The sequence below is a fragment of the Eleutherodactylus coqui genome, chromosome 1, assembly GCF_035609145.1.
Source record: "Eleutherodactylus coqui strain aEleCoq1 chromosome 1, aEleCoq1.hap1, whole genome shotgun sequence".
Taxonomy (NCBI): domain Eukaryota; kingdom Metazoa; phylum Chordata; class Amphibia; order Anura; family Eleutherodactylidae; genus Eleutherodactylus; species Eleutherodactylus coqui.
In genome coordinates this window covers 315412364-315484452 of record NC_089837.1, presented here as the reverse complement: position 1 = coordinate 315484452, position 72089 = coordinate 315412364, and the positions used below count along the sequence as shown (strand labels likewise).

At 45.3% G+C, this 72089-nt stretch overlaps 1 protein-coding gene and 1 long non-coding RNA gene across 2 annotated transcripts; both read left to right on the top strand.

Annotated features, from left to right (window-relative positions):
- Positions 1–38969: 38969 nt before the first annotated feature.
- LOC136612031 (uncharacterized) lies at positions 38970–43346 on the top strand. Its single transcript, XR_010790339.1, has 3 exons — positions 38970–38985; positions 40404–40574; positions 42886–43346. It is a non-coding gene; the product is annotated as an uncharacterized lncRNA (long non-coding RNA).
- Positions 43347–44358: 1012 nt separating this feature from the next.
- Positions 44359–48630, top strand: LOC136586774 (protein kinase C delta type-like). Its single transcript, XM_066585032.1, has 3 exons — positions 44359–44679; positions 44770–44898; positions 47769–48630. The coding sequence occupies exons 1-3, from the start codon at positions 44359–44361 to the stop codon at positions 47928–47930; spliced, it is 612 nt and encodes a 203-aa protein (XP_066441129.1). The 3' UTR covers positions 47931–48630.
- Positions 48631–72089: the final 23459 nt, after the last annotated feature.

The window sequence follows — 72089 nt, the reverse complement described above, 5'->3', positions numbered from 1 at the left end:
GGCGAGGGGCTACATGCTGGGCCGCATTTCAGGTTCCCAGGTCTCACTATTAAGCCACAATAGCAGCAAGAGTGCCCCCCACCACCATCACCAATTTTTACTTCGGACAAACCCTCATTAGCAATGCATACCTTAGCTAAGCACCACACTACCTCCAACAAAGCACAAGCACTGCCTGCGGGTCACTCCGCTGCCACTTCTCCTGGGTTACATGCTGCCCCCCCCCCCCCCCCCTCCGCGCAACCCAGTGTCCACAGCGCACACCAAAGTGTCCCTGCGCAGCCTTCAGCTGCCCTCATGCCACACGCTGGCTGCATAGCCAAACCACCCTCATGTCTATTTATAAGTGCGTCTGCCATGAGGAGGAACCGCAGGTATTTTAACTCTACAATTTTTGAATAAATCTAAGCAAAGCAGTAGGAAAAAAATTACAATTTTTATTTTTTTGGCAATTGTGCCAATTTAAAAACAGGGTTTTTGTGCAGTGTACATAGGAATGAAGACATTCACTCCAAAATGGACATCACAGTTAGTCCCGTGTTCAGGAACATTCCCGTTGTGGTCCTAATCTACTTACAGGACACATGACAAGGCCTATAATGCAGGGAACACCCGTTGGATTGCAGGGCCCAACTGAATAAATTCCAGTTCCATAAATTGAACTGTGTGGTATTTCTGAAAACAGGGATAATTACGGGGGCTGGTTGGGATGGGTACATGGAGCAATAAAGTCGGGTCTCCCTCTCCTCTCTTGCTTTTTGGGGAGTTTTTTGACCTCAGTGGCAGGGATGGGGTGTAAAGTGGCGCACTGTGAGGCTTTGTAATTTTGCGGAGGTGCGGCGGTCTCACACAGAAGGCGCTTAACAAGCTGCTCCTTGAACTGCAGGAAGGCGAGCGTTCCCGGGGCCTCTTGTAAATTACGTATTACAGGTAGCGGTCTGAATAACGCGGGGGTCACACAGCTTGATGAAGTTACGTATAAGCTGCGGGTGTATCCACGACCATGGAGCACAATGGGCTCTATGTTGCAGATATCTACAGTAAAATAGAACCTGCTGCGTTCTCTTTTCTGCGAGTGGATTACGTAATTCTGACCCGCTAATGTAAGCGGAATTGTGTAATCTAATGCATTTGATTGATCTGCATATTACATGTCTTCTGCGCATGCGCAGACTAGCTCTCCGGCGTGAGCACGGCGGAGCGACCCCATTCAACAGAACAGAAGACCAGACAGCGCAAGCGCGTCTAATGGAAGGAGAAGACAGCTTTAGTCGGCGCCATGGAGACGGGGACTCCAGCACCGGAGGGGGTAAGTGTATAACTTCTGTATGGCTCATATTTAATGCACGATGTATATTACAAAGTGCATTAATATGGCCATACAGAAGTGTATAACCCCACTTGCTGCCGCGGGACAACCCCTTTAAGGCCCATTTAGACAGGACGAATGTCAGGCAGCTGATGCCCAACACTCGTCCCTGCATGCTTTTACACAGGAGCGAGTAGCGTTGCTTCACAGCGGAGCGGCTGCATGAGATTTCTCTTCTTGCTCTCCCCTGCCCTTCTCCATTCACTTAACACAGCTGCCGTTCAGTACTGAACGGCTGCTATTTACACTCACCGCTCAACGTCCATCGTTTATGCAGCTTAAAATCCTCTTCGCTCATGGTTCAGTGTAAATAGCAAACATTCAGAACTGAACTGCTGCTATGTTAAGTGAATGGAGAGGGGGGGGGGAGCGGGAGGAAATCTCCTTCAGCCGCCCCGCTGTGAAGCAACATTACTAGCTCCCATGCAAAAGTGGGTACTTGTGGGAATGAGTGTCGGGCATCGTTTGCCTGACGATTATCCCATGTAAATGGGCCTTAAGTCTCAGTAGGAGGCCTGTCCGTTAGACTGGACTGACAGCTTAAGATATCTTTACACGAAAATGATTATCATTTAGATTTCTGCAATCCAGCAAGAATCTGAACAATTATCATTCAGTGTAAATGTATGCAGGGACTGAACGACATATCGTTCCATGTGAATGGAAGTCGGTGGGCATGAACAATCACCAGCTCCACCTCCATTTAGCCAACAATGCTCTGGCATCAGCGCTGGGACACCCTGCTGGGCATCTGTCGGCCAACATATCGTCCCGTGTAAAAGAACCCTTAGATTCCCTCTGCTCTCTATTACACCTCATGGCTGGGTTCCATCGGGATGGAAGTCTTGTGGAACGTCTGCAGTGGAACCACACGGACATTCTGCAAGATTTCCGCAGCGTAAAGGCTGCTTCAAACCGCGCGTCATTTGGCGCAGATTTAAAGTGATTTTTCAGCCTTCATGCTGCTGCAGAAATCTCTCCACATAGAGAGAAAAGAGCCTGCAGTGAAAACTGCGCCAAAACTGACATGACGCGGATTTGAATTCCACGCCGAAAGTCAGTTTCCCTGTGGCTTCGTGTGAATGAGATTTTTGCAAATCTCGTCCATTTTGCTGTTCAGTCTTAGGTTTAAGAATGTATGTGGAAAGTCCGCACGGAAAGTCCGCAGCAATTCCGCCCAGCCCATCAGCTAATGTTTTATGGTCCTAAATTAGCTGATAACAAGGTGCAGGAAAGGAGAGAGCAGAGGGAAACAAAGCCGGATCTCCCACTGAGCCTTAAGACCTCCGTTTCTATATACAGATAGTCCCCAACTTGCGAACGTTCGAGTTACGAATTGGGTCATTTGTGGGGGTTCTCTATGGTTTTAGCCGCTACAAGTGTGCTATGGGGCATAAAAGGCCTTCAAGCAAAATTTCTGTTCTGAAAGCCACCAGCTGCTCCTTTCATTTTGGGCCCCTTTGTGGACTCAGATATAACATTAGGGCCACAAACAGGGGTATCCATTTTGGGGTATCAATCCTCATTTTCATGTGCACTATAGAAAAAAATATGTCTTTAAAATGACATATTTGCCAAAAATATAAAATTTTACTTTCTCTCCTCTAAATTGAATTAATTCCTGAAAAAAACTGTGGGGTCAAAATACTCCTGACCCCCCTCAGTGAATACATCAAGGGGGGTAGTTTTTAAAATAGGATCATTTGTGGGGGTATCTACATTCTGACACCCATGAGCCTTTGCAATCTTGGCTTGGTGTAAGAAAACAAAGTGTTCCTTAAAATGCTGAAAAGTAATGTTAAATTTGTACGTCTCCCAAATGGTTAAAAGAACACAAATGTTTTTCAAATGTGCATTCAGAATGAAGCAAACATATGGATATATATTAGCAAAAATGTGTACAGTATGTTTGCACATATTTGATATATTACAATTAGAGATGAGCGAACGTACTCGTCCGAGCTTGATACTCGTTCGAGTATTAGCGTGTTCGAGATGCTCGTTACTCGTAACGAGTACCACGCGATGTTCGAGTTACTTTCACTTTCATCTCTGAGACGTTAGCGTGCGTTTCTGGCCAATTGAAAGACAGGGAAGGCATTACAACTTCCCCCTGCGTCGTTCAAGCCCTATACCACCCCCCTGCTGTGAGTGGCTGGGGAGATCAGGTGTCACCCGAGTATAAAAATCGGCCCCTCCCGCGGCTCGCCTCAGATGCGTTGTGACATAGCTGAGGGACAGTGCTATCGTGTTGGAGCTGCTGTAGGGAGAGCGTTAGGAGTTAGTGTAGGCTTCAAAAACCCCAACGGTCCTTCTTAGGGCCACATCTAACAGTGTGCAGTAGTGTGGAGGTTGCTTTTAGCAGTGTTGCACTTTTTTTTTTTTTGCTATATCGGCCGTGCAGAGCATTGCGCCCTGCAGTAATACTACAGGGACAGAAGTGGTGGTTAGGCAGGGAGAGTGTTAGGAGTTAGTGTAGGCTTCAAGAACCCCAACGGTCCTTCTTAGGGCCACATCTAACCGTGTGCAGTACTGTGGAGGCTGCTTTTAGCAGTGTTGCACTTTTTTTTTTGCTATATCGGCCGTGCAGAGCATTGCGCCCTGCAGTAATACTCCAGGGATAGAATTGTGTAGGCAGGGCCAGAAGATATATATTATCGATTGAATATACGCAGTGGTCCTTTAGAAAAAAATATTTGAAAAAAAACTATTTGGCCTGCCTGTCACTCTGCTCAGTGTTCTGGGTCTGTGTCTGCTGGGGGTAGTAGTTCTCCAAATAAATACGCAGCCAGCTAAGTGTTACAGCAGGCTTGCGCCAAATTATTTCCTGCCTCTGAAATCACCGCTCTGTTGCACTTAATAACAGTGCAACACTTCAGTTCCGTGACACACACATCAGGGACAGAATTGTGTAGGCAGGGCCAGAAGACATATATAGATTGAATATACGCAGTGGTCCTTTTGAAAAAAATATTTGAAAAAAATCTATTTGGCCTGCCTGTCACTCTGCTCAGTGTTCTGGGTCTGTGTCTGCTGGGGGTAGTAGTTTTGCAAATAAATACGCAGCCAGCTAAGTGTTACAGCAGGCTTGCGCAAAATTATTTCCTGGCATTCCGTAAGCGAATTCAGCCTACAACCACAGGCCAATAAGCGGCACATTAAATTACAGTGTTGTGTTTCTGCATTCCTGGTAATACAGCATGCTGAGGAGTAGGGGTAGGCCTAGAGGACGTGGGAGCGGCCGAGGACGCGGAGGCCCTAGTCCGGGTGTGGGCACAGGCCGAGCTCCTGATCCAGGTGTATCGCAGCCGACTGCTGCGGGATTAGGAGAGAGGCACGTTTCTGGCGTCCCCACATTCATAGCACATTTAATGGGTCCACACGGTAGACCCTTATTAGAAAATGAGCAGTGTGAGCAGGTCCTGTCGTGGATGGCAGAAAGTGCTTCCAGCAACCTATCGTCCACCCAGAGATCTGCGCCGTCCACTGCTGCAACTCAGAATCCTCTGGCTGCTGCTCCTCCTTCCTCTCAGCCTCCTCACTCCATGAAAATGAGACATTCTGAGGAGCGGGCAGACTCCCAGGAACTGTTCTCGGGCCCCTGCTCAGATTGGGCAGCAATGGTTCCTCTCCCACCAGAGGAGTTTATCGTGACTGATGCACAACCATTGCAAAGTTCCCGGGGTCCGGGGGATGAGGCTGGGGACTTCTGGCAACTGTCTCAAGACCTTTCAGTGGGTGAGGAGGCCGATGACGATGAGACACAGTTGTCTATCAGTGAGGTAGTAGTAAGGGCATTAAGTCCGAGGGAGGAGCGCACCGAGGATTCTGAGGAAGAGCAGCAGGACGATGAGGTGACTGACCCCACCTGGTTTGCTACGCCTACTGAGGACAGGTCTTCAGAGGGGGAGGCAAGGGCAGCAGCAGGGCAGGTTGCAAGAGGCAGTACGGTGGCCAGGGGTTGAGGCAGGGCCAGACCGAATAATCCACCAACTGTTTCCCAAAGCGCCCCCTCGCGCCATGCCACCCTGCAGAGGCCGAGGTGCTCAAAGGTCTGGCAGTTTTTCACTGAGAGTGCAGACGACCGACGAACAGTGGTGTGCAACCTTTGTCGCGCCAAGATCAGCCGGGGAGCCACCACCAGCAGCCTCACCACCACCAGCATGCGCAGACATATGATGGCCAAGCACCCCACAAGGTGGGACGAAGGCCGTTCACCGCCTCCGGTTTGCACCGCTGCCTCTCCCCCTGTGCCCCAACCTGCCACTGAGATCCAACCCCGCTCTGAGGACACAGGCACTACCGTCTCCTGGCCTGCACCCACACCCTCACCTCCGCTGTCCTCGGCCCCATCCACCAATGTCTCTCAGCGCACCGTCCAGCCGTCGCTAGCGCAAGTATTTGAGCGCAAGCGCAAGTACGCCGCCACGCACCCGCACGCTCAAGAGTTAAACGTGCACATAGAAAAATTTATCAGCCTGGAGATGCTGCCGTATAGGGTTGTGGAAACGGAGTCCTTCAAAAGTATGATGGCGGCGGCGGCCCCGCGCTACTCAGTTCCCAGTCGCCACTACATTTCCCGATCTGCCGTCCCAGCCCTGCACGACCACGTCTCCCGCAACATTGTACGCGCCCTCACCAACGCGGTTACTGCTAAGGTCCACTTAACAACGGACACGTGGACAAGCACAGGCGGGCAGGGCCACTATATCTACCTGACGGCACATTGGGTGAATTTAGTGGAGGCTGGGACAGAGTCAGAGCCTGGGACCGCTCACTTCCTACCCACCCCCAGAATTGCGGGCCAGAGCTCGGTGGTGGTATCTGCGGCGGTGTATGCTTCCTCCACTAAACCACCCCCCTCCTCCTCCTCCTCCGCAACCTCTGTCTCGCAATCAAGATGTGTCAGCAGCAGCACGTCGCCAGCAGTCGGTGTCGCGCGGCGTGGCAGCACAGCGGTGGGCAAGCGTCAGCAGGCCATGCTGAAACTACTCAGCTTAGGAGATAAGAGGCACACGGCCCACGAACTGCTGCAGGGTCTGACAGAGCAGACCGACCGCTGGCTTGCGCCGCTGAGCCTCCAACCGGGCATGGTCGTGTGTGACAACGGACGTAACCTGGTGGCGGCTCTGCAGCTCGGCAGCCTCACGCACGTGCCATGCCTGGCCCACGTCTTTAATTTGGTGGTTCAGCGCTTTCTGAAAAGCTACCCTTGCTTGTCAGACCTGCTCGGAAAGGTGCGCCGGCTCTGCGCACATTTCCGCAAGTCCCACACGGACGCTGCCACCCTGCACACCCTGCAACATCGGTTTAATCTGCCAGTGCACCGACTGCTGTGCGACGTGCCCACACGGTGGAACTCTACGCTCCACATGTTGGCCAGGCTCTATGAGCAGCGTAGAGCTATAGTGGAATACCAACTCCAACATGGGCGGCGCAGTGGGAGTCAGCCTCCTCAATTATTTTCAGAAGAGTGGGCCTGGTTGGCAGACATCTGCCAGGTCCTTGGAAACTTTGAGGAGTCTACCCAGGTGGTGAGTGGCGATGCTGCAATCATTAGCGTCACCATTCCTCTGCTATGCCTCTTGAGAAGTTTCCTGCAAAGCATAAAGGCAGACGCTTTGCACTCGGAAACAGAGCCGGGGGAAGACAGTATGTCGCTGGATAGTCAGAGCACCCTCCTGTCTATATCTCAGCGCGGTGAGGAGGAGGAGGAGGAGGGAGATGAGGAGGAGGGGGAAGACACAGCTTGGCCCACTGGTGAGGGTAGACATGCTGCTGGGCTGTCATCCTTTCAGCGTGTATGGCCTGAGGAGGAGGAGGAGGAGGAGGATCCTGAAAGTGATCTTCCTAGTGAGGACAGCCATGTGTTGCGTACAGGTACCCTGGCACACATGGCTGACTTCATGTTAGGATGCCTTTCTCGTGACCCTCGTGTTACACGCATTCTGGCCACTACGGATTACTGGGTGTACACACTGCTCGACCCACGGTATAAGGAGAACCTTTCCACTCTCATACCCGAAGAGGAAAGGGGTTCGAGAGTGTTGCTATACCACAGGACCCTGGCGGACAAACTGATGGTAAAATTCCCATACGAAAGCGCTAGTGGCCGAAGGCGCAGTTCCGAGGGCCAGGTAGCAGGGGAGGCGCGGAGATCAGGCAGGATGTACAGCACAGGCAGGCCAACACTCTTTAAGGCCCTTGACAGTTTTATGGCTCCCCAGCAAGACTGTGTCACCGCTCCCCAGTCACGGCTGAGTCGGCGGGAGCACTGTAAAAGGATGGTGAGGGAGTACGTAGCCGATCTCACGACCGTCCTCCGTGACGCCTCTGCCCCCTACAACTACTGGGTGTCGAAGCTGGACACGTGGCCTGAACTCGCGCTGTATGCCCTGGAGGTGCTTGCTTGTCCTGCGGCTAGCGTCTTGTCAGAGAGGGTGTTTAGTGCGGCTGGGGGAATCATCACAGATAAGCGTACCCGCCTGTCAACCGACAGTGCCGACAGACTAACACTCATCAAGATGAACAAAGCCTGGATTTCCCCAGACTTCTCTTCTCCACCAGCGGAAAGCAGCGATACCTAAGCAATACGTAGGCTGCACCCGCGGATGGAAGCATCGTTCTCTATCACCATCAAAAACGGGGACATTTCTGCTTCATCAATCTGTGTATAATATTCCTCCTCCTCCTCCTGCTCCTCCTCCTGAAACATCACATAGTCACGCCGAACGGGCAATTTTTCTTAGGCCCACAAGGCTCAGTAATATAATTTTTCTAAACAATTTTTATACGTTTCAATGCTCATTAAAGCGTTGAAACTTTCACCTCCAACAATTTTTATTTTAACTGGGCTGCCTCCTGGCCTAGTTACCAATTAAGCCACATTAACCAAAGCGATTAATGGGTTTCACCTGCCCTCTTGGTTGGCCATGGCCAATTTTTCTGATGTACATTAGTACTGTTGATACAGCAATTTTTGTGGGCCCTCGCCTACAGTGTAATCAAATGAATTTTTAGCCCACCTGCATTACAGCTGACGTTACATCCGCTGTGTTGGGCAATGCAATGGGATATTTTTATGTACCGCTGGTGGGTTCCAGGGAGCCACCCATGCTGTCGGTCCACAGGGAGTTGTAAATGCATCTGTTTCCACTTCTAAAGAACCCCAGTCTGACTGGGGCATGCAGTGTGGGCCGAAGCCCACCTGCATTAAGCACGACATTACTACCTCAGCTGTGTTGGGCAATGCAATGGGATATTTTTATGTACCGCCGGTGGGTTCCAGGGAGCCACCCATGCTGTCGGTCCACAGGGAGTTGTAAATGCATCTGTTTCCACTTCTAAAGAACCCCAGTCTGACTGGGGCATGCAGTGTGGGCCGAAGCCCACCTGCATTAAACACGACATTACTACCTCAGCTGTGATGGGCACTGCAATGGGATACATTTATGTACAGCGGGTGGGTTCCAGGGAGCCACCCATGCTGTGGGTGCACACGGAATTCCCATTGCGGAGTTGTACCTGCCTGTGACTATTTATAAAAAACCGCGGTCTGACTGGGGCGTGCAGACACCTTGACAGAATGAATAGTGTGTGGCACATAGGTTCCCCATTGCTATGCCCACGTGTGCAGCTCCAGATGGAGGTGGCACAGGATTGGATTTCTCATTGCTTCTGTACAGCATTGTGGGCTATCGTCCCGCCCCTTTTAAAGAGGGTCGCTGCCTAGCCGTGCCAACCCTCTGCAGTGTGTGCCTGCTTTTCCTGTGGCAGACGCCCTTATAAATGGACATGAGGGTGGCGTGGCATGAGGGCAGCTGAACGCTGGGCAGGAACAGTTTGGTGTGCGCTGTGGACACTGGGTCGTGGCGGGGGGGGGGGGAATTGGCAGCATGTAACCCAGGAGAAGTGGCAGCGGAGTGTCATGCAGGCAGTGATTGTGCTTTGTTGGAGGTTGTGTGGTGCTTAGCTAAGGTATGCATTGCTAATGAGGGCTTTTCAGAAGTAAAAATTGTTGGGAGGGGGGGCACTCTTGCTGCTATTGTGGCTTAATAGTGGGACCTGGGAACTTGAGATGCAGCCCAACATGTAGCCCCTCGCCTGCCCTATCCGTTTCTGTGTCGTTCCCATCACTTTCTTGAATTGCCCCGATTTTCACAAATGAAAACCTTAGCGAGCATCGGCGATATACAAAAATGCTCGAGTCGCTCATTGACTTCAATGGGGTTCGTTACTCGAAACGAACCCTCGAGCATCGCGAAAAATTCGTCTCGAGTAACGAGCACCCGAGCATTTTGGTGCTCGCTCATCTCTAATTACAATTGAAAATGTGAAAAAATGACAATCTTTTCAAACTTTTCCCAATATTGGCACTTTTAATAAATATACACAAATTCTATCGGACTATTTTCCCCACCTAAATGAAGTACAACATGTGGCGGAAAAACAACGTCAGAATCACTTGGATATACAAAACCCTTACGGAGTCATTCTATGTTAAAGTGACACGTGTCAGATTTCCAAAATTTGGCCTGGTCATTAAGGCGCAAACAGGCTTGGTCACTAAGGGGTTAAACCAAGCTTTTATGTTAAACATATTTTAAAGACTTTTTGATTATTTTGTTTTTCAATTTTAAAGTCTATTTAAAAAAATCCTAATATCCTGCAATTTTAACACTGAGTCAATAATAGTCTGACACGTCCTGGAAACGTTTCAGCATTCATCTCTATATCTGAGAGAGATAATACTTTATATAGATAACAGGATCCACCATTCACAATAAGAGATGGTCACAGCTCACCTCCTCCCCCTCTCTTAACAATGACCTCTGCACATGCAACAAAACATGCCTGGAACACTCTCCCATAGTAGTCAATGAGTCATCTGGTGTCTATAGGTTCCCATCTCCATGAGAATGCTGTGAAGCATCTCTAGATGCTGTTACCTGCTGCTCCAGCGAGATAGCAGCCCCCATAGTTATGTCCAGGCAATAGAATAAAAATACTACAGTCAGAAAATAAAAGCAGATTAGAAAAATGGAAACTGTTTCACTGGCTAGTAAAACAAATGTAGGCGATGCATTCCTTGTAAGAACTGAGAGCAGCGGGTTTAAGGAATATCAATAGATCTGATCAATAGAGGATCTGCAGGAAGCTCAGGGAGACACATATGTTCTACTCCTATGTATCATAAAACTATGACAACTAAGATATGACTACTTAGAGCTGATGGATGAGCTATACCACTATTGGCATAAAACGTGCACATATAGAGTTGTCACTCCGGCCTCGCGCCCTTTTTGGCGACATGCTCAATTGCTAGATTTAGGATAGCACAGAGTCAAAGGGAATACCGTTGTCCCTCTTTCACGTCTTGTTCTTAGGCAGTGCAGGAGTTGATATGAACACTAAGGTTGTATTTGTTCCTGTCGTTTTTTAGTTCCGGTGGTTATGTGCATTCAGCTTATAGAATGTACAACAGGGGATAAATGTCTTCTAGGAGGCAAACACTTCTGTATGGTATCCTGCAGCATATCGCTCCAGATTTGTTATAACTGATCCTCTGGATTGTGCCAAGTCACAGACTGTTGAAGTTGGTGTCCCAGATGATCCCATACATGTTCTATTAGTGATAATTCTGACGCTCCACAACAAAGGCAGGACTGCGGCGCTCACCCCTAGGTTTACACACAGAAACACGGATGTCATTAGTGCCCAAACTAAACCAGAGCAGAGGTGATGGTGAGTGACTGTCAAAGGCCTTAGAAGTAATGGGCACTGTGAGACCAAATGTCCCTTAGCTAAGTGCCTGGAAATGGTTCTGACAGATACATGAGACTACAACAGTGGCGCCACCTGTCTCTAGATGGTGGACAATGAAACAATTAGAGCTCTTTATGCTTGTCAGAGGATCAGACGACCCTTTCATCTTGTGCGCCCTCACATCCACTGGTCCCCAACACCTCCTAACAGTCTGGTCAGACGCTCCTCTCTACTGGTGGTCTGTAGGAGCGTCCTGAGCCCAGTCACCTTGTGTGCCCCCATCCACTGGTCCCAACACCCCCTAACAGTCTGCTCAGATGCTCCTCTCTACTGGTGGTCTGTAGGGGGCATCCTGAGCCCGGTCACCTTGTGCGCCCTCACACATCCACTGGTCCCCAACACCCCCTAACAGTCTGTTTAGAACGGCCCAGGTGCTGACAATTCGTCGATACGACTATCTAGCTTCTCACATTCCAATAATAAACCCCCTTCTCAGACTCTGTTAACTGGGTCAAATCTCTTTGATTCGGTGTAGAGGTGTCTAGTGGTCAACACAAGCAGAAGAAGAGGTCACTACACACAAGGAGCCTCTGACAGCCTTTTTATAGGTCATGGGTGGAACCACTTTTAGGGCCTCAATGCCAGTCATTTGTATATCTGCCTGAGATGTAACTACATGCTGAGTTTTGCAGCAAATTGACAACTTCTTCCAGGGGCTAGATTTGTTTTTACAAAGAGTATATATAGGATCATCTAGAGTTGGTAATTTCCCAAAATAAGGTCAAAATGTCCTAAATAGATCATTTTAACAGACAATGTCCTATCCATAGGGATAATTCCTTTAAGAGTGACTACATATTTAGCTCATATAAAATCCAGCATGACATGCTATGTTATCAATCAGCAGTTGTTACCGCAGATTACCTGCTCCTAAGGCCGAGGTCAGACGAGTGTGGTTTACACTCTGCTAAGCAACATGTAAACCACGCTGCTGTCATCCTGAAAACATAGCGTGACCGGGCGGCTTCTAGTTTTGTGAAGCAGCCAGGGCACACATCCATGGTGCAAGCAGCCTGCTTCCATGGCTCTCTTAGGAGCCTATGGTAAGCACCCTGGACAGCGCACACCATGGAGCTGACAGGTGAATCGGCACTCGCTGTCTGTTCTTTTTTAGAAGCGCAGATCCTGCACTTCTAAAAAAGGGTCCGTGTGAGCGCTTCCATAGCAACCTATTGTTTCCTATAGCAGCGTGGTTTACATGCTGCTGTAGCAGTGTGTAAACCACGCCTGCTGACTGAGGCCTTAGAGATAGCTTACTATCAAGCTGATTGCAACATAAATAGAGATGAGCGAGCATACTCGTCCGAGCTTGATGCTCGTTCGAGTATTAGGGTGTTCGAGATACTTGTTATTCGAGACGAGCACCACGCGGTACTCGAGTCAATTCCATTTCCTTCCCTGAAAGTTTTGCGCCATTTTCTGGCCAATAGACATGCAGGGAAGGCATTACAACTTCCTCCTGTGACATTCCAGCCCTATCCCACCCCCTTGCAGTGAGTGGCTGGCGAGATCAAGTGACCGCCGAGTATATAAGGCAGCCCCACCCGCTGCTCGCCTCAGACACACGCTGGCAGAGATTAGGGAGAGTGCTGCTGCTGCTATAGGGAGAGTATTAGCATCTTCAAAAACCCCAACGGTCCTTCTTAGGGCCACATCTGACCGTGTGCATTACTGTTGTGGCTGCTGGGAGCAGTTTTGCTAATTGTTATTTTTATATCGGGCGTGCAGGCACTAGCGTTCTCAGGCTGCAGTCTTTACTACGTAGTATAGGGGAAGTATTGGTGAGGCAGGGACAATAGTAGTGTGGAATCCTGCCTAGAAGAACCCCAACGGTCCTTCTTAGGGCCACATCTTACCGTGTGCATTACTGTTGTGGCTGCTAGAAGCAGTTTTGCACCAATTTTGTTTTTCATCTTGGGCTCTGCAGACTATTGCATTCTCAGTCTGCAGCCAATTATACAGAGTATAGGGGCAGTATTGGTGAGGCAGGGACAGTGCTACTGTAGGATCCTGTCAACAAGTACCCCAAAAAAGCTCCTGTTTAGGGCTATCTGTGACCGTGTGCATTACTGTTGTGGCTGCTAGGAGCAGTTTTGCACCAATTTTTTTTTTCAGCTTGGGCTCTGCAGACTATTGCATTCTCAGTCTGCAGCCAATTATACAGAGTATAGGGGCAGTATTGGTGAGGCAGGGACAGTGCTACTGTAGAATCCTGTCAACAAGTACCCCAAAAAAGCTCTATACTGTTACTCCTAAAATGTTACTGGGCTCTGCCTACACTGCTGCTACTGAAATGTAACTGGGGTCTGTCCATAATGCTGCAACTGAAATGTTACTGGGGTCTGTCTATACTGCTGCAAATGAAATGTTACTGGGGTCTGTCTATAATGCTACAAATGAAATGTTACTGGGGTCTGCCTACACTGCTGCTACTGAAATGTTACTGGGGTCTGTCTATACTGCTGCAAATGAAATGTTACTGGAGTCTGTCTATAATGCTGCAAATGAAATGCTACTGGGGTCTGTCTATACTGTTACTACTGAAATGTTACTGGGCTCTGCCTACACTGCTGCTCCGGAAATATTACTGGGGTAAGTCTATACTGCTGCAACTGAAATGTTACTGGGGTCTACCTAGACTTCTGCAACATAACTGTTAGTGGGGTCAGCTTATACCTTTGCTACAGGAATACTACAGGGGTCTGTGCATAGTATGGCTGCACTAAGTTTTCACACCGCGGTGTTCTACATATCTGGCCCAAGAAAAAAAAACAGTCTGACTGGGGCATGCAGTGTGGGCCGAAGCCCACCTGTATTTTATCTGATGTTAGCTCTGCTGTCCGGGGCACTGCAATGGGATTTATTAATGTACCATCGGTGGCTTCCTGGGACCCACCCAAGCTGTGGGTCCACTCCACACAGACTTTCCATAGGCGAGTTGTACCTGCCTGTGACTATTAATTTAAAAAAACGAGTCTGACTGGGGCATGCAGTGTGGGCTGAAGCCCACCTGTATTTTATCTGACGTTAGCTCTGCTATCCGGGGCACTGCAATGGGATTAATTTATGTACCATCGGTGGGTTCCAGGGAGCCACCCATGCTGTGGGTCCACTCCACACAGACTTCCCATAGGGGAGTTGTACCTGCTTGTGACTATTAATTAAAAAACCCAAGTCTGATTGGGGCATGCAGTGTGGGCCGAAGCCCACCTGTATTTAATCTGACGTTAGCTCAGCTATGCAGGGCACTGCAGTGGGATTTATTTATGTACCGTTGGTGGCTTCCTGGGACCCACCCATGCTGTGGGTCCACACAAACTTCCCAGAGCGGAGTTGTACCTGCCTGTGACTATGAAAAAGTCCAGACTGACTAGGGCATGGAGTGTGGGCCGAAGCCAACCTGTACTTTATCTCATGTTAGCTCAGCTATCCGGGGCACTGCATTGGGACAAACTAGAGGAGCAATACAGTAATAAAAATAATTACCTGAAAGTCTTGTGGAATAATTTGGTGCTATACAAATAACAAGAATTATTTATCTTCCTAGTGGTTGCTGCAGGTAGCTTATGGCCCATTTACGGCCCGATGATCGCTCAAACGACAGTTTCAGTGACTGCTTTGAGGGATCACTTTGCATAAACTATTAAGTAGCTACTCAGCTACTTAAGAGCAATTAAGTGTGCCAATGAAGCCTTAGCTGAAAGCAGTTAATAGCCTGAGGGCTCAGATCCTTTTTTCCATTGTTTTCCAACGGGAAACAATGCTATCAGCACTCCCCGTGGAGAACTGCTGATAAGGCTGAACAACTATTTTTAGGTTGAACTGAATTGAACAATCAGCTAGCAGTGCACGATGGGCGCGCATTTAGACGCAATGCTAATTATCGCTAAAATGATCGCCTTTTAGCAATATTTTTTTAGTGATCATCGCTTCGTGTAAATGGGCCTTTACATGCTAATTTTTACGTTTGCGCATGAGATTTGTAACTCTGTATCAGTAATAAATCAAAGCTACAACCACTAAATTTATATGTAGCCTTGATTTATTTCTGATACAGAGTTACAAATCTCATGCATAAACGTAGATGTAAATATATATATCAGCACAGCATATTGAAGTAATGTGTGGGGACAATGAAAGTATATAGATTACAATATTGTAATAAATACTAAGCAATAGTATAGGCAGCTGTAATTATTCTTTAAGATCAATATTTAGTAAGACACATGATAGGGCTCTGGGGCACTCCTTTGCCAGTTTCTGATACTGTATCTCTGCACTGCTAAACACCGCCACATGCACATGGATGGAGCAATGTTGCGTATTGCAGTGAAGCAGCCCATGGCCCCTATGGTAACACATTAAAGGGGTTTTCCATGGAAATACTGTTGATGACCTATCATCAGGATAGGTCATCAACAATTGATCATCTGGGGTCTGTTGCCCGGGACCCAGACCGATCAGCTGTGCGGGCACAAACTGTCAGTGCCACAATAACACAGAGGTTGGAACGAAAGCCTCCACGCCGACCTCTGTGTAGTGGCCACCACTTGTAACTTCAGGCATGGATCTCAATGAAATCAAAGAGAGCCGTGCCTGCAGTTACAAGCACCGGCCACTAAAAGGCCCTTTGTGTATTTGGAGCGGAAGCCTCTGAACCGACCTATATGTTGTGGCCAGCGTTTGTAACTGCAGGCACGGCTCTCATTGATTTCACAAACTGTTAAAGAGTCACTCTAGCGAAAACACGTTTTTCCATCCCTACGCCTCTCACCTGATTGCTTGTCAAATGCTGGAGGTCTCCTCTGTTTATTGCAGCCACTTCCATGCAGTGTGGCTCCTTGTCTGATGATATCAGGCACCATCTTGATAGTGTGAGATTTTTTTTCACTTTTACATCTATCCCATGATGCATCAGCTCAGCATTAGCTAGGGGATATACCATTATTCACATAAATATGCTACAGACCATAAGTATACACTCAGGAGGATGAGCTGTGATCTCCTCTATTATACCTGTGTGACAGGAGCTGTGTGATCATCATCAGTTACTGGGAAAGGAGTATCTGTGTCCCACTCTAAACAGGTTGACCTCTATCAGCGCCTTGTGTCAGGTTTAAACGATTGCAGTAAGCAAAAATGGATATACACTCACCTGGTGCTCAGTGGAAATTCCCATGCATCCCTGGGAACTGACTGGCACCTAGTGTCCAGATTCACCTAGTGCCCAGAGATTTCACATGGATGACAAGTGTGATGTGGGGGCAAGATTCACAGCCCCATATCGCGCTCGCCTGTGTGAAGTTAAAGGCCCTTTTACACGCAAAGATAATTGCTCAAACTGACAAAAGATTGAAAGATTTAGCAAGGATTTTGCATAAAATTACACACACATAATCACTCCATTTCTCTCATTAGCTAAGTAAACTCAGTAGCAGCCTGGACTTGGGGTTAAGGACCATTTACATACAAAGATAATAATTCAAAACATAGGTTTTAAGTGATTGCTTTGCATAAACTGCTAATGGACGCTTATGTCCATTAGCAGGTTATCACCTTCATTTGCATGTAAATGAGTCTCCTCCGGACCTGTATGCATAAAAACAGGTGGTCTGCTCTCTGCATTCAGCTCCTGTCTTCTGCCATGGGGCTGCAAGCTAAATACAATGTAATTAGCGCTCCTGTGGTGAATACAGCACCATGTAAAGTAAACACAGCACACAATCTGTGTTATATTCTCTCCAGCTGCACAATGGATTTTATGCTCAGCTAAAAATCATTGTTCAGACGAAGATTGAAAGAAGGCAGCATTTCCACACAACAATTATCGCTCAAACGATGGCTTATGAGCAAATTTTGAGCGATAATCGTTACGGGTAAATGGGCCTTTATTGTGAGGGATTATCTGCCCAGCGAGATTCCATTGTTCTCTCCAGTCATGTATTTGCCTTTCATAATAATCAATGAACTCATTGTGTATGCAAGATAAACAAATCCATCATGGAGTCTTTTGAAAGATGGAGAGAAATGCATATAAATGAAGATATTCGCACAGTCTACCAGTGGCTTCAACGATGGATTTTGTGCAGGCTGAAATCCATCGTTAAAAGAAAAGTGCACGACTGCCCACGTTTACACAGAACAATTAACTCTCACTTTTGGGAAGTCTAGTCTTTACCAATCAAAGTGTGAAAACATCAGTCTGGCATAGAGTGATTAAAGTAAAGGGGCTGGTGATTGAGTCTACTGGAGAATAATGGTGAGGTGTGAAAGGTGACCTTTTACAAATTCAAGAAGTGTGTGCAATTTTCTTTTGATTTGTGGTTATTTCACAAGTACTTTTGATTTATCCATAGTTTGCTATTTAAGAGCATATACTTATAATCAAAAAAGCTTTACAATATGATGAATCACCATATAAAGTAATCAATTTTATGTTTCTAGTCCATTTAAAATTACATGTGCAATACACGATTTTCACTCATTGAATACACAATTCCTTTCTAAAACTGTCATAGGTTATATGTTAAGCACAATGCTTCAGTTTTCTCTTCTATTATAAGCTTGCTTCACTTGTCTATAATCCACTAAATCAACTTCTCTAAAGGCGTGGGCTGTGATAAACATTGACACACCTCAGAATTATATGTGCCCTGTGACAACCTACAATTGTGTTACTAAGGCGTGACTTCACTCCCCTCCACATAGACATCCCCTATTACTGCATCTAGCATTTATTAAAGACCTAAAGCTATTCCAATCCACGTGTAAAAAATTGTCAGAAGCCAGCCCATGGTCTCTGTGGCAGAGAGAGCTAGTGCTTGGCTGTCAGAGGATAGCCAGGCACCTGCTCTTACAGCAGAGAATAGAGAAAATCTCCGATCTACAAGAGACCGCAGCATGTAAATGGCTGACAGAGGGAGGTGGCTCCCTCTGTCGGAGGATAGCTGGGCACCAGCTCTGACACAGCAGAGAATGGAGAAAACCTCTGATCTCTACTGTGTTAACGCTTTACATGCCGCAGTCTATCCGACTGCAGCATGTAATGGGGCTGTTACCATCGGACTCTTGCAATGTGATCAGGGGGTCCTGATGAGTCTCTGTGGAAGTCCACTAAAGGAAGAAAAAGTCTTTAAAAAGAAAAACACTTTTCTCCCTTTAACTTTGTAAAAAATTAAAAACAAAATTATACATGTGGTATCCCTGCATCGTTATGACCCAGAGAAGGAAGTTAGTACATTATTTAACCCCTTATTGACGTGGCCCCCCCCTTTTTTTCCCCCTTTTCTTTTTTTCCTTCTCCCGTTTAAAAAATGATAACTCCTTTATTTATCCATCGACGTCGCTGTATGAGGGCTTGTTTTTTGCGGGACGAGTTGTATTTTTCAATGGTGCTATTTAAAGTACCATATAATGTACTGAAAAACCTTTACAAAATTCTGAGTGGAGTAAACTGAAAAGAAAATGACATTCCACCATTTTTCAGTGCGTCTTGTTTCTACGGTGCACAAACTGCAACAAAAATGCCCTGATAACTTTATTCTATGGGTTGGTACGATTGCTACGATACCAAACTTGTATAGTTTTTCTTTTTGCTGTACTACTTGTATTTTTTTTCAAAGACATTTAATTTTTAAAAATTATTTTCTGCTGCATCTTCTGCACGCAATAACTTTTTTATTTTTCTGTCGCCGTAGTTTAGCAAGGGCTCACTTTTTACGGGATGCCAAATAGTTTATGTTAGCAGTAATTTGGAATACATATGACTTTTTGATCGCTTTTTTATTGCACTTTTTCTGGGAGACAGGGTGACTGAAAAAGTGCATTTCTGGCGTTCTTTTTTTTTCCGGACTACGTTCACCGTGTGGGGCAAATAATGCACTACTTTCATAGATCAGACTTTTACAGACACGGTGATATCAAATATGTATTTTTGTTTTATGATTTAGATTTTTTTTATTATAGATATGGAAAAAGGAGGGTGATTTAAACTTTTATTACTTTTCTTTTTAAAAAATTGTGAAAAAGAAAAAAACTATTACAATTTGGTATTGGCATAATGGTACTGTCCTGTAGAATTACTTTAATATATCATTAATACTGCTCAGAGAATGCAGTGAAAAATAAAAATAAAAAACATGCCAGAATTACAGATTTAGTTAATTTTGCCACTAGAAAAAATGGAATAAAATACGATCAAAATTTTACATGTTCCTAAAAAATAGATAACTGAAGACTGGAGTTCATCCGGCAAAAAACAAGCCCTTCTAGGGCCCTGGCAATGGAAAAAAAATTATACGGCTCTTGGAATGTGGCGACACAAAAGGAAACCTTTAAAAAAGAAATGTTTTGAGACTTCCGGTTCCGGCGCCATGGAGTGAGCAGGGAAGCCATAAAGCTCCGACAACGCCGCTCCAGCAAACAACCTAGCACAGCTGCCGCCGACCCTCCACAACCGGGAGAAGATTACCTGAACCCCAGGGAAGCTTCAGAGACCACCAGAGAAGAAAGGGAGACGGCAGCGCAAACCCCACCTGCTCGCAGAACCGCCGACCGCAAGGTGCAACACGCCGGCTGCAGCCCGCAGACTGAAAACCAAGAGGTCTACTCAGGCAGAGTGGCGTGAAGGACCAGAGCCGGGCAAAACAACAGCAAAGCAGAGCCCGGAGACACGGCGCGGACGAACCAGCCGGGATCGGACGGGTGCAGGAGACGGTAGGAAACACGTGTCCCCCTCTCCCCCCACCGACAGAAGACATACCTGTGCCCCGGTGGGCGGACGAGCGGCGCTGATACAGCTAAGAACCCGGACTGCCGATCGGCAGCCTCCCCAACTCTCTGGCTAAAGTCAGACTTCGGAGGGCAGAGGAGAAAGCAGTGTAGCAGCGGCGCCAACTACCGTTACAGCGGCAGCCTGACGGGGTCAGCGCCTCCACACTCCGAGTAAAGGAACCAGGGAGGGGAGAAACAGGGAGAGAGGGAGCCTGCACGGAGGACAATAAAATCAGAAGGCATCATAGCCCAGCTGCCCTGCTGAATATAGCGGCAGGGCAGAGTAAAACACACACTCTCCCCCCCTCCCCTCCCCCCTCCTCCTCAGGGGTCACAGTGGCCATTATGAGTCCCATGAGGCAGTGAGATAAACTGCACAGGGACAAGTCAGAAACCACTGAATCCCAACAACCACCAGTCAAACGACTAAAACAATAAAAATAATAATAAAAAATACCCCGGATCCGTCCCAGAGAACACACAAAACACAAAGTGAACTGTAAAGAACATACTAACAATAACACAACAGTGAAACCAGTCGAAACGCGGCATCTGCTGTTGACTGATAAGTGACGACAGAAAATAGCGGAGACACCTCAACATCTAGTCGTAGAATCATTCACCGGACAACCGCAAGCCGCCAAAAAAAAAACCCGTTTCCTCATCGCGTGTGTAATACTATATATAACAGCATACCAACACATAACCTAATTACATGGAGGACTTTGTGGTCAAGATGGGGAGAACTAGAGCAAAGCAAAATGAAACACCAGCTAAAGCCAAGGCTAAAACACTAACGGAAAAGGAAATGACACCGTACAAAAATCCCTCCTCTATGCCTCCCTCACCGCTAGACCAAGAAAATTCATTATCTCAAGACGTGGCAACGATAGACTATAAGGCCTTAGCGATTGAGGTGGCAAAACTGATTGCACCAGATATTCAAACTACACTGGCAAACACCGTGGTGGGCACCCTGCATGATCTCAGAGACGCGGTATCCCAACATGGCAACCGACTAGACGTAATGGAATACGACATAGAGGCAATATCTTCAGAGCAGATCGCCAACACCAAAAACGTAGAGAAACTGATACGGGACAATAGACTGCTCTGGGACCGGTTAGAGGACCTAGAAAATAGATCTCGACGAAACAATCTACGTATTATCGGAATCCCAGAATCCTATATACAAAAAGATCTACGCCAATTATGTGAATCAACGATTCCCAATATTTTGGGGATCCCCCAGACATGTAGGATTGAAAGAGCACATCGCCTAGGCCCCGACAAACGATCTGCAAACTCAATTACTAATACAAATGCAGCAATTAAAATACACCCGTGACCGATAATAGTAAAATATCTAGATTTCACAGATAAATCGTTAATCCTACGTAATTTCAAGAGCCGCAACAACATACTAGAACTCGAGGGCCACAAAGTACTAATCTAAGCAGACTACTCAATGGAAGTATAACGCAAGAGAAAAGAGTTTTCCCCAATATGTTCAGAACTCTACAAGAAAAGAGTAAAGTTTGCACTATTATACCCGGCGATATTAAAAGTGTTCTATACTAATGGAGATACTCTCATTTTCCATGATCCGAGGAAAGCGGAACAGGTACTATCCTCCCCAAGAGCAAGAAAAATACCTGACAAACAGAGGAACCACTCAAGCCCGACGACAGAGGCAAAAAGCCACGGACAAGCAGACAGCCCAAACCACTTGCCAACATCAGAAGAAACAACAACAACACGAGAACCTCGCCGCAAGAACACAGCAATGACTGACCCACCCCCGTGAGACCGTCAGCCGTGAGAACGAAAACACACGAGAGACATTTCAGAGACATTTCAGAGATATTTCAAGAGAAGAGAAACTTTGATCTAGAGTATTTGACACAAAGAGAACTTTAATTGGTTTACAGATATTACAGTTAAAATGTTATAGAGTGTAATAGAGCAAGACAATAGAAAATGCTGGAGCGGAAAGAAAGAATACATTTATGTATGTATATATTGGAGTGGAATTGTTTCCATTCTATTCCACTACGTGACACAAGTAGGAGCAAGGAATAAGGAAAAGCACAGTCGACATTGCACGACTGCAAGTAAATCTTGCCCTCACAAACTGCTCACGAAGTGGAATTGAAGGAAGTCAACTTATGCACTCTTCCTAGAGAGGTACGCAAGGCGTTGTACCCTAAGGGAGAAAGCATAATATTTCCTTCCTGGTGCTCGACTAACTGTTATCCCAACAGTAACCATTAGACGCAGCGAAAAAGGCACCAGGGACAAGGGAAAGGTTAATCTCAGTTAGAAAGTTAGAGTTTATAAGTGGAGACTCGTTGATGTAACCAGGGGAGACCGGCACACGTAACAATAGGACAGAAGTACAAAGCAACAAAAGATGAAAATTATAACGTGGAATGTTAAGGGTCTAAGATCACCCCACAAACGTACGGCTGTTCTCAGACATCTCAAAAGACTTAAAACAGATATAGCATTACTCCAAGAAACTCACTTAACCAAAGAAGACTTCTTCCGTATGCGGAAACTTTGGGTAGGAGAAGTATATGGATCACCATCAGTGCAATCAAAAGCAGGGGTGCTGATCCTTATTAGAAATGGCTTAAACATTGAAGTTCAGGATCAATGGAGCGACACAGAGGGGAGGATTGTAAATTTACACATAAAAATAGGATCAGAGAGACTCAGTGTCTACAGTGTGTACGGACCGAACTCAAACAACAAACAATTCCTAACAAATCTATCCGACAGACTGCTTACTGACACAGAGCCCCATAAAATAGTGGGAGGGGACTTTAACGCGACAATTAAAACATCAGAAGACCGACGCAACCAGAATAACAAGGGAGATAGTACCAGACACCAAGACACCAATTTAAAGAACTTTATACACAGTGCTAGGCTCAAAGATATATGGAGGGAACTCAGTCCAGAGGGACGCGAATACACACATTTCTCACATGTACACACATCATGGTCTAGAATAGATTATGTATTCACAACACCCCAGTTAGCTTCAAGAACATCTAACATCACCATAGGTGAAATGATAATCTCGGATCACGCCCCTGTGATATGGTCCCTAAATGAGCAAACACCAAGGGGAATGGATTACATATGGAGATTCCCAACATTTCTGGTAGAGGACGAAACCTTTTGTGCCCTATTAAGAGGGTGGTGGTTGGAATATATGTCCGACAACGAACCACACACAAATAACCCCCAATTGCTGTGGGATGCGGCTAAGGCAGTGATAAGAGGCAGAATAATAGCCTAGGTAATCTCCCTTAAAAATAAAATCAAAGACAAAATAAACGATTACAGCAAACAACTACAGGAAACATACACACAATTTCAGGGGAAACCAAATGAAATCAACAAAAAAAATGGAAGGCAACAAAAGAATCCTATGAGACATGGCTCCATAAAAGAGAACAAATGCTATACACATGGAAAGAGGCAAAATTATTCAAATATGGAAACAAAGCAGGAAAAATAATGGCTAACTTGGCAAGGGGACCGTCTCATAGGAACAATATAGTGGGCCTAAAAGACAACTCGGGGAAAACACAAAACCATCCACTAAAAATTAATCAACTGTTCTTTGACTTCTACTCAAAACTTTACTCCCACACGCAGACAGACAAGGGTCCAGAAATAGACAATTTTATAAAAATAAACTGGCCCACAGTGTCAGAAAACCAAAAAACAGAACTAAATGCGCCCATAACCATAACAGAAATCAAAGAAAGCATATCGAAATTGGGAAATAACAAAGCCCCTGGCCCAGATGGCTACACGGGTGAATTTTTCAAAGTACTAAAAGACCAGACTGCCCCAATACTGGAATCCTTATTTAACGGATACATGAAAGACTGCCCCATCCCTTCTGAGATGAATACAGCACATAATTGCTACCCAAACCGGGAAAAGACCCAACAGACGTAAAATCATATAGACCAATATCTCGAATTAATAAAGACCTGAAGTTGATGGCCAAAATCATGGCTGACCGCCTGGCCGGAGTTACGCCCCAATTAATCTCCCCACTACAAGTCGGTTTCACAAAAGGACACTCAGCCATCACAAATATACGAAAAATACTGACAATATTAGGTGACATTAAAGTACACCCTCTACTCCACCCCTCACCAGCCTTCCTAGCAATAGATGCAGAGAAGGCTTTTGATAACGTCCTATGGCCTTGGCTAAAAACAGTATTGGACAAAATGAAGTTCGGGGGCCCCTTCTGCACATATTTATGGAACCTATATTCCACACCGCAAGCACAAGTATACACACCAGGTTTCTTATCACAAAAATTCCCCCTACAGAAAGGCACCAGACAAGGGTGCCCCTTATCCCCACTCCTATTCAATCTAGCAATAGAACCCCTGGCAAGAACCTTAGAAAACTCCACAGAAATTGAAGAGATCAAAATTGGGAACAAAACAATCAAAACCATGTTATTTGCTGACGACATCCTGATAGCACTAGGGCGACCGCACACAGACTTATATAAAGTCTTTAACATACTGAAAACATTTGAGAAAAAATCAGGGTTCAAAGCCAACACCACAAAATGTGACTTGATAGATATCTCACCACGAGGCAAACTAAGAGACTCAACCTTCAAAGACTGCCCAGTAAACATAGTCAAGAACAGTATCAAGTACTTGGGGATACATATAGGGAAAAGACCAGAAACAATATACTCATTAAACTACCCCCCCCCCCCCCCCCTCTCATAGCTAAAATAATTAAAGAACTAGACAAATAGAGCAACTTACCACTTTCTCTATTAGGCAGATCCCATCTAAGCAAAATGATTAGCTTCCCAAGATTGTTAAACCCATTGCAAACAATACCCCTGTTACTACAAAGGCGAGACCTGGAAAGACTTCATAAAGCGTTCACGACTTTTTTATGGTCAAGAAAAAGACCGCGCATTGCACTTAGAAAATTGATGCTCCCTAAAAATGAGGGAGGCTTAAACTTCCCAGACATTAGATTGTATAATATAGCAAGTATTATGAGACACTCCCTGGATTGGCTAAAGGGAACTAGCAACTTCTCCAACTACGACCTTGTATCAGAGCTATTCGCTCCATGGAGCCTAAATGCACTTCTACACACCAGCTTCTCCAAACTCCCGATAGAAAGCAAACATTCGGTCAAGGCCAAAGACACAATAGCAGCGTGGAAAATAACCCGCAAATTATACGACTTACCATTTAAAATATCCAAGCACATGGAAATATGGAAACACCCCGAATTTAAAGAAGGTAGGGAAAATAAAATGTTTAAAATTTGGCAACACAACGGTATCCTAAAGACCCAACACCTTATGCACCCGGACACCTCAAGATATAAGAATTTAAGGAACTGAGCGAAGAGTACAATTTACCGCCATCCCACTTCCTCCCATATGCACAAGTGAAAAACTTTCTACGAAATAGACTAGCTGATGCTTCAAAAGAGGCAACTACTAACCCCATAGACATTCTTGCTAACAACCGCAACTATAGAAACTCAATTTCAACATTATACTCTAGGCTCAGGGAAGTAGGGGGGAAAGACAAGGGCCCGATCACATTCAAATCATGGACCCGTGAACTACAAGACACTGATTTACAAGAGGGAATAATTAAAGGCTGGAACTCAGTAAGAAAAGCGATACTAAATGAAAGATGGAGGGTAACCTATTTCAAAATAATACACAGGGCAATTTACGGATTCGACAAACCCCAAAACCCCAACGGCCCAACGAGACTACAGGCGTGCCCGAGATGTGCTGCACCTAACTCGAACTTTCTACATGGCATTTGGCAATGCCCCAAAATCAAAGCTTTTTGGGCAGAGATCCAAAAACTGATACAAGACGTAAGTGGACAACCCCAGCCACTACAACTTACACCACAAACATTCATACTACATGTAATGCCAGACCAGACAAAAAAAACTGCAATAACCCACACTATACTTTTGATTAGCAAAAGATGCCTACTCAATAACTGGCTACAAGCCGATCCACCGGGGGTAGGAGAGGTCATACAGCAAGTAAAACACCTGCTTAAAATGGAAAGAATTGAAATAGAACGCAAAGTGGAATCTCAAGCCCCAAAGTTTTTTGAGAAATGGAGGGAATTCATCGAGAAATTCCTCGACCCCAACGAAGTCAAGGAATGTATGATGCAATTTACTAGCACTACATGGTACTACAGCCAGAAAGATATGAACAGATTAGGAGTATTGGAGATGTCATGAGAGAAGCCGTCTACAAAAGATCTAGATTATAGAAAGTTAAACTTTACAAAAAAAAATTAAAATTTTTGGTACCATCAACGAGTCCCAACAGTTCAATTATGTTAATGTTTAAATGTTTTTCAAAAATTTTTTTGATAAGAAGTTATAATACAAGAAATAGGAGACAATAAAGGAAAAGATTACACATGAGAATATGATAAATCTGAACCATTGGTAAGAAAATAAAATAGAATACGCATACAAAACCTTCCATTGTACAAAAGTAAGTTCATTGGAAAATTTTTGTATAAATTGTAACCACAAAGATAGAGGCAGTAGAAAAGTATACTCATGTATGTAATCTATGAAAATGCAAATAAAAAAGAGTTTACAAAAAAAAAAAAAAAAGCAATGTTTTAAGTGTACAAAAATAGCAAAACATAAAAAACTGTATAAACTTGGTATTGCCGGAATCGTATTTATTCTGCATGCTGAACGAAGTAAAAATGAAATAAAAAAAAACAAATGGCTGAATTTCTTTTTTTTTCCCCCAATCTCCCTACAATTTTTTTTTACAAAAGTTATGCAGTACACTATACCCCAAAATGATGCCTTGTCCCACAAAAAAACAACCCCTCATACGGCCGTGTCAATAGAAAAGTGAAAAAGTTATGGCTCTTGGAATGCGACTGAAAAATTTGTGGAAACTAAAGGATTGGCCCATTTATAAAACCTGCCCTAGTGGGTCTGACAGGGTGGTAAGAAACCCGCAACTCAAGGGGTTAAAGGGGTTGTCCAAGAAATTTTTTTAAAAAACAGTTCCTCCATGGCAGGAAATAATACATAAGCTTATATGATCAGAAAAGCATGTGAGTGAAAACTCCCCGGTCCATTTGTCAGCATTTCCGGACTGATTAGAACTTCCTGGATCGACTTGTCACTATGGATGAGACCTGGATTTATGTGTATGACCCTGAAACCAAGGAGCAGTCAGAGAGTGGAGGCCCAGTGGTTCTCCTCACCCAAAGAAGTTCAGCCACTAAGGTGATGGCGTCTGTGTTCTGGGATAAGGAGAGCGTGCTGCTAGTGGACGACCTTCACAATGGTTCCATCATGAATGCAAGGTATTATACTGAACTTTTGGAGCAATTGAAGGCAGCTCTGAAGGCCAAAAACGCAGCAAGCTGTCCAATGGAATCTTGTTCCTGCAAGACAACGCCTCCGCTCACACTGCACAAGTAACCACAGCAAACTTCTCTGTGGGGTTGCTATTACTGCTGGGGCCACTGTGGGGGTCGCTATTACTACTGGGGCCACTGTGGGGTCACTATTATTACTGGGGCCACTATGGAGGTCACTATTACTACTGGGGCAATTGTGGGGTCAGTATTACTACTGTGGCCACTTTGAAGGTCACTATTACTACTGGGGCCACTGTGCAAGTCGCTATTACTACTAGGGCCACTGTGGGCGTCACTATTACTATTGAGGCTACCCTGGGGGTCGCTATTACTACTGGGGCCACTGTGGGGTTCACTATTACTAATTGGGCCACTATGGCGTACCCTGTTACTACTGGGACCACTATGGGGGTCAATATTATTACTAGGGACACTATGAGAATCACTGTTAGTACTGGGGCCATTGTAAGAGACACTATTACTACTGCGACCACAATAGGGATCCCTATTAGGGCTCATTCACACAGGCGTAATAGTTATTTGGTTGCACACATACGATGCAGATTTGCGCAATCAAAAATCGCTTATGCCAACGTATGTGGGCGCGCAAAAAAGACTGCAGATAGGCCCACTGAAATGGTGCACAAATATGCAGTGAATCAACAGGTTTCCGGCGCATTCACCATGTATTTGCGCGGCCCATTCACTTCAATGGCCTATTGCGGTGCGTAGTACGCAACAAAATAGGTCCTGCTGTGTGAAAATATACATCATGTGAATGAACTCATTGTAACCGATGGCTTCTATTCACTGCATATTATGTACACAAATACACTTGTGTGAACAGGCCCTTACTATACCATCTTACAATTACTATCGGCCCCTTGAAGGTCACCAGAAGGGCTTTTACCCACTAGGGTTTTTTTAATGCTGTGATATCGCTGCATTTTTTTACTGCAAATGTCAATGGGACTTCCTAATGTTAAAGTCGCACAAACAACGCAGAAGCGCAAAATTGCGATTTTTGTGCGATGCGATTTAACCATTACAAAAGTCCCATTGACATGTGCACATGTGTCCAATTGACACATCTAAGCGATTTTACCCATCTGGTGGTTTTATGGCCCGATTTTGTTTTCTGGCCTATTTTTGCAGCATTTTTTTCATCCCATATAGAGCTATTTTTTATACCTTTTTACTGAAATGTTTTTCATTTTGTTATCTTATCAGAGGTCAGTAATAAGGGCAGAAGAATGAACAACTCGTTTTGTCTCTGCTAACACCAGCTGATTTAATCAATAATGAAATAGAAATGAAGACCAAATGGATGGAGAAATACAAATGAAGACCATAAAGTTTATATTAATACATGAAGACTGTTTATAATTCCTGTAGAGATGAAGTGATGGCTCATCTATACAGTATATAACACATATAAGTGAATGCTATTGGTCAGTTATCAGTCACATGACCAGCGGCATGCGGGCAGTTGGAATCTTGAGTGGCAGTTGGCAGTCCAGGTGACACTTGTCAGAGACTGGATGCACAGCAGCTTTATGCAGCAGCGATCAAAAATGGAGGAGATTGTAAGAAGAGGAGGGAAGCGGAGAAGAGACGTCATTGATTCATCGGAAGATGAGGAGACGTCTCTGAAGAAGAGCCATGGGAGGAAGAGGAGGATTGGCTCAGGACAGAACATCTGGCAGGAGAAACATCATGGAGACCAGAGAGGAGGAGGATGTGGAGAAGCGGAGGTGATCCTTATCTTGGACTCAAGTGAGGAGGAGAACCCTGCAATCAAGAAAGAAGAGGAAAAGAAAGAAGACCCCCGGGACTCAGGTAGAGGAATACAGATTGGGGGGCATGGAGAGCCATAATACCTATAGATGCACATACACAGACACAACTAACTACAAGGGGAAGCTGCTTTACCACACTGTTACTTATAGACTGGCTTTTCTTCTCTATAACCCTGTCCGTTTACTATTTGATACATTTGCCAGTTACAGGCTTTTGATACACAGTTGCACTTTTGGCATTTTTCAAAAGGGGAAAGCAAAAACGGGGCCTTGGTTTAGCAGGGGAGAATAATTTAATTTGCATTTCTGGTGCACGAACAGTCAAAGATGGACCAAATTTATTAAGACGCGTTCACTTACTAATAAATCTGGTACATCTTTTTACAGCTTACTGCTGCTAAAGATGGCATACGATGGGCAGACGATGCCAGTCTTCAGGAGATTCCACCAAAATGTTGTGCTTGTTTTCAGTATCAGTGAAGCCAGAAGATATTACATGGCTGATGAGTATGGGGTGAATATGTTCATGGCAATGGTCCCTAATGAAAACTCCACTCATATGAAGCCATGAAAAATCTTGTCAGCACTATTTTTGGTGGGAGCCGAAGTAACAAAAAAATAATTCTGTCATTCTGTACTTTTTTTTTCAGTGTTCACCAGGACAAATACTGCAATATTTTAATAGTTCGGTATTTTACAAACCCAGCTATACCAAAAATCTGCTTTTTTTTATTCTGAACCTTAACCTTTTTTTTTACTGTTTTAAAATTGTTATCGAACCTTTTTCTATATTTCATATTGCCCCACAGGGTACTCGAACTTATGATCACTTCAGTATTGCAATATAGACTAACGGTCTCCATGTTGCAATGCTAGCCCATTGGTACCAATGATTGCATTCCATGGGGGTGGGCAGACAATAGGGTGGCCTTCTTTTGGCTGACTGTTTAGTTGCGTGGTCAACTTTGGTAATTAACTATTTAGATGCTGCAATCAAAGTTGAATGTGGGTCTAAACAGTTGGTGATGGTTGACAGCTGTCCAAAACAGCTGATAGCTGGTAGATATGGCACATACTTGGCTTCTGATCCTGCTTTATACACCCTTCATGATTGCATGGCATATTTAAGGATATTTAAGGGTTAAGGATTCATCAAATGTAAAAGAAAAAGACCTGTGGAACAAAGTATGTGTCCTCAGCAGTAAAATGTATTATGTATTTGTATCCAACATTTCTCAGTATAATCCTGAGGGCGTATTCAGACGTCCATATATCGGCCAGGTTTTTACGCTCGAATCGATTTACGCTGTCCCTCTCTGCAGGGGGAGGAGGCAGAGTGCACTGAGCTCCCGCCCCCTCTCCGCCCCTCGCCACTATTTGCAATGGGACGGCTGGACGGGGCAGAGATAAGTTCCACCCCATCCCGCCCCCTCCCATTGCAAATAGTGGCAAGGGGCAGAAAGAGGGTGGAAAGAGGGCGGGAACTCAGTGCATTGCTCCCGGCCCGCCTTCTACCCCTGGAGAAAGGGTCAGTGTATATCGGCCAGGCATGAAACCCGGGCGATATACAGACATCTGAATAAGCCCTTGAACTGGCACTTTATCCTCAATAATCCGGGTTTACAATGCTTCTACATCAGTGATATTATTATTGTAGCTACCTGCAAATTTCCCCCCCCAAATTCTCCTCATCGTGACTCTTGTATGGCAGATTTTCCATTAATCTTAATGTGTCCCTTTTCTGTTCCTTGTAGGAGACATCGGTGCTCGGCCACCCCACCCCGGCGGCACAACCTCGGATGACATCAGTAGACTCACTTTCCATCATGTGCTCGGCCGGGGTAGCTTCGGACAGGTTAGACATATTGTGCTGGACAAAAATATCAGCTACTGCTTCTGAGGGCTTAAACACACAGGCGCATGCAGAAATACGCTCGCCGCTGCGGAGAGTCTTTACCCATGAACCAGTGGAAAGTTTTCTACTTTACCCTTTAAATTTCGTGCTATTGCGCATGGTTAAAAAAAAAAAGCAGAAAGATATGTTCTGTCCTGTTATCTATGTGTGAGAAAGATCAGGCAGGACCTATCTGTTCTCGTATGTAGTAATATCGGCGAGAATCACGCTAATTAAAACTAAACTATTGAAATGAAGGTTTAGTTTCTTCAGGTTTTGCGGCCGTCACGCTTGTCTGTTTGAGCCCTAAGACTCTGCTGCCTACATTCACCCGTCTGGACATTTCGTATGTAGAACCTTTCTGCGCCAATGGCCAGCTGATACTGCCGGAGGATGCTTATTACAGCCACTCATGTGTCCATGCAGAGATGATGTTGTAGTGCCTGGCACCCAGGCAAACTAAGGAACAGCGATGTTGATTTAGTCATGAAGATTGAGGCATTTTCCAAATGGGGCAACATATTTAAACTGCTTTTCCGGGACTACAATATTGATGACTATCCCCAGGATAGGTTATCAATATCAGATCAGTGGGGTCTGTTGCTTGGACTCTCCACCGATCAGCTGATTGAAGAGGCCATGCACTCGGGTGAGCGCTGCAGCCTCTTCCCCGGCCAGTGATATTATCTTTATCGGTCACATGGCCTGAGAGCAAATCAGTCCCATTCAATGGAATGGGACTGAGCTGCAATACCAGGAAAAGCCAATATACCAAGTATGGCGCTGTGCTTGATATGGACTGAAATGACAGCCACACTCACCCAAAAAGAAATCCTCCTACACTTCCTCCGTCTGATTTGTCTTATTGTTCTTATATAGCTTTCTCAGTGCCGTGTGTGATCAGTAAGTTAGTGTACCCTAGAGACGGGTCATACCTTCAGTACCTCCTTAGGGGTGTCTTCACTTACTCCATTTTTGCTGCAGGCTTTCTGATCCAGGTTTTTAATGCAGATTCTCTACTGGCTTCAAGCTTTATATTTCAAAGGTTGAAATCCGCCATCACAATCAGCAGCCTAGACGGACTTTGGATTTAGAGCCGGCATGTATTTCAAATACTCTGCAGATTCTGTGTGGATATTGTCTATTTCATATGGATGAGATTTTTGAATGTCTTCCACATCATTTGCGCTGTAAAGGCGCCCACACAGCTGCGGTTTTATAACACTGCGATATCGCTGCGTTTGTTAAACGCGATTGTCAATGGGACTTTCTAATGTTAAAAACGCATCGCACAAAAATCACAAAGCACAAACTTGTGATGCGTTTTTAACATTAGAAAGTCCCACTGACAATCGCATTAGAAAACGCAGCGATATCGCAGGGTTACAAAAACACAAGAGAGTAGGAGCCCTAAAGTAAAATATACCGCTGCGTTTCTGCAGCCTCTATAGCATGACTGTTGGCACCCGTAGGGGGGACACCCACTTGCCATGCAATCGCCTTGCGATGTAAGAGAGAGTGAAAACGCAGGATAATGAAACCCACGATTTTCAACGGTTTCATTCTCATTTACGATGTTTTCACTGTAATCTCGCATCGCAAAGAAGAATCTGCGATATCGCCCATTGTTTTCAATGGGGCCAGTGGCAGCAGCGCTAGCCCCATCGAAAACATAGGGAGAACATTCTGCTCCCCTGACACAGCTGTGACAGCTATGGCAGGGGATTCCTTCACCCCCGCGGGGACCGCAGGGATGAAGAAATCCTCTGCCACAGCTGTCACAGCTGTGGCAGAAGTTCATGATGCTTTCCCATTTCTTTCAATGGGGCCAGCACTGCTGCGGCCCCATTGAAAGCAGTAGGTTTGCGGTGATGATTTTTGGGGAGGGGCTTGAAATATAAGCCCTTCCCTGATAATCATAGCAAGCTCTCGAAAAAAATTTAAAAAAAGATTAACTCACCTAGAAGAGCCGCCTGGCTCTTCTCTCCAGTCCCAGCAGTCTTCTTCTCCCCGCCTCCAGAAAGTGCTGCCTCTGATTTGCTGAGCGCTCAGCCAATCAGAGGCAGTACTCAGCTGTCATTCAATAACAGCTGGGCACTGCCTCTGATTGGCCACGGACAGCTCTTCTAGGTGAGTTAACCTTTTTTTTTTCTTTTTCTGACAGTTTACTGTCAAAATGGGTCAATTCCTGCATGACACTACTATATATGCTAAAATTGCGGCAGTTTGCAGTCAGAAATATGTTTTGCTCCCAAAAATGTATTCTGTATCATTTACTAATATAAAATAATTAGTCAACAGTCCAAATAATGATAATAAAACAAAAAATGGGGGCAAAATAAAAAAATATATATCCATGTAGTTGTATTTGTGCTACAAATGTTCCAAAATAAGTGCATATGTATATATGCAGATTCCAAGCCCAACCCCCTAAGCAAATACAGACCACCTTAAATCCCTTAAATATACACCCCTAAATAGATACAAATTCCTTGAGACCCCTAAACTAATTGAAACCACAGACCAGATCTCCTAAAAGAATATTCCCTCTTCAGCAATCCTATTTCAGCATGTTCTAAGGACGATCATGGATTCCACAATTAGAATCCATCCATGTGTGACCCCCGCCATACACCCCCCCCCCCACACACACACACACCCTTACTATTGCTACATTCATAATGACCGATATAAAGGAGTATGAATCCAGGTGGGTATTTACAAATCGTTGGCCCATAAAGGATCCATGAAGATCTCTTATTTACAGGATTCCTTGTTTAATTGTTTGTTTGATACATTTGTTTTGACACTTCTGTATATTTTTTGTTATAGGTCTCCTCTCTGTGTTCTCCCTCAGGTTACCTATTTGGGGGCTGCCTCTTTGGGATCCCGTTGGTAATACTCCTTGACCGCTGGAGTTCTGGCTTCTTTCTGGCCCTCCTTTGTCACGTCTTGGAATCATTGGTGGATTGTCCGTTGGACTGATGGAACTTCGTGATCTTGACCTTTATGGGCTCAGAAGAAAATTCCTTGGTCTAAATTGGCAGTTCAGATTTGCACTATGACTGTCCTCAGGACTTTTAGATCTTTTGCCTAAGATCATGTCTGGACTCTACTTTGCTCTGTGGGGAGGGGGGGGGGTGGGGTGATGGAGGGGGCGGGGTTTAAATGATAAGTAAATATTTTTTTCTCTGCTGTCTTGGCCTCCCATTTGTATTATCTTGTTTTGCGTGACTTTTCTTGTATTTACTCATCTCTGGACCCTCTTTAAATGTTTTGGCATGTTAGTTTTTTGGCGATGTGTATCTATGTAATTTGGACTGTGTGATGTAAGTGACTCCTAATGCCGACGCCATGATCTTATAATGTGATCTCTCTTGAGGGTATGGTTGTGACATGATTACCGAGGGTCTTATAGAGTTTTATTAGCATCTTTGTGATGTTCAAGCATATTTCATCTTTGCGGGTTGGATTTGAGAAGCCCTATTAGGGCGGTTTCACCTGTCTGTATGCGCAACTACGCTCGCCGCCATGGGGGAAATTATCTGGTTTTTCCACTGTACAATAACTGAATATGACATGGTACCTTACCGACGTGATAATTATACTATATGCATGTTCAACTATCCTCATATTGAATGATTGGCACCCACATTTTGTATGCATTTAGTATGACACACATATTGCATATTGACTCGCACCAATAAGTAATACACACAGGGATTTATTGAAACTGGCATTATTTTTGCACAATATAAGGGTTTGACATATTGTGAAGAGCTTGAAAAAAAAAGAATTGCAGATTTTATTAATTAAAATTCTAGAAAAAGCGTAATAAAAAGTGATTATCTTTTCCAAAAATGAGATAAATGAAGACTGAGGGCTCAGTCAGACGGACGTTTGTTTGCTGCGCATTGTTTTGCGCAAAACCCAAATGCACAAATATTTGCGTGACCAAAGCGGGCATCACGCTGAGAAAATGCACTTTGCTGCATTTATGTGCACCTAAAGTGTGCTGCCCGCTATCCCCTGCTGCGGCTGTGACAGCTGCAGCAGGGGATTCCTAGGATGTGAAACCCCTGGATGCTGTCACATGCAGGGGTTTCACATTGTGGTCAACGGGGTCAGCGGCAGCAGCAGCAGCCCCAGCCCCATGACATACAGAGAAGATGGCAGTCCTGTGACAGCTGTGGCCGAGGATTTGTTCATCCTCGCAGGGAGTCCCCTCATCACTGAACACTGTGACGGCATTGGGATAGCATTGTAGTCCTCTGCCATAGCTGTCACAGTGTTCAGTGATGATGAAGAAATCCTCAGCCACAGCTGTCACAGCTATAACAGAGGATCGCGATCTTCTCTGTATGTCAGTGGGGCCGCCGCTGGCCCCATTGACCACAGGTGAAACCCCTGGATTCAAGAGTTTCACATCCAAAAAATCCTGAATACCGTAGTTATTTGCGTTTTAAGATCCGCTGTCCTATATTTACCAATGCACATTTTTGTGCGCTGGTAAAAACCAGACATGTGACCACTGCCATTGAAAAGCATTGGTTCTAATAGATGCAGATCGCAGATGCAAATAAGATGCGCAGCAAAATACGCCGTCTGATTGAGCCCTAAAGATCCTCTGCAAAAGAATAAGCTCTCATAGAGCTCGGTTGGTGGTAAAATAAAAACACTATAGCTCTTGGGAGGTGCCGACAGAAACGTGAAAGTCTTTATACTGTACAAATATAGCAAAACACAAAAAATTCTGGTATTGCCAGAATCGTACGGACCCAGAGAATAATGTATCACAATATTTATTCTGCATGCTTGACCTGAAAAGTGAAATCCAGAAAACAATGGCAAAATGTCTGATTTTTTTCTCAACCCTCCCCCAAAAACCTTAATAAAAGTTATATAATACATGTATGCAAAAAAACAAGCCCTAGTACGGCTGTTTGAATGTTATGGCTCTAGGAATGGGCAATGAAAAGAATTGGAAATAGTTTGTCATTATGGCTTTAAAGGGACTAGTCACTAAAGGGGTTTTCTGCACTTTTTTAACTGATGACCCATCCTCTGGATAGTTCATCATCAGTAAAATGGTCGTAGTCCGAGCGCTGGCTTGAAATCAATGGCAGCACCACGCTGCTCCTACATTTCATGTTCCGAGATCAGACTTCCTCCTCTGACCAGTGATCACAACATCCAGCCTACTACACCGGACAGTGGGACGGACGATCGGCTGATAGACAGGGGTCCAGATCAGCAGATGCCCATCCATCAACTATGGTACTGATGACCTATCTAGGGAAAAGGTCATCAGTCAAAAAAGAGCAGAAAACCCTTTAGGGAATGAATACAAATATCAGATCAGACCCTACTTAGTACAAACCCTAGACCAGAACTGACTTAATACAGTCTATAGGACCCATTTAAAGAGTAATGATAAGGAAATGGTAGACAATGGTAGACATGGACCATGTGGTCTTCTGTGTTTCTATACAGACCACCTGACTAGCCGTCACCCCTCCCCTGCTTTATTCTGACATCACACAGACCTTATACAGACCTGTATACAAACCCCGGACCTGTCGTTATTTTCCCCTCTCCTTCCTTGCACTTCATTTCACTTGCCAGCAATGCCCAACAATGAAGAGGGGTGCAGAGGGAGAGAGGCGAGTGTAATTCATAGGTTCGATGCCCGGGTGATTTGCCTTCTCTTCCTAGATTCTCCCGAACATTTCAGGCCAGTTGGCAAGTATTAATATACACCTACCACTGCAATGGTTCTATATGAATCACACTACAACATATCTATAAAGTGTGGTTGGCATTCCTGACATGAACGTGCCAGTGTGATTTCTCTTGACTATTTCTGGTTTACCCGTTTTTCCACTAATATTTATAACCAGAGATGAGCGGTTACGTCTGCGGACATCCCTTCCCCTTCACAAGTCTGGAACTTACATTCCTGCTGGTCTGGATCCTGATCCGTCAGTGTAGAAGCCGCCTTCTCCTCTCCACCTCCTTCCTGCACTCTACCTGAAGTGATGGGAGGCATTTCCAAAGAAAAACGCCTCGGGTCCTTGGGTAAATCACACACTGATGAGTGCAATATCAGTCTGGGTTTCATGACTTGATATCGCGCTCAGCTGAGTATAAGAAGCCTGAGAGAGCAGCGCCCCCTACCAGCAGGTTACAAAGAAACTTATGCTGCACCTGCTTGTCGGACATTCAGGGGAAAGGGAAGGCACAGAAGGGACATCAGTAGTTTGTGGCACCGCAGAGGGGACACCAGTAGTCTGTAGGGACACAGAGAGGGCACAGCGGTACTTTCTGGGGCCACAGAGGAGACACCAATACTATGGAGAGATAGTGAGAGCTAGTGGTAGGATGGGGAATGTGCAGGGATGAATCTTGGCAAGAAGAAATCTTAGTGGCAGTCTGGGCCCAGACAAAGAACAAAAACGAAACCACAAGTCTTCTCTCCTTCTTTGCACTTCATTTCACTTGCCAGCAATGCCCAACAATGAAGAGGGGTGCAGAGGGAGAGCGGTGAGTGTAATTCACAGGTTCGGTGCCCGGGTCATTTGCCTTCTCTTCCTAGATTCTCCCGAACATTTCAGGCCAGTTGGTAAGTATTAATATACACCTACCACTGCAATGGTTCTATATGAATCACACTCCAACATATCTATATAGTGTGGTTGGCATTACTGACATGAACATGCCAGTGTGATTTCTCTTGACTATTTCTGGTTTACTCGTTTTTCCACTAATATTTATAACTAGAGATGAGCGGTTACGCTCAGATAAAGCAGTTACTTGATAAAAATGTAAAAACTATTTTAAAAAGCTCCTCCCCTGTTGTCCCTTATTATTTAAAAAAAACTTACAAATCCCCCCCCCCCCCCCAATAGTATTGGTATTGCTAAATACATAACAATTTCAATTTTAAAAAAATGTAACCTGGCATAGTGAACGCTGAATAAAATATAAAATAATTGCCCAATATGGGTAGTTTTGTACATCACAACTTATATAAAATGGGAAAAAAAGCGATCAAATAGATCTATGAACCAAAAAATTATAACATTAAAAACTGCAGCTTGTCCTAAAAAAACAGCCGACTGTTAAAAAATAAAAATGTAATATTTTTTTGAATGTAGGAATTTTCATAAAATTATTTATATTGTTTTAAATAAGTATTTCTGGTCTGAAAACAATGATGTGTCTCCAATGTAAGCAGACGATGTCACTGCTGCGGGTTGTGTAGGACCCGCCGCCTGTCCCTCTGCGGACATCCCTTCCCCTTCACAAGTCTGGAACTTACATTCCTGCTGGTCTGGATCCGTCAGTGTAGAAGCCGCCTTCTCCTCTCCACTTCCTTCCTGCACTCTTCCTGAAGTGATGGGAGGCGTTTCCAAAGAAAAACGCCTCGGGTCCTTGGGTAAATCACACGCTGATGAGTGCAATATCAGTCTGGGTTTCATGACTTGATATCGCGCTCAGCTGTGTATAAGAAGCCTGAGAGAGCAGCGCCCCCTACCAGCAGGTTACAAAGGGATTTATGCTGCACCTGCTAGTCGGACATTCAGGGGAAAGGGAAGACACAGAAGGGACATCAGTAGTTTGTGGCACCGCAGAGGGGACACCAGTAGTCTGTAGGGACACAGAGAGGGCACAGCGGTACTTTCTGGGGCCACAGAGGAGACACCAATACTATGGAGAGATAGTGAGAGCTAGTGGTAGGATGGGGAATGTGCAGGGATGAATCTTGGCAAGAAGAAATCTTAGTGGAATTCTGGGCCCAGACAAAGAACAAAAACGAAAGCAGAAGTCATCAATCAGAGGAGATGACACATGTGATCACTGGAGGTAACAGCACTGTAATCACTATCACAGTGTAGAATCTAGCATCTCTATGATATGATTGTATTAGAGGTATACTAGAGCTGAGCCGCTGTTATAGATATGCTGTCCCTAATTTAATTTTGAGTTCTGCTGTGGGGCCCTGTGAGTTCAATGTATGCCCCTCTTTGCAAAAGTAGTAAAACATTAGGACTGTATAAATTTGGTATTGCTCTAATCGTGCTGATCCGGAGTATAATGTTCTCAAGCGATTTATGCTGCATAGTAAAGTCAGTAAAAACAAAACCCCCCAAAAATGTTGACATTTCTAGGTCTCACCCCCCAAAAAATACATGAATAAAAAGTTATATAGACATAATATAAACCCCAAACTCCTGCTATGCAGTAAATGACTGGGCCTGCTGGCAGTGCTGGAAGCAGACAGCGCTGTCCATAATACAGAGGCCTGGGTTGGTACTGCAGGCAAAGCTCCCATTGAATTCACTGTCTGCAGTACCAAACCAGGCTGCTACAATGTTCACAGCGCTATCTGCACTTCTACTAATAGTTAAACTCTCCAACAGCCCTTTTAAGGGGTTAACAAATATTTGTATTATAGCACACGTTTTATATTGAGAATGCCACCACAAATGGGGCTGAAATATGGATTGGACTATTGGACGGACTGACTTTCACATGTATATATGGAATTAGGATGTGCCTGCACATGGCATATACAGTACCTGGAATGTGAAACAGGTTGTGCAGTGGAATCACAGGTGCATCCACCCAGTATATAGCACATTAAGTGGGTGAAAACTGGAGAAAAGTCACAGATTTCTGAAACATGAGGATTCAAAATCCACAACATGCTAATTTTTCCATATGGATTTTTATCTGTGGATTGTTACAGTAATGACTTCATTTAGATGATATTCAAGGGGTATCATAGCCTTATCCATCAGGTATATCTAATCGTATATATAATGTATACGATGCATCAGAGAAGAGCGCAAAACACTGAAGTGATGTGTTCAGGCTCTTCTGCTTTATTGTTCTGATACAAGAGGTTCTATACTTTGGCTTCTCCAACGGTCCACAATGTAAAGTCTAGAGCGCGTGCGATACTTCTAATATAGTAGAATCCTACAAGAGGCTGATGATGACAAAGCTGCATGATCATTGTCTGAGACCCTGTTAGTAAGATGGAACTACAATGCGTCTTCTCCTCACATGTTTCTTGCTCTGCACACAGCATTAATATTACCACATAACATGTAATTCCCTACTGTTACACAGATCTCCATCCAGATGCATTGTACTGTAGATTGCTATGGAGCTGCGCTGAAGAATCCGCACTGCAAACCTGCACTGTGAATCCAACCTTCAGATCAGTTTCCGATTTTTGCTCTATTTGTCCTCTTCATAAATGACTATTTTTCTAGGTGGTGCTGGCAGAAGACAACTCTACTCGGCAGAAGTTTGCTGTGAAAGTCATCGCCAAGAGAAGCCTGCTTACCGAAGGAGAGGACCGCGTGATGGTGGAGCGGCGGGTGCTACAACTTGCATCTGGCAGCCCCTTTCTTCTACATGGACAATTTGCTTTCCAGACAAAGGTACATTTATGACTACTTCCAAATGAACAAATACCAGTATATGTACCTGATGCTGTAGTGATACAAAGTATCTGCGAGCCGTGCAACAGTAAGACATTTCCATCCACAGAGATCTTGGGCTGACATAGCAATAGTCACAATGGGCCCCACTTTCCACTGAGGGGCCGTTAAATATACAATACCTTTATTATAATGAATGCCCGCTATTCAGTTTGTAGGTGTACAATGCTATGCTTATTAATGTCCTAGGATATCTGTACAGGGATATAGGAGCCGTGAGTCTATGGATGTCGAGGTGAACAACAGTAACAAGCACAACCGAAAATACCAAAAACTGGGTGCTACACATGTGCAAGAACTCTAATCAAAGTACTATAGACACAAATTGAACCACTTAAAACCTAATACAAACATAGAAGCGAACCACAGGGGTACGTGCAAACATCGGGGGTCAATCTGCTGATTTTCACTGCGGATGTCACTCATTGCCTTGAATGAAATCCACAATGAAGATCCATGACTTTCCTGTGACCGATGACGCATGCTGCATGACTATCCTCCACTGCAGGTTGTGTCCATTGTTAGTGAATGGGGTTTGTTAAAAGCCCTCTCATTTACATGTACTGCACATTGTTGGAGAATGTCGGTGCACATTCCGTAGCTGAAATTCCGTAACAATTCCGCAGCGTTTGAACTCACCAGCCGTCGCGTTGGTTCAAAGAGCACTGCAGTGATTGGCTGACAGCAGTGCTCGCTGGCTAATCAGAGCCATCGCTTCCTGGAGGCGGGATTTATGAACGCTGCAAACAGGAAGTGATGATCTGTCAGCGGCCAAGGAGTGCAGGAAGCCCGGTGGAGCTACGGAACTTTGCAGACCATCGGGAGGAACCCGGACCATGGCAACTAGCTTAGTATTAATAAGACATCCCCTGAAAAGAAAACCCTGTGCCTCTTTTGGGGCAAACATTATTATAAGACAGGGTCTTATTTTCAGAGCATCATGGTATTGAATAGTTACTATTTGCAACCAGGCTCCTAAGCTGGGGGTCTGCAGACCCCCCTCTCCACAATACAGGCTGCTCTCATTGTAATTAGTTTGTAACTGTCTCTCACATAGCATGCTGAATGGCAGCTTGTGTGACTTGAAATTAAAGGGGTTGCCCAGTTACTGGACAACTCTTCAATAAGACCCCCTGTATTAAAACAATAAATTTTGATAGACTTACCCCTCTGCAGCCTCCGGGATCCAGCCCTTGAGCCCGCTGCATTCCCGGTGATGGTTGTGACAGATGATGTCACAGGAAACCACATGACAACTGCAGCCAATGAAAGATCAGTACAGTTTGGTTGCCATAAAAGAAATTAAATTAATATCCCTCTGGTGCCAAGAATTTTGAAAATTTAATATTCCAGGTTAAAAGTAGTAAAACTTAATAAAATCTATATAAGCTTGCTAATCGCCATTATCGTACCGACCCACAGAATAACGTTATGTCACAGTAAGATCTGCAGGATAATGGCATCAGTGCGTTTTATCATTTCACCACACTTACAAATGTAAAAATGTTCCCATACATTATATAGTAGACTAAATGATACCATTAAAAACACAACCCATCTCGCAAAATAAGAAGCCCTCATATGGCGAAAAAAATGTATGTATTGAAAATAGGGATAAAGAAGTGAGAATAAAAAAATGAAAAGTGGGCGGTCCTTCAGGGGTTAAAGGAAAAAGGGTTTTGTGTAAAAAATCTGTGAATGTAGGCAAACGGTTTGTACATAGTCTATGGATGCCACTGCGACTGAGATGGCGTCTTCTCTATGATGCAAACATGAAAACCTTATATGTACATTATTAGTGAAACTAGATGGAGAACGCCTGCTGTATGAGGTATAAGCTACACCTCTCCTGGGGCCGGGCTGCAGCCTTATTATCACCAGTACTAAGCTTACTGATCCATCATACATGTAACTGTCCCATCCCCCCCGTCGTCATATAGTCTACATCTATGATGGAGAAATAACTGAGAATGGCCTCTGTATAACATAGTAACATAGTATGTGAGGCTGAATGAAGACAAGGTTCATCTAGGTCAGCTTTGTTGATCCAGAGGAAGGCAAATAATCCCAAGAGGCAGAAGCCAATTAGCCCTTTTGGGGGGAAAATTCCTTCCCGACTCCATAATGGCAGTCAGAATAATCCCTGGATCAACCTCTGATAGTTCCTGTCTGTATAGAATGAAGACGCTGCAATCATTTGGTAACTTGATCCTAGACATTCACATTCTTGTATCGCTCTTCTGTATGGCAGGACCTGGTGCTGCTCGGAATGGAATACATCAACTGCGGAGACTTCGATGAACTTCTACAGCGGAAGGGGTGTCTCGACAGCCCCTGTGCACGGTAATGTAGTCGTAAGCTAATAAACATCTCCCTGTAGGTCATACATGAAGAGGACAGTACATGAGTGAAGTTACCCTTACACGGGGCAATTATCGCTGGAAGCAGCAAATTCAGGCAATAGCCGTCCCGTGTACTGGGTATGGAGCGAGAAATCGATCACTGGTCAGAGTCACTTAGCAGAACTAAAAACCAAGCGACTATCGGCCGTGTAAACCGGCAATCGTTCTACAATGCATGACTGCCTGTTTACTGTGAATGGAGGCGGCGGGTCAGCATGATCTTCAACCGCTCAGCCTCCATTCACAGGACGACTATCACTCCTTGTAAAGCACAGGGGCGATAGTTGGGCGGCTCTTCATGAAATGGCTGTTGGGCGCTTATGTAACCTATAGTAGTCCTGTGTAAAGGAACCTTTAGATTGCTAGCCTTACTGCCCACATACAAGCTCCAATGATGGACTCCATTCATTAAGGGACTGTACATAGAATAGAGTGTTATACTCAGAAGCTGCAACTATACCCTCCATCTATAGGATGTTAGCAGGGGCGTAGCTAAAGGCTCATGGGCCCGGGTGCAAAAGCTTATCTTGGGCCACCCAACTTCACTTAACGCCTTAACGCAGAGGCGTAACTTAAAGCTCCTGGGCCCCAATGTAAAACCTGTAACAGGGCCCACAAATATAATGCTTTATTCATAGTACTGGACTCCCTAAAGCAGGGAAATGGCTGTTCTTGTATATCGGCACTGTTTGGCGGCCATTAATCTGCAAAAAGAAAAAAAATAGTTCCATGCTCCACCGCATGTAACATTATATTGCATTGCTCCGGTGGATGATATATCTTCTCGAGGCTCTATAGGGTGTCGCACAGAGAGCCCACTGATCTATAACACAAACACATATGGCGCTGCCCTGTGCAGGAGTCCTTATCCCCATGTTTGTAGTATGCAGAATAAGATAGGATTAGAGAACATGTAGCATGAAGAATGAGATGTGTGATCCCTGCAGTCTATAGTAATAACCTCACATGGTGGATATTCTGCTCTTCTGTACTATGTGTTTTTCAGAGCTTTCTGTCAGCCTCCAGATACTAATTCTCTTCTCTCCCCTTCATGCCAGTTTCTACGCAGCGGAACTTGTATGCGGTATCCAACACCTGCATGCGAAGGGCATCGTCCACCGGTAAATATATTCTTGTCTTTTTTAGGTGTGATGGACTCAGGCCGGTTCTGTAATCCCAGATTATATTATAGTAGATGGTTTGGAATCTGATATAAAACATACTTAGATATATTAATTCTGGATGTTTGTGCGCACATTAGGTAACATCTTCATATACTTATAAAGTAAATCAGCTAATAAGACAGATTCCCTCTTAGCAGTATGAATGGGAATAAACCATTGTTTCCTCTACTTCACAGAGATCTCAAGCCGGATAACATCCTGGTGACTTCAGCGGGCCATCTAAAGATCGCCGACTTCGGGTTGGCCCTCGAGGACATCTATGGAGACCGCACAGCCTCCGGATATGCTGGAACACTGGACTTCATGGCTCCTGAGATGCTGAGCGGGGAGGAGTACAATGCTGCCATCGACTGGTATGCCTTAGGTATCATTCTAAATATCATGGTTACCAGCAGGTCCAAGTATCATCGAGGACGATTTAATGCCTCCAACATCGAGGCGAAGAACATCATCAAGAAGGTGAATATATTCTCTATGTAATACATGTTATACTAGACCAGGACAGTAATAATAGTTCAAAGCACTAGATTATATTTTTTTCCTTTTTAGCTCCTCCGGGAAGATCCTACGACGCGCTTAGGGGTCCACGGTGACATCAGAGCCCAGAGGTTTTTCCGGCATATCAATTGGGATTTGGTAGAAGCCCTGCAGATGCGACCACCACACATTCCTGTACCAGTGAGTATAAGCAGAAATTGTATTGGTTCAGCTTGGTATGTTATAACGTCATAGTAGTACTAATGGGAGATGTCTATGCCTCACTATGGTGCTAGACATGGGCTATAGCCCTAATATCACCTTTATGAGCTTCCTTGGTCTATATACTGTATATGTCTATGCCTCACTATGGTGCTAGACATGGGCTGTAGCCCTAATATCACCTTTATGAGCTTCCTTGGTGTATATACTGTATATGTCTATGCCTCACTATGGTGCTAGACGTGGGCTGTAGCCCTAATATCAGCTTTATGAGCTTCCTTGGTCTATATACTGTATATGTCTATGCCTCACTATGGTGCTAGACATGGGCTATAGCCCTAATATCACCTTTATGAGCTTCCTTGGTGTATATACTGTATATGTCTAAGCCTCACTATGGTGCTAGACATGGGCTATAGCCCTAATATCACCTTTATGAGCTTCCTTGGTGTATATACTGTATATGTCTAAGCCTCACTATGGTGCTAGACATGGGCTGTAGCCCTAATATCACCTTTATGAGCTTCCTTGGTCTATATACTGTATATGTCTAAGCCTCACTATGGTGCTAGACATGGGCTGTAGCCCTAATATCACCTATATGAGCTTCCTTGGTGTATATACTGTATATGTCTATGCCTCACTATGGTGCTAGACGTGGGCTGTAGCCCTAATATCACCTTTATGAGCTTCCTTGGTGTATATACTGTATATGTCTATGCCTCACTATGGTGCTAGACGTGGGCTGTAGCCCTAATATCACCTTTATCAGCTTCCTTGGTGTATATACTGTATATGTCTAAGCCTCACTATGGTGCTAGACGTGGGCTGTAGCCCTAATATTACCTTTATGAGCTTCCTTGGCGTATATACTGTATATGTCTATGCCTCACTATGGTGCTGGACGAGGGCTGTAGCCCTAATATCACCTTTATCAGCTTCCTTGGTCTATATACTGTATATGTCTATGCCTCACTATGGTGCTAGACATGGGCTATAGCCCTAATATCACCTTTATGAGCTTCCTTGGTGTATATACTGTATATGTCTATGCCTCACTATGGTGCTAGACGTGGGCTGTAGCCCTAATATCACCTTTATCAGCTTCCTTGGTCTATATACTGTATATGTCCTGAATGTTTAGGTTGTAATATTGTTTAGGAAGAACACTTGAATTTCTGTGACTATCAGTGATAACGTACAATAACCTGATTTAGGCCACTTTCATACGGGAGATTTTTCCATCTGACTTTCGAACCGATTTGTTTGGTTAGAAAGTTGGACAAAAATGAAACGGATTCATTAGAACGGGTATATTTACGGGGGACTTTTTTCTACTCGTATGAATAGTTCATGGAAAATAGAATTTACAACATGTCCCATTCCTGTCTCATTTTTGAACAAGAATAGCACATGATAATGTGTGATGTCCGGCACATCGGACAGCGCATGGATGGTGTGTCTGTGTGCCGGCTGATGTGAGTTCCATGTAAGAATCTTAGACACAAGTTTAAGTTTGTCCGTGTGCGAGTAGTCTTAGGCCCAATGCCCACGGGCGTATTTGCACTGCGGGATCTGGAGCAAATACTGCCCATAGGACATGCTAAGCAAAACACTTTTCCATGCCCACGAGCGGAAAGAAACTGCGATTTTCTGCTGCCGGGGGAAAAATCGCAGCATGTCCTATTCTAGTGTGAGGCTCGCACGGGCAAATTCCATGGTAGTCAATGGAAGCTGCCCATCCCACAGCGAGTTGCCACACATCTGCATCATCGCCGGTGCAACAGCTCTGCACTGCGCATGTGTGGCTGCGCACCAGCCGGCACATCTACAGCGAAGAAAGAAGACAGCAGACAGGTAAGCCAGGGGTCACCGCTGGGAACAAGGTCTGATTCCATTACGAGATCTCACAGTCGGATTCCTCCCCGGCCGTCTGCATTTGGCCTTAGGGCTCAGTCAGACGAGCGTCCTTTTTGCGTAAAAAAAAGTGTTGCATGCATGTGCAAAATGCACCTGACTGTAGCTCCATGCCCATTGCTTTCAATGACGCTGCCTCTGATTGGCTGAACGCTGTGACCACTCACAGGCAGCACTCAGCTGTCATTCAATGAATGGCTGAGCACTGCCTGTGATTGGCTGAGCGCTCAGCCAATCAGACACAGCTCTTTTAGGAGGCAGGGATTTTTAAATCCCCGGCCAGCTGAAAGTGCTTCAGAGCAGTGCCGGCAGTCAGCGAGAACATGCGCCAGAGCTGCACAGCAGCAGAGAGGTGATGTGTGTGTATATATATATATATATACACATACACATTTTTTTTTACAGCAGCTTCTGTTTCAAGCCCTACCCCGAAAGTCACTGTAGGGGTTGACTGCATCGCATTGCTTTCAATGGGGCCAGCGGCAGTAGCAACGGCCCCATTGAAAGCAATGGGATGGCATCATGGTCCTTTGCCACAGCTGTGACAGCTTCATCCCCACAGGGAGTCCCCTTGTCACTGAATACTGTGACAGTGCTGTCACAGTGTTCAGTGATAAGGGGACTCTCCATGGGGAATCTTTCTGCGTCGCACGGACCCACCCAGGGCACGGATGTCCTATATTTTACAAGTATGAATATTTTGCGCCTGTAAAAGACAGACATGTGAACAAATCATAGGGAGCCACTGGCTCTATCAGACATGCCTTTTTTTGCGCACATAGGCGCAAGCAAAAAAAAAACCGCTCGTCTGACTTTGCCTTTAGGGTGATAAATTTTTATACAGGAATTAGTTTGTTTTTTTGAACTGTAATCCAGTGCTGTCATGAGAAGTTATCATACCAGCTAAATCCCTATGCTTCCTCTTCTTATAGTCAAACAACATCCGGCACGGCTCAAGACCATTTAATCTCAAGAGGATGGAGGCAGCAGAAGCCCACCACTCGGCCATATCGGCAGACCACCAGGCCTTATTCACAGGGTTTTCATTTGTCAGCACTAACTGGAAAACCCTGGACAGCACACCGGCTCTTTAAGATCATCAGAGCCAGATCTCATAAGCCCCAAGAAGACCATCAAGAGAAGCAGAAGAACACAGATGATGTCATCAGGAGCAGCCCAGCAATTCCATCAGACCGAGCTGGATGATTACTGCCATGTCTACATCTGGCATACAGGTGGTATACCTTTGTTTTTCTTTTAATATGTATGGTGTGAGGATGTGCCTGACCATGTCAGACGCACCGCATGCCCAGAGTGCGTTGATATTATGGTACTATATATATAGTGTTACACTTTATATATACTCCATAAATGACTAAAAATACAATTACATTTACCAGTGACTACTGGTGAGTGTAATTTTATATTTCCCCCTCCTCTATGACATCTATTAGTATTGTCATCGATGACGGGGAAATAAGGAGAGAGCTGGCCGGCTATTAAGGGGTGGAGGAGGCCGGACCCTTTTTTTTTTTTCTTTTTATGTATGGTATTAGGATGTGCCTGACCATGTCAGACGCACCACATGCCCAATATAGGATGATATTATGATACTCTATGTATAGTGTCACCGTATACATAGACTTCATAACATATTAATGCTGCAATTACATTTACCGCTGACTACCGGTGAGTGTAATTTCATATTTCTCCCTCTTCTATGACATTGTTTAGTTTTGTCACCGGCGACGGGGAAATAAGGTGAGAGATGGCCGGCTATTAAGGGGTGGAGGAGGCCGGGCCTTTTTTTTAAATTAATATAAAATTTGTTTCCAGGAATATAACTGTTTGGCATTAGGATGTGCCGGACCATACCGGGCGCACCACATGCTCAGAATAAGATACTACGGTACTACATGTATAGTGTTACACTATATCTATACTCCATAAGATATTAAGGATACAATTACATTTACTGGTGATTACCGCTCAGGGGAATTTTATACTTCTCCCTCTCCTCTGACATCTCATGGTTTCGTCACCAGCGAAAGGGAAATAAGGTGAGAGATGGCCGGCTATTAAGGGGTGGAGGAGGCCGGACCTTTTATTGTAATTGTTTGCTTTTATATTTGGGCCAATTATAGTAGTCGGTCATTGGTTCAGCTCTGTAGACAGAAAAACACAAATGTTCCGGATCTTTGAATGCAGTGACACCATTTTTAAATTGTTTTTATTGTGCAAAAGTAATAAAATGTTACAAAACTATATAAATTGGATACAAATGTAATCCTACTGACCACAGGATGTAGTGAAGATGTCATTTATGCCAGCGTCATATAAGCCTATGTGCACCAGTGTAGTGTTCTTACAGAATTAAAGATGCTTTTTCTGCACGTTCCAGATGTGTTCTTTTTCCTGCACAATTGCGCAGTGTTTCACGCATCTCCTAGCATATTTCGTGTAAATTTATGTACCCTCTTATGTTACTTCTATGAGACCTCTTGCTGTGCACATGTGCAGGAGAATAGAGCACGGTACGCTGGTTTATTCTTCAACTAAAATCCTCAGGAAACATACATGCTGGTGAACAAACCCATTGAAATCAATAGGTTCTATAATCTGTATATTGTGTGTGCAAATACACCCGTGTGCCACCGGCTTTACTGTATAAGGCCTCCTTCACATGACCAGTAAGAAATAGACCTTATTAAAAAAGGGCAGGAGGTGTTGTATTGTATGTTAGGAAAACATTCATCTCTACAGAGATTCCAGCTTCAGACCATGGGAGTTCTGTAGAAACTGTTTGGGTAAGAATACAAGGAGAGAACAACAGAAAGGACACGATTGTAGGCATTTACTATAGGCCACCTGGACAAGCAGAAGATATGGCGGAATTCTTTCTACATCAGATGGCCAAGCTCTCAAAAAAGCATGATATAGTGATCACAGGAGATTATAACTATCCGGACATTTGTTGGGAATCTCAGGTAAAAGTAATGGATCCAACACATTCTTATCCGTACTTGCTGACAACTTTATCTTCCAAAGGTAGAAGAGAAAACAAGGGGATCTGCTATCTTGGACCTAATTCTTACCAACAGGGAGGGAATGGTTGCGGAAGTAAGGGTGGCTGGGACCTTAGGAGGCAGCGATCATGTTATCATTGAATTTTGGATAAAAAGGGGATGAAGACCTGAGAAAACTCAGACCTCAAGGTTGGATTTTAGAAAGGCAGATTTTATTGAACTCAGAAAAAGGATAGGAATAATCCAATGGCTGGATGTTCATAAGGAAAGAAATGACTAAGTAGGTTGGGAAATATTGTGAAGTAAGATTCTCAAAGCACAATCCCTAAAAGAAGGAAGAATGGGAAGCATTTAAAGAGACCTGGATGGATGAACACAGAACTTGCACACATGTTAAAAGGAAGAAAAATATGATCAAACGGAAAGAGGGGGAAATATAGTCAGACCTCAGCTGGAACACTGTGTCCAGTTCTGTGCACCCCACTTTAAAAAAGACAGAAAAACTGGAGCAAGTTCAGAGAAGAGTTACCAAGATGGTGAACGGTCTGCAAATCATGTCCTATGAGGAATGCTTAAAGGATCTGGGAATGTTTAGCTTGCAGAAGAGAAGGCTGAGAGGAGACTTAATAGCTGTCTACAAATATCTGAAGGGCTGTCACAGTGCAGAGGGATCAGCCCTATTCTCATTTGTACAAGGAAAGACTAGAAGCAATGGGATGAAACTGAAAGGGAGGAGACACAGATTAGATATTAGACAGCGAGAGGGATCAATGAGTGGAACAGGTTACCCTGGGAGGTGGTGAGTTCTCCTTCAATGGAAGTCTTCAAACAAAGGCTGGACAAATATCTGCCTGGGATGATTTAGTGATCCTGCACTGAGCAGGGGGTTGGACCCGATGACCCTGGAGGTCTCTTCCAACTCTACCATTCTATGACTCTTTGACCGTATGCACTTTTACACTCACTACATCGCTGCCAAAAATTGCATGAAAAGAAAAACGTTGTGATGAAGTCCCAATCAAAATTAACGTTTTCTCGTCCATTCACACAGGCAGCTGCAGCATATCAGCCAAAATATGCGCTGCAGTGTGAATGATTTTTAATGGTTAACTAGAGGCAGCTGTTTTCTTTTCCCGGAGTTGGACGTTACAAAGCTCCCTCCCCCTCCCTTTTTTTTCAGCTTCCATAGAAGCCTATGAGGACCTCCAGAATATCTCGGCAAAAGATAGGTCTTGCCCTATCTATTCACGCACTGTATAAAATCGGACGCCGTTTTCGGTCGCCGATGTCCTGTTATGCCCTGATGTTTCTATGTGGCTAAAAATCGCTCATCTGAATGATTACATTGGAATCCAAGGCTTCAGATGCTTGCCATTTTTTAATGCAGCTAAATTAGCCCCATGGTCGCATGAATAAGGCCTAACTCACAGCGACTAAAAAAACAACAACCTAAAGTACAACAGTAGAATAGCTGGTTTTTATTTTCTTTTGCTTTGTTACCGTCACCTCCAAAGAATTAATTACCAAGAGATCAAAATGTCATTTATAACCCTGACTGAAGACTACAGCTTCTACTGCAAAAGACAAACCCCCAGACAGATCTGTCAATGGAAAAAGAAAACTGTTTTCGGTCTTTGGATATAGCAATATGTAAAAAAAATTTTTTGGAAGTACATTTATTATGCACAGGTATTAAAATATAAAAAATGTTACTATTTGGTTTCGCCATAATTGTATCAGCTTGCTGAATAAATAAGTTACATCATTTCTACCGTGAACGTGTTTATTTTAAAAAAAAAGAGCAGTGTTTTTCACTCCAAGAAAGACTTCATGGAATTTTTCTATTCTGCAAAAGACAAAGCCTGATAGGACCGTCAACGGAAAAATAACAAAACAGTAATGGACGGCAAAACTGAGAAAGCAATTGCTGTGATAGAAACGCCAAAACTGGCAGTGATGGTAAGAGGTTAGGTTTAGAATTAGATAGTTTATGTTTAGAGATGAGCGAGCACCAAAATGCTCGGGTGCTCGTTACTCGAGTCGAACTTTCCGCGATGCTCGAGGGTTCGTTTCGAGTAACGAACCCCATTGAAGTCAATGGGCGACTCGAGCATTTTTGTATATCGCCGATGCTCGCTAAGGTTTTCATTTGTGAAAATCTGCAAAACCCAAGAAAGTGCTGGAAACGACACAGAAACGGATAGGGCAGGCGAGGGGCTACATGCTGGGCCGCATTTCAGGTTCCCAGGTCTCACTATTAAGCCACAATAGCAGCAAGAGTGCCCTCCACCACCATCACCAATTTTTACTTCGGACAAACCCTCATTAGCAATGCATACCTTAGCTAAGCACCACACTACCTCCAACAAAGCACAAGCACTGCCTGCGGGTCACTCCGCTGCCACTTCTCCTGGGTTACATGCTGCCCCCCTCCGCACAACCCAGTGTCCACAGCACACACCAAAGTGTCCCTGCGCAGCCTTCAGCTGCCCTCATGCCACACGCTGGCTGCATAGCCAAACCACCCTCATGTCTATTTATAAGTGCGTCTGCCATGAGGAGGAACCGCAGGTATTTTAACTCTACAATTTTTGAATAAATCTAAGCAAAGCAGTAGGAAAAAAATTACAATTTTTATTTTTTTGGCAATTGTGCCAATTTAAAAACAGGGTTTTTTGTGCAGTGTACATAGGAATGAAGACATTCACTCCATAATGGATATCACCGTTTGTCCCGTGTTCAGGAACATTCCCGTTGTGGCCCTAATCTACTTACAGGACACATGACAAGGCCTATAATGGAGGGAACACCCGTTGGATTGCAGGGCCCAACTGAATAAATTCCAGTTCCATAAATTGAACTGTGTGGTATTTCTGAAAACAAAATAATTACGGGGGCTGGTTGGGATGGGTACATGGAGCAATAAAGTCGGGTCTCCCTCTCCTCTCTTGCTTTTTGGGGAGTTTTTTGACCTCAGTGGCAGGGATGGGGTGTAAAGTGGCGCACTGTGAGGCTTTGTAATTTTGCGGAGGTGCGGCGGTCTCACACAGAAGGCGCTTAACAAGCTGCTCCTTGAACTGCAGGAAGGCGAGCGTTCCCGGGGCCTCTTGTAAATTACGTATTACAGGTAGCGGTCTGAATAACGCGGGGGTCACACAGCTTGATGAAGTTACGTATAAGCTGCGGGTGTATCCGCGACCATGGAGCACAATGGGCTCTATGTTGCAGATATCTATAGTAAAATAGAACCTGCTGCGTTCTCTTTTCTGCGAGTGGATTACGTAATTCTGACCCGCTAATGTAAGCGGAATTGTGTAATCTAATGCATTTGATTGATCTGCATATTACATGTCTTCTGCGCATGCGCAGACTAGCTCTCCGGCGTGAGCACGGCGGAGCGGCCCCATTCAACAGAACAGAAGACCAGACAGCACAAGCGCGTCTAATGGAAGGAGAAGACAGCTTTAGTCGGCGCCATGGAGACGGGGACGCCAGCACCGGAGGGGGTAAGTGTATAACTTCTGTATGGCTCATATTTAATGCACGATGTATATTACAAAGTGCATTAATATGGCCATACAGAAGTGTATAACCCCACTTGCTGCCGCGGGACAACCCCTTTAAGGCCCATTTAGACAGGACGAATGTCAGGCAGCTGATGCCCAACACTCGTTCCTGCATGCTTTTACACAGGAGCGAGTAGCGTTGCTTCACAGCGGAGCGGCTGCATGAGATTTCTCTTCTTGCTCTCCCCTGCCCTTCTCCATTCACTTAACACAGCTGCCGTTCAGTACTGAACGGCTGCTATTTACACTCACCGCTCAACGTCCATCGTTTATGCAGCTTAAAATCCTCTTCGCTCATGGTTCAGTGTAAATAGCGAACATTCAGAACTGAACTGCTGCTATGTTAAGTGAATGGAGAGGGGGGGGGGGGAGCGGGAGGAAATCTCCTTCAGCCGCCCCGCTGTGAAGCAACATTACTAGCTCCCATGCAAAAGTGGGTACTTGTGGGAATGAGTGTCGGGCATCGTTTGCCTGACGATTATCCCATGTAAATGGGCCTTAAGTCTCAGTAGGAGGCCTGTCCGTTAGACTGGACTGACAGCTTAAGATATCTTTACACGAAAATGATTATCATTTAGATTTCTGCAATCCAGCAAGAATCTGAACAATTATCATTCAGTGTAAATGTATGCAGGGACTGAACGACATATCGTTCCATGTGAATGGAAGTCGGTGGGCATGAACAATCACCAGCTCCACCTCCATTTAGCCAACAATGCTCTAACATCAGCGCTGGGACACCCTGCTGGGCATCTGTCGGCCAACATATCGTCCCGTGTAAAAGAACCCTTAGATTCCCTCTGCTCTCTATTACACCTCATGGCTGGGTTCCATCGGGATGGAAGTCTTGTGGAACGTCTGCAGTGGAACCACACGGACATTCTGCAAGATTTCCGCAGCGTAAAGGCTGCTTCAAACCCCGCGTCATTTGGTGCAGATTTAAAGTGATTTTTCAGCCTTCATGCTGCTGCAGAAATCTCTCCACATAGAGAGAAAAGAGCCTGCAGTGAAAACTGCGCCAAAACTGACATGACGCGGATTTGAATTCCACGCCGAAAGTCAGTTTCCCTGTGGCTTCGTGTGAATGAGATTTTTGCAAATCTCGTCCATTTTGCTGTTCAGTCTTAGGTTTAAGAATGTATGTGGAAAGTCCGCACGGAAAGTCCGCAGCAATTCCGCCCAGCCCATCAGCTAATGTTTTATGGTCCTAAATTAGCTGATAACAAGGTGCAGGAAAGGAGAGAGCAGAGGGAAACAAAGCCGGATCTCCCACTGAGCCTTAAGACCTCCGTTTCTATATACAGATAGTCCCCAACTTGCGAACGTTCGAGTTACGAATTGGGTCATTTGTGGGGGTTCTCTATGGTTTTAGCCGCTACAAGTGTGCTATGGGGCATAAAAGGCCTTCAAGCAAAATTTCTGTTCTGAAAGCCACCAGCTGCTCCTTTCATTTTGGGCCCCTTTGTGGACTCAGATATAACATTAGGGCCACAAACAGGGGTATCCATTTTGGGGTATCAATCCTCATTTTCATGTGCACTATAGAAAAAAATATGTCTTTAAAATGACATATTTGCCAAAAATATAAAATTTTACTTTCTCTCCTCTAAATTGAATTAATTCCTGAAAAAAACTGTGGGGTCAAAATACTCCTGACCCCCCTCAGTGAATACATCAAGGGGGGTAGTTTTTAAAATAGGATCATTTGTGGGGGTATCTACATTCTGACACCCATGAGCCTTTGCAATCTTGGCTTGGTGTAAGAAAACAAAGTGTTCCTTAAAATGCTGAAAAGTAATGTTAAATTTGTACGTCTCCCAAATGGTTAAAAGAACACAAATGTTTTTCAAATGTGCATTCAGAATGAAGCAAACATATGGATATATATTAGCAAAAATGTGTACAGTATGTTTGCACATATTTGATATATTACAATTAGAGATGAGCGAACGTACTCGTCCGAGCTTGATACTCGTTCGAGTATTAGCGTGTTCGAGATGCTCGGTACTCGTAACGAGCACCACGCGATGTTCAAGTTACTTTCACTTTCATCTCTGAGACGTTAGCGTGCGTTTCTGGCCAATTGAAAGACAGGGAAGGCATTACAACTTCCCCCTGCGTCGTTCAAGCCCTATACCACCCCCCTGCTGTGAGTGGCTGGGGAGATCAGGTGTCACCCGAGTATAAAAATCGGCCCCTCCCGCGGCTCGCCACAGATGCGTTGTGACATAGCTGAGGGACAGTGCTATCGTGTTGGAGCTGCTGTAGGGAGAGCGTTAGGAGTTAGTGTAGGCTTCAAGAACCCCAACGGTCCTTCTTAGGGCCACATCTAACAGTGTGCAGTACTGTGGAGGTTGCTTTTAGCAGTGTTGCACTTTTTTTTTTTTTTGCTATATCGGCCGTGCAGAGCATTGCGCCCTGCAGTAATACTACAGGGACAGAAGTGGTGGTTAGGCAGGGAGAGTGTTAGGAGTTAGTGTAGGCTTCAAGAACCCCAACGGTCCTTCTTAGGGCCACATCTAACCGTGTGCAGTACTGTGGAGGCTGCTTTTAGCAGTGTTGCACTTTTTTTTTTGCTATATCGGCCGTGCAGAGCATTGCGCCCTGCAGTAATACTCCAGGGATAGAATTGTGTAGGCAGGGCCAGAAGATATATATTATCGATTGAATATACGCAGTGGTCCTTTAGAAAAAAATATTTGAAAAAAAACTATTTGGCCTGCCTGTCACTCTGCTCAGTGTTCTGGGTCTGTGTCTGCTGGGGGTAGTAGTTCTCCAAATAAATACGCAGCCAGCTAAGTGTTACAGCAGGCTTGCGCCAAATTATTTCCTGCCTCTGAAATCACCGCTCTGTTGCACTTAATAACAGTGCAACACTTCAGTTCCGTGACACACACATCAGGGACAGAATTGTGTAGGCAGGGCCAGAAGACATATATAGATTGAATATATGCAGTGGTCCTTTTGAAAAAAATATTTGAAAAAAAATCTATTTGGCCTGCCTGTCACTCTGCTCAGTGTTCTGGGTCTGTGTCTGCTGGGGGTAGTAGTTTTGCAAATAAATACGCAGCCAGCTAAGTGTTACAGCAGGCTTGCGCAAAATTATTTCCTGGCATTCCGTAAGCGAATTCAGCCTACAACCACAGGCCAATAAGCGGCACATTAAATTACAGTGTTGTGTTTCTGCATTCCTGGTAATACAGCATGCTGAGGAGTAGGGGTAGGCCTAGAGGACGTGGGAGCGGCCGAGGACGCGGAGGCCCTAGTCCGGGTGTGGGCACAGGCCGAGCTCCTGATCCAGGTGTATCGCAGCCGACTGCTGCGGGATTAGGAGAGAGGCACGTTTCTGGCGTCCCCACATTCATAGCACATTTAATGGGTCCACACGGTAGACCTTTATTAGAAAATGAGCAGTGTGAGCAGGTCCTGTCGTGGATGGCAGAAAGTGCTTCCAGCAACCTATCGTCCACCCAGACATCTGCGCCGTCCACTGCTGCAACTCAGAATCCTCTGGCTGCTGCTCCTCCTTCCTCCCAGCCTCCTCACTCCATGAAAATGAGACATTCTGAGGAGCGGGCAGACTCCCAGGAACTGTTCTCGGGCCCCTGCTCAGATTGGGCAGCAATGGTTCCTCTCCCACCAGAGGAGTTTATCGTGACTGATGCACAACCATTGCAAAGTTCCCGGGGTCCGGGGGATGAGGCTGGGGACTTCTGGCAACTGTCTCAAGACCTTTCAGTGGGTGAGGAGGCCGATGACGATGAGACACAGTTGTCTATCAGTGAGGTAGTAGTAAGGGCATTAAGTCCGAGGGAGGAGCGCACCGAGGATTCTGAGGAAGAGCAGCAGGACGATGAGGTGACTGACCCCACCTGGTTTGCTACGCCTACTGAGGACAGGTCTTCAGAGGGGGAGGCAAGGGCAGCAGCAGGGCAGGTTGCAAGAGGCAGTGCGGTGGCCAGGGGTAGAGGCAGGGCCAGACCGAATAATCCACCAACTGTTTCCCAAAGCGCCCCCTCGCGCCATGCCACCCTGCAGAGGCCGAGGTGCTCAAAGGTCTGGCAGTTTTTCACTGAGAGTGCAGACGACCGACGAACAGTGGTGTGCAACCTTTGTCGCGCCAAGATCAGCCGGGGAGCCACCACCAGCAGCCTCACCACCACCAGCATGCGCAGACATATGATGGCCAAGCACCCCACAAGGTGGGACGAAGGCCGTTCACCGCCTCCGGTTTGCACCGCTGCCTCTCCCCCTGTGCCCCAACCTGCCACTGAGATCCAACCCCGCTCTGAGGACACAGGCACTACCGTCTCCTGGCCTGCACCCACACCCTCACCTCCGCTGTCCTCGGCCCCATCCACCAATGTCTCTCAGCGCACCGTCCAGCCGTCGCTAGCGCAAGTATTTGAGCGCAAGCGCAAGTACGCCGCCACGCACCCGCACGCTCAAGCGTTAAACGTGCACATAGCAAAATTTATCAGCCTGGAGATGCTGCCGTATAGGGTTGTGGAAACGGAGTCCTTCAAAAGTATGATGGCGGCGGCGGCCCCGCGCTACTCAGTTCCCAGTCGCCACTACTTTTCCCGATGTGCCGTCCCAGCCCTGCACGACCACGTCTCCCGCAACATTGTACGCGCCCTCACCAACGCGGTTACTGCTAAGGTCCACTTAACAACGGACACGTGGACAAGCACAGGCGGGCAGGGCCACTATATCTACCTGACGGCACATTGGGTGAATTTAGTGGAGGCTGGGACAGAGTCAGAGCCTGGGACCGCTCACGTCCTACCCACCCCCAGAATTGCGGGCCAGAGCTCGGTGGTGGTATCTGCGGCGGTGTATGCTTCCTCCACTAAACCACCCCCCTCCTCCTCCTCCTCCGCAACCTCTGTCTCGCAATCAAGATGTGTCAGCAGCAGCACGTCGCCAGCAGTCGGTGTCGCGCGGCGTGGCAGCACAGCGGTGGGCAAGCGTCAGCAGGCCGTGCTGAAACTACTCAGCTTAGGAGATAAGAGGCACACGGCCCACAAACTGCTGCAGGGTCTGACAGAGCAGACCGACCGCTGGCTTGCGCCGCTGAGCCTCCAACCGGGCATGGTCGTGTGTGACAACGGACGTAACCTGGTGGCGGCTCTGCAGCTTGGCAGCCTCACGCACGTGCCATGCCTGGCCCACGTCTTTAATTTGGTGGTTCCGCGCTTTCTGAAAAGCTACCCTTGCTTGTCAGACCTGCTCGGAAAGGTGCGCCGGCTCTGCGCACATTTCCGCAAGTCCCACACGGACGCTGCCACCCTGCACACCCTGCAACATCGGTTTAATCTGCCAGTGCACCGACTGCTGTGCGACGTGCCCACACGGTGGAACTCTACGCTCCACATGTTGGCCAGGCTCTATGAGCAGCGTAGAGCTATAGTGGAATACCAACTCCAACATGGGCGGCGCAGTGGGAGTCAGCCTCCTCAATTATTTTCAGAAGAGTGGGCCTGGTTGGCAGACATCTGCCAGGTCCTTGGAAACTTTGAGGAGTCTACCCAGGTGGTGAGTGGCGATGCTGCAATCATTAGCGTCACCATTCCTCTGCTATGCCTCTTGAGAAGTTTCCTGCAAAGCATAAAGGCAGACGCTTTGCACTCGGAAACAGAGCCGGGGGAAGACAGTATGTCGCTGGATAGTCAGAGCACCCTCCTGTCTATATCTCAGCGCGGTGAGGAGGAGGAGGAGGAGGAGGAGGAAGATGAGGAGGAGGGGGAAGACACAGCTTGGCCCACTGGTGAGGGTAGACATGCTGCTGGGCTGTCATCCTTTCAGCGTGTATGGCCTGAGGAGGAGGAGGAGGAGGATCCTGAAAGTGATCTTCCTAGTGAGGACAGCCATGTGTTGCGTACAGGTACCCTGGCACACATGGCTGACTTCATGTTAGGATGCCTTTCTCGTGACCCTAGTGTTACACGCATTCTGGCCACTACGGATTACTGGGTGTACACACTGCTCGACCCACGGTATAAGGAGAACCTTTCCACTCTCATACCCGAAGAGGAAAGGGGTTCGAGAGTGTTGCTATACCACAGGACCCTGGCGGACAAACTGATGGTAAAATTCCCATACGAAAGCGCTAGTGGCCGAAGGCGCAGTTCCGAGGGCCAGGTACCAGGGGAGGCGCGGATATCAGGCAAGATGTACAGCACAGGCAGGCCAACACTCTTTAAGGCCCTTGACAGCTTTATGGCTCCCCAGCAAGACTGTGTCACCGCTCCCCAGTCACGGCTGAGTCGGCGGGAGCACTGTAAAAGGATGGTGAGGGAGTACGTAGCCGATCTCACGACCGTCCTCCGTGACGCCTCTGCCCCCTACAACTACTGGGTGTCGAAGCTGGACACGTGGCCTGAACTCGCGCTGTATGCCCTGGAGGTGCTTGCTTGTCCTGCGGCTAGCGTCTTGTCAGAGAGGGTGTTTAGTGCGGCTGGGGGAATCATCACAGATAAGCGTACCCGCCTGTCAACCGACAGTGCCGACAGACTAACACTCATCAAGATGAACAAAGCCTGGATTTCCCCAGACTTCTCTTCTCCACCAGCGGACAGCAGCGATACCTAAGCAATACGTAGGCTGCACCCGCGGATGGAAGCATCGTTCTCTATCACCATCAAAAACGGGGACATTTCTGCTTCATCAATCTGTGTATAATATTCCTCCTCCTCCTCCTGAAACATCACATAGTCACGCCGAACGGGCAATTTTTCTTAGGCCCACAAGGCTCAGTAATATAATTTTTCTAAACAATTTTTATACGTTTCAATGCTCATTAAAGCGTTGAAACTTTCACCTCCAACAATTTTTATTTTAACTGGGCTGCCTCCTGGCCTAGTTACCAATTAAGCCACATTAACCAAAGCGATTAATGGGTTTCACCTGCCCTCTTGGTTGGCCATGGCCAATTTTTCTGATGTACATTAGTACTGTTGATACAGCAATTTTTGTGGGCCCTCGCCTACAGTGTAATCAAATGAATTTTTAGCCCACCTGCATTACAGCTGACGTTATATCCGCTGTGTTGGGCAATGCAATGGGATATTTTTATGTACCGCTGGTGGGTTCCAGGGAGCCACCCATGCTGTCGGTCCACAGGGAGTTGTAAATGCATCTGTTTCCACTTCTAAAGAACCCCAGTCTGACTGGGGCATGCAGTGTGGGCCGAAGCCCACCTGCATTAAGCACGACATTACTACCTCAGCTGTGTTGGGCAATGCAATGGGATATTTTTATGTACCGCCGGTGGGTTCCAGGGAGCCACCCATGCTGTCGGTCCACAGGGAGTTGTAAATGCATCTGTTTCCACTTCTAAAGAACCCCAGTCTGACTGGGGCATGCAGTGTGGGCCGAAGCCCACCTGCATTAAGCACGACATTACTACCTCAGCTGTGATGGGCACTGCAATGGGATACATTTATGTACAGCGGGTGGGTTCCAGGGAGCCACCCATGCTGTGGGTGCACACGGAATTCCCATTGCGGAGTTGTACCTGCCTGTGACTATTTATAAAAAACCGCGGTCTGACTGGGGCGTGCAGACACCTTGACAGAATGAATAGTGTGTGGCACATAGGTTCCCCATTGCTATGCCCACGTGTGCAGCTCCAGATGGAGGTGGCACAGGATTGGATTTCTCATTGCTTCTGTACAGCATTGTGGGCTATCGTCCCGCCCCTTTTAAAGAGGGTCGCTGCCTAGCCGTGCCAACCCTCTGCAGTGTGTGCCTGCTTTTCCTGTGGCAGACGCCCTTATAAATGGACATGAGGGTGGCGTGGCATGAGGGCAGCTGAACGCTGGGCAGGAACAGTTTGGTGTGCGCTGTGGACACTGGGTCGTGGCGGGGGGGGGGAATTGGCAGCATGTAACCCAGGAGAAGTGGCAGCGGAGTGTCATGCAGGCAGTGATTGTGCTTTGTTTGAGGTTGTGTGGTGCTTAGCTAAGGTATGCATTGCTAATGAGGGCTTTTCAGAAGTAAAAATTGTTGGGAGGGGGGGGCACTCTTGCCGCTATTGTGGCTTAATAGTGGGACCTGGGAACTTGAGATGCAGCCCAACATGTAGCCCCTCGCCTGCCCTATCCGTTTCTGTGTCGTTCCCATCACTTTCTTGAATTGCCCCGATTTTCACAAATGAAAACCTTAGCGAGCATCGGCGATATACAAAAATGCTCGAGTCGCCCATTGACTTCAATGGGGTTCGTTACTCGAAACGAACCCTCGAGCATCGCGAAAAATTCGTCTCGAGTAACGAGCACCCGAGCATTTTGGTGCTCGCTCATCTCTAATTACAATTGAAAATGTGAAAAAATGACAATCTTTTCAAACTTTTCCCAATATTGGCACTTTTAATAAATATACACAAATTCTATCGGACTATTTTCCCCACCTAAATGAAGTACAACATGTGGCGGAAAAACAACGTCAGAATCACTTGGATATACAAAACCCTTACGGAGTCATTCTATGTTAAAGTGACACGTGTCAGATTTCCAAAATTTGGCCTGGTCATTAAGGCGCAAACAGGCTTGGTCACTAAGGGGTTAAACCAAGCTTTTATGTTAAACATATTTTAAAGACTTTTTGATTATTTTGTTTTTCAATTTTAAAGTCTATTTAAAAAAATCCTAATATCCTGCAATTTTAACACTGAGTCAATAATAGTCTGACATGTCCTGGAAACGTTTCAGCATTCATCTCTATATCTGAGAGAGATAATACTTTATATAGATAACAGGATCCACCATTCACAATAAGAGATGGTCACAGCTCACCTCCTCCCCCTCTCTTAACAATGACCTCTGCACATGCAACAAAACATGCCTGGAACATTCTCCCATAGTAGTCAATGAGTCATCTGGTGTGTATAGGTTCTCATGTCCATGAGAATGCTGTGAAGCATCTCTAGATGCTGTTAACTGCTGCTCCAGCGAGATAGCAGCCCCCATAGTTATGTCCAGGCAATAGAATAAAAATACTACAGTCAGAAAATAAAAGCAGATTAGAAAAATGGAAACTGTTTCACTGGCTAGTAAAACAAATGTAGGCGATACATTCCTTGTAAGAACTGAGAGCAACGGGTTTAAGGAATATCAATAGATCTGATCAATAGAGGATCTGCAGGAAGCTCAGGGAGACACATATGTTCTACTCCTATGTATCATAAAACTATGACAACTAAGATATGACTACTTAGAGCTGATGGATGAGCTATACCACTATTGGCATAAAACGTGCACATATAGAGTTGTCACTCCGGCCTCGCGCCCTTTTTGGCGACATGCTCAATTGCTAGATTTAGGATAGCACAGAGTCAAAGGGAATACCGTTGTCCCTCTTTCACGTCTTGTTCTTAGGCAGTGCAGGAGTTGATATGAACACTAAGGTTGTATTTGTTCCTGTCGTTTTTTAGTTCCGGTGGTTATGTGCATTCAGCTTATAGAATATACAACAGGGGATAAATGTCTTCTAGGAGGCAAACACTTCTGTATGGTATCCTGCAGCATATCGCTCCAGATTTGTTATAACTGATCCTCTGGATTGTGCCAAGTCACAGACTGTTGAAGTTGGTGTCCCAGATGATCCCATACATGTTCTATTAGTGATAATTCTGACGCTCCACAACAAAGGCAGGACTGCGGCGCTCACCCCTAGGTTTACACACAGAAACACGGATGTCATTAGTGCCCAAACTAAACCAGAGCAGAGGTGATGGTGAGTGACTGTCAAAGGCCTTAGAAGTAATGGGCACTGTGAGACCAAATGTCCCTTAGCTAAGTGCCTGGAAATGGTTCTGACAGATACATGAGACTACAACAGTGGCGCCACCTGTCTCTAGATGGTGGACAATGAAACAATTAGAGCTCTTTATGCTTGTCAGAGGATCAGACGACCCTTTCATCTTGTGCGCCCTCACATCCACTGGTCCCCAACACCTCCTAACAGTCTGGTCAGACGCTCCTCTCTACTGGTGGTCTGTAGGAGCGTCCTGAGCCCAGTCACCTTGTGTGCCCCCATCCACTGGTCCCAACACCCCCTAACAGTCTGCTCAGATGCTCCTCTCTACTGGTGGTCTGTAGGGGGCATCCTGAGCCCGGTCACCTTGTGCGCCCTCACACATCCACTGGTCCCCAACACCCCCTAACAGTCTGTTTAGAACGGCCCAGGTGCTGACAATTCGTCGATACGACTATCTAGCTTCTCACATTCCAATAATAAACCCCCTTCTCAGACTCTGTTAACTGGGTCAAATCTCTTTGATTCGGTGTAGAGGTGTCTAGTGGTCAACACAAGCAGAAGAAGAGGTCACTACACACAAGGAGCCTCTGACAGCCTTTTTATAGGTCATGGGTGGAACCACTTTTAGGGCCTCAATGCCAGTCATTTGTATATCTGCCTGAGATGTAACTACATGCTGAGTTTTGCAGCAAATTGACAACTTCTTCCAGGGCCTAGATTTGTTTTTACAAAGAGTATATATAGGATCATCTAGAGTTGGTAATTTCCCAAAATAAGGTCAAAATGTCCTAAATAGATCATTTTAACAGACAATGTCCTATCCATAGGGATAATTCCTTTAAGAGTGACTACATATTTAGCTCATATAAAATCCAGCATGACATGCTATGTTATCAATCAGCAGTTGTTACCGCAGATTACCTGCTCCTAAGGCCGAGGTCAGACGAGTGTGGTTTACACTCTGCTAAGCAACATGTAAACCACGCTGCTGTCATCCTGAAAACATAGCGTGACCGGGCGGCTTCTAGTTTTGTGAAGCAGCCAGGGCACACATCCATGGTGCAAGCAGCCTGCTTCCATGGCTCTCTTAGGAGCCTATGGTAAGCACCCTGGACAGCGCACACCATGGAGCTGACAGGTGAATCGGCACTCGCTGTCTGTTCTTTTTTAGAAGCGCAGATCCTGCACTTCTAAAAAAGGGTCCGTGTGAGCGCTTCCATAGCAACCTATTGTTTCCTATAGCAGCGTGGTTTACATGCTGCTGTAGTAGTGTGTAAACCACACCTGCTGACTGAGGCCTTAGAGATAGCTTACTATCAAGCTGATTGCAACATAAATAGAGATGAGCGAGCATACTCGTCCGAGCTTGATGCTCGTTCGAGTATTAGGGTGTTCGAGATACTTGTTATTCGAGACGAGCACCACGCGGTACTCGAGTCAATTCCATTTCCTTCCCTGAAAGTTTTGCGCCATTTTCTGGCCAATAGACATGCAGGGAAGGCATTACAACTTCCTCCTGTGACATTCCAGCCCTATCCCACCCCCTTGCAGTGAGTGGCTGGCGAGATCAAGTGACCGCCGAGTATATAAGGCAGCCCCACCCGCTGCTCGCCTCAGACACACGCTGGCAGAGATTAGGGAGAGTGCTGCTGCTGCTATAGGGAGAGTATTAGCATCTTCAAAAACCCCAACGGTCCTTCTTAGGGCCACATCTGACCGTGTGCATTACTGTTGTGGCTGCTGGGAGCAGTTTTGCTAATTGTTATTTTTATATCGGGCGTGCAGGCACTAGCGTTCTCAGGCTGCAGTCTTTACTACGTAGTATAGGGGAAGTATTGGTGAGGCAGGGACAATAGTAGTGTGGAATCCTGCCTAGAAGAACCCCAACGGTCCTTCTTAGGGCCACATCTTACCGTGTGCATTACTGTTGTGGCTGCTAGAAGCAGTTTTGCACCAATTTTGTTTTTCATCTTGGGCTCTGCAGACTATTGCATTCTCAGTCTGCAGCCAATTATACAAAGTATAGGGGCAGTATTGGTGAGGCAGGGACAGTGCTACTGTAGGATCCTGTCAACAAGTACCCCAAAAAAGCTCCTGTTTAGGGCTATCTGTGACCGTGTGCATTACTGTTGTGGCTGCTAGGAGCAGTTTTGCACCAATTTTTTTTTTCAGCTTGGGCTCTGCAGACTATTGCATTCTCAGTCTGCAGCCAATTATACAGAGTATAGGGGCAGTATTGGTGAGGCAGGGACAGTGCTACTGTAGAATCCTGTCAACAAGTACCCCAAAAAAGCTCTATACTGTTACTCCTAAAATGTTACTGGGCTCTGCCTACACTGCTGCTACTGAAATGTAACTGGGGTCTGTCCATAATGCTGCAACTGAAATGTTACTGGGGTCTGTCTATACTGCTGCAAATGAAATGTTACTGGGGTCTGTCTATAATGCTACAAATGAAATGTTACTGGGGTCTGCCTACACTGCTGCTACTGAAATGTTACTGGGGTCTGTCTATACTGCTGCAAATGAAATGTTACTGGAGTCTGTCTATAATGCTGCAAATGAAATGCTACTGGGGTCTGTCTATACTGTTACTACTGAAATGTTACTGGGCTCTGCCTACACTGCTGCTCCGGAAATATTACTGGGGTAAGTCTATACTGCTGCAACTGAAATGTTACTGGGGTCTACCTAGACTTCTGCAACATAACTGTTAGTGGGGTAAGCTTATACCTTTGCTACAGGAATACTACAGGGGTCTGTGCATAGTATGGCTGCACTAAGTTTTCACACCGCGGTGTTCTACATATCTGGCCCAAGAAAAAACCCCAGTCTGATTGGGGCATGCAGTGTGGGCCGAAGCCCACCTGTATTTTATCTGATGTTAGCTCTGCTGTCCGGGGCACTGCAATGAGATTTATTAATGTACCATCGGTGGCTTCCTGGGACCCACCCAAGCTGTGGGTCCACTCCACACAGACTTTCCATAGGCGAGTTGTACCTGCCTGTGACTATTAATTTAAAAAAACGAGTCTGACTGGGGCATGCAGTGTGGGCTGAAGCCCACCTGTATTTTATCTGACGTTAGCTCTGCTATCCGGGGCACTGCAATGGGATTAATTTATGTACCATCGGTGGGTTCCAGGGAGCCACCCATGCTGTGGGTCCACTCCACACAGACTTCCCATAGGGGAGTTGTACCTGCCTGTGACTATTAATTAAAAAACCCCAGTCTGATTGGGGCATGCAGTGTGGGCCGAAGCCCACCTGTATTTAATCTGACGTTAGCTCAGCTATGCAGGGCACTGCAGTGGGATTTATTTATGTACCGTTGGTGGCTTCCTGGGACCCACCCATGCTGTGGGTCCACACAAACTTCCCAGAGCGGAGTTGTACCTGCCTGTGACTATGAAAAAGTCCAGACTGACTAGGGCATGGAGTGTGGGCCGAAGCCAACCTGTACTTTATCTCATGTTAGCTCAGCTATCCGGGGCACTGCATTGGGACAAACTAGAGGAGCAATACAGTAATAAAAATAATTACCTGAAAGTCTTGTGGAATAATTTGGTGCTATACAAATAACAAGAATTATTTATCTTCCTAGTGGTTGCTGCAGGTAGCTTATGGCCCATTTACGGCCCGATGATCGCTCAAACGACAGTTTGAGTGACTGCTTTGAGGGATCGCTTTGCATAAACTATTAAGTAGCTACTCAGCTACTTAAGAGCAATTAAGTGTGCCAATGAAGCCTTAGCTGAAAGCAGTTAATAGCCTGAGGGCTCAGATCCTTTTTTCCATTGTTTTCCAACGGGAAACAATGCTATCAGCACTCCCCGTGGAGAACTGCTGATAAGGCTGAACAACTATTTTTAGGTTGAACTGAATTGAACAATCAGCTAGCAGTGCACGATGGGCGCGCATTTAGACGCAATGCTAATTATCGCTAAAATGATCGCCTTTTAGCAATATTTTTTTAGTGATCATCGCTTCATGTAAATGGGCCTTTACATGCTAATTTTTACGTTTGCGCATGAGATTTGTAACTCTGTATCAGTAATAAATCAAAGCTACAACCACTAAATTTATATGTAGCCTTGATTTATTTCTGATACAGAGTTACAAATCTCATGCATAAACGTAGATGTAAATATATATATCAGCACAGCATATTGAAGTAATGTGTGGGGACAATGAAACTATATAGATTACAATATTGTAATAAATACTAAGCAATGGTATAGGCAGCTGTAATTATTCTTTAAGATCAATATTTAGTAAGACACATGATAGGGCTCTGGGGCACTCCTTTGCCAGTTTCTGATACTGTATCTCTGCACTGCTAAACACCGCCACATGCACATGGATGGAGCAATGTTGCGTATTGCAGTGAAGCAGCCCATGGCCCCTATGGTAACACATTAAAGGGGTTTTCCATGGAAATACTGTTGATGACCAATCATCAGGATAGGTCATCAACAATTGATCATCTGGGGTCTGTTGCCCGGGACCCAGACCGATCAGCTGTGCGGGCACAAACTGTCAGCGCCGCAATAACACAGAGGTTGGAACGAAAGCCTCCACGCCGACCTCTGTGTAGTGGCCACCACTTGTAACTTCAGGCATGGATCTCAATGAAATCAAAGAGAGCCGTGCCTGCAGTTACAAGCACCTGCCACTAAAAGGCCCTTTGTGTATTTGGAGCGGAAGCCTCTGAACCGACCTATATGTAGTGGCCAGCGTTTGTAACTGCAGGCACAGCTCTCATTGATTTCACAAACTGTTAAAGAGTCACTCTAGCGAAAACATGTTTTTCCATCCCTACGCCTCTCACCTGGATGTCAAATGCTGGAGGTCTCCTCTGTTTATTGCAGCCACTTCCATGCAGTGTGGCTCCTTGTCTGATGATATCAGGCACCATCTTGATAGTGTGAGATTTTTTTTCACTTTTACATCTATCCCATGATGCATCAGCTCAGCATTAGCTAGGGGATATACCATTATTCACATAAATATGCTACAGACCATAGGTATACACTCAGGAGGATGAGCTGTGATCTCCTCTATTATACCTGTGTGACAGGAGCTGTGTGATCATCATCAGTTACTGGGAAAGCGCCTTGTGTCAGGTTTAAGCGATTGCAGTAAGCAAAAATGGATATACACTCACCTGGTGCTCAGGGGAAATTCCCATTCATCCCTGGGAACTGACTGGCACCTAGTGTCCAGATTCACCTAGTGCCCAGAGATTTCACATGAATGACAAGTGTGATGTGGGGGCAAGATTCACAGCCCCATATCGCGCTCGCCTGTGTGAAGTTAAAGGCCCTTTTACACGCAAAGATAATTGCTCAAACTGACAAAAGACTGAAAGATTTAGCAATGATTTTGCATAAAATTACACACACATAATCACTCCATTTCTCTCATTAGCTAAGTAAACTCAGTAGCAGCCTGGACTTGGGGTTAAGGACCATTTACATACAAAGATAATAATTCAAAACATAGGTTTTAAGTGATTGCTTTGCATAAACTGCTAATGGACGCTTATGTCCATTAGCAGGTTATCACCTTCATTTGCATGTAAATGAGTCTCCTCCGGACCTGTATGCATAAAAACAGGTGGTCTGCTCTCTGCATTCAGCTCCTGTTTTCTGCCATGGGGCTGCAAGCTGAATACAATGTAATCAGCGCTCCTGTGGTGAATACAGCACCATGTAAAGTAAACACAGCACGCAATCTGTGTTATATTCTCTCCAGCTGCACAATGGATTTTATGCTCAGCTAAAAATCATTGTTCAGACGAAGATTGAAAGAAGGCAGCATTTCCACACAACAATTATCGCTCAAACAATGGCTTATGAGCAAATTTTGAGCGATAATCGTTACGGGTAAATGGGCCTTTATTGTGAGGGATTATCTGCCCAGCGAGATTCCATTGTTCTCTGCAGTCATCTATTTGCCTTTCATAATAATCAATGAACTCATTGTGTATGCAAGATAAACAAATCCATCATGGAGTCTTTTGAAAGATGGAGAGAAATGCATATAAATGAAGATATTCGCACAGTCTACCAGTGGCTTTAATGATGGATTTTGTGCAGGCTGAAATCCATCGTTAAAAGAAAAGTGCACGACTGCCCACATTTACACAGAACAATTAACTCTCACTTTTGGGAAGTCTAGTCTTTACCAATCAAAGTGTGAAAACATCAGTCTGGCATAGAGTGATTAAAGTAAAGGGGCTGGTGATTGAGTCTACTGGAGAATAATGGTGAGGTGTGAAAGGTGACCTTTTACAAATTCAAGAAGTGTGTGCAATTCAGTCTTTTGATTTGTGGTTATTTCACGAGTACTTTTGATTTATCCATAGTTTGCTATTTAAGAGCATATACTTATAATCAAAAAAGCTTTACAATATGATGAATCACCATATAAAGTAATCAATTTTATGTTTCTAGTCCATTTAAAATTACATGTGCAATACACGATTTTCACTCATTGAATACACAATTCCTTTCTAAAACTGTCATAGGTTATATGTTAAGCACAATGCTTCAGTTTTCTCTTCTATTATAAGCTTGCTTCACTTGTCTATAATCCACTAAATCAACTTCTCTAAAGGCGTGGGCTGTGATAAACATTGACACACCTCAGAATCATATGTGCCCTGTGACAACCTACAATTGTGTTACTAAGGCGTGACTTCCTACCCCTCCACATAGACATCCCCTATTACTGCATCTAGCATTTATTAAAGACCTAAAGCTATTCCAATCCACGTGTAAAAAATTGCCCATTTAACCCCTTGAGTGGCACGCCCGGAAATTTTCCGGGACGAGTTCCACTGCCCATAGTAATTTCCGGGCTATGTTTCACTATGGGACCTGCAGAGCACATTGCTATAAGCTGTAGCAGTGTGCTCTGCCTGCACAGACCCATACAGAGCAGTGCAGGACTTTGAAATAAGAAGCAGAAGATATTACCGATCTATCGGCAATCTCCCGCTTCTAATTTCAAACTCCTGCACTGCTTTTGTTTACAGGTTGCCATGGAGACCATCGGCTTGTCAGAAGCCAGCCCATGGTCTCTGTGGCAGGGAGAGCTAGTGCTTGGCTGTCAGAGGATAGCCAGGCACCTGCTCTTACAGCAGAGAATAGAGAAAATCTCCGATCTACAAGAGACCGCAGCATGTGAATGGCTGACAGAGGGAGGTGGCTCCCTCTGTCGGAGGATAGCTGGGCACCAGCTCTGACACAGCAGAGAATGGAGAAAACCTCTGATCTCTGCTGTGTTAACGCTTTACATGCCGCAGTCTATCCGACTGCAGCATGTAATGGGGCTGTTACCATCGGACTCTTGCAATGTGATCAGGGGGTCCTGATGAGTCTCTGTGGAAGTCCACTAAAGGAAGAAAAAGTCTTTAAAAAGAAAAACACTTTTCTCCCTTTAACTTTGTAAAAAATTAAAAACAAAATTACACATGTGATATCCCTGCATCGTTATGACCCAGAGAAGGAAGTTAGTACATTATTTAACCCCTTATTGACGTGGCCCCCCCTTTTTTCCTTCTCCCGTTTAAAAAATCATAACTCCTTTATTTATCCATCGACGTCGCTGTATGAGGGCTTGTTTTTTGCGGGACGAGTTGTATTTTTCAATGGTGCTATTTAAAGTACCATATAATGTACTGAAAAACCTTTACAAAATTCTGAGTGGAGTAAACAGAAAAGAAAATGACATTCCACCATCTTTCAGTGCGTCTTGTTTCTACGCCGCACAAACTGCAACAAAAATGCCCTGATGACTTTATTCTATGGGTTGGTACGATTGCTACGATACCAAACTTGTATAGTTTTTCTTTTTGTTGTACTACTTGTATTTTTTTTCAAAGACATTTAATTTTTAAAAATTATTTTCTGCTGCATCTTCTGCACGCAATAACTTTTTTATTTTTCTGTCGCCGTAGTTTAGCAAGGGCTCACTTTTTACGGGATGCCAAATAGTTTATGTTAGCACTAATTTGGAATACATACGAGTTTTTGATCGCTTTTTTATTGCACTTTTTCTGGGAGACAGGGTGACTGAAAAAGTGCATTTCTGGCGTTCTTTTTTTTTTTCGGACTACGTTCACCGTGTGGGGCAAATAATGCACTACTTTCATAGATCAGACTTTTACAGACACGGTGATACCAAATATGTATTTTTGTTTTATGATTTAGATTTTTTTTATTATAGATATGGAAAAAGAAGGGTGATTTAAACTTTTATTACTTTTCTTTTTAAAAAATTGTGAAAAGGAAAAAAACTATTACAATTTGGTATTGGCATAATCGTACTGTCCTGTAGAATTACTTTAATATATCATTAATACTGCTCAGAGAATGCAGTGAAAAATAAAAATAAAAAACATGCCAGAATTACAGATTTAGTTAATTTTGCCACTAGAAAAAATGGAATAAAATACAATCAAAATTGTACATGTTCCTAAAAAATAGATAACTGAAGACTGGAGTTCATCCGGCAAAAAACAAGCCCTTCTAGGGCCCTGGCAATGGAAAAAAATTATACGGCTCTTGGAATGTGGCGACACAAAAGGAAACCTTTAAAAAAGAAATGTTTTGAGACTTCCGGTTCCGGCGCCATGGAGTGAGCAGGGAAGCCATAAAGCTCCGACAACGCCGCTCCAGCAAACAACCTAGCACAGCTGCCGCCGACCCCCCACAACCGGGAGAAGATTACCTGAACCCCAGGGAAGCTTCAGAGACCACCGGAGAAGAAAGGGAGACGGCAGCGCAAACCCCACCTGCTCGCAGAACCGCCGACCGCAAGGTGCAACACGCCGGCTGCAGCCCGCAGACTGAAAACCGAGAGGTCTACTCAGGCAGAGTGGCGTGAAGGA

Bases quoted from the DNA above. Each gene is read 5' to 3' on its own strand.
- LOC136586774 (XM_066585032.1), top strand. From the start codon at position 44,359: ATGAATGGGAATAAACCATTGTTTCCTCTACTTCACAGAGATCTCAAG. The intron at 44,680-44,769 runs GTGAATATATTC...TTTCCTTTTTAG, and splicing joins CGAAGAACATCATCAAGAAG to CTCCTCCGGGAAGATCCTAC. The intron at 44,899-47,768 runs GTGAGTATAAGC...CTCTTCTTATAG, and splicing joins CACCACACATTCCTGTACCA to TCAAACAACATCCGGCACGG.